General features: G+C 31.6%; 3 protein-coding genes across 3 annotated transcripts; 1 reads left to right on the top strand and 2 right to left on the bottom strand.

Moving 5' to 3' along the window:
- Positions 1-2,973: 2,973 nt before the first annotated feature.
- LOC132758057 (uncharacterized) lies at positions 2,974-8,512 on the top strand. Its single transcript, XM_060749573.1, has 6 exons — positions 2,974-3,128; positions 4,552-4,605; positions 4,969-5,040; positions 6,112-6,328; positions 7,334-7,434; positions 8,241-8,512. The coding sequence occupies exons 1-6, from the start codon at positions 3,095-3,097 to the stop codon at positions 8,429-8,431; spliced, it is 669 nt and encodes a 222-aa protein (XP_060605556.1). The 5' UTR covers positions 2,974-3,094; the 3' UTR covers positions 8,432-8,512.
- Positions 8,513-13,442: 4,930 nt separating this feature from the next.
- LOC132758059 (G-protein coupled receptor GRL101-like) lies at positions 13,443-26,025 on the bottom strand. The gene is made up of 8 exons (XM_060749575.1): positions 26,001-26,025; positions 25,270-25,386; positions 24,563-24,627; positions 21,853-23,362; positions 20,421-20,560; positions 19,558-19,609; positions 14,723-14,961; positions 13,443-13,618 (listed from the first exon to the last, which is right to left on the bottom strand). The coding sequence occupies exons 1-8, from the start codon at positions 26,023-26,025 to the stop codon at positions 13,457-13,459; spliced, it is 2,310 nt and encodes a 769-aa protein (XP_060605558.1). The 3' UTR covers positions 13,443-13,456.
- A 1,666-nt stretch (positions 26,026-27,691) lies between these two features.
- LOC132758058 (uncharacterized) lies at positions 27,692-31,682 on the bottom strand. The gene is made up of 6 exons (XM_060749574.1): positions 31,646-31,682; positions 30,907-30,970; positions 29,702-29,778; positions 28,935-29,073; positions 28,564-28,651; positions 27,692-27,817 (listed from the first exon to the last, which is right to left on the bottom strand). The coding sequence occupies exons 1-6, from the start codon at positions 31,680-31,682 to the stop codon at positions 27,692-27,694; spliced, it is 531 nt and encodes a 176-aa protein (XP_060605557.1).
- Positions 31,683-52,440: the final 20,758 nt, after the last annotated feature.

Genomic DNA, 52,440 nt, shown 5'->3' with positions numbered 1-52,440 from the left:
TGGTCCAAAGAAAAAACTTAAAAAGATTAATAATTTTAATATTATTTGTAATGGTCACATTATTGAATCTACTAAGACAGTCAAATATCTTGGTTTTTGAAAAATTGAAAATCTTCTGTCTGGAGAAGAAATTGTTAATGCAGGTCATATCTAAGTAAACACTAAACTTAAATTTTTGTACAGAAACAGTAAATGTCTATCATTTAACTGTAGAAAATTTGGCTTTGTTCTGCCTTAATCCAATGTCATTTTGACTATTCTTGCGGTTCGTCCTGGTACGAAAGTTTAAATAAAAAGTCTGAAAAAGAAAACTGCAAGTAGTCAAAAACAAAGTCATAAGGGTTTATAAAAGATTACATCCAAGAACTAGTTTAACTCCTTCTGATTTTAAAGATGTTAAATGTTAAATATTGAAAACAGAGTTAAACAACTGAGACTTAATCATATGCATAAGATTTTTTATAATACGTGTTCCAACTTATATGAAAACAAAAATTTTGTTCGGATGTCTGATATACACAAACTACAACCACTAGATCAAATAAGTTTAATTTTTCAATTCCTTTTGTAATAAGACATGTAATAGCACCTTTTTCTATAATGGTATTAAGATTGGAATTAGTTTGCCAGATGATGTAAAATGTATATCAAATCCAACTTTATATAAAAATTCTGTTTAAAAGCCATCTTGCTTCAATATGGGCTGCGCAACATCAAAGTGACTTTTTATATTACTAATTAAGTGGCGACATAGTTTTTTCGCCAAACTTTATTGTTTTTAGTTATCTTATTTTTTCCTGTGCTTTTCTTTATGTGATAATGCAAAACTACTGTGATTGAAATAATTGAAGATTATTCACTGTCTATTTTTATTTGAGGAATGAATGTCTCTCTGGTTTTTATCTTGTTTCCATCTATTTGGTTAACAGGACCCATTGGAAATAAGCACCCAGCTTAATGGGCTATCCTTGTAAAACATAGATCACTATTTAACAAAACCCATGTATTGAAATTTTATTGAAATTCTTTTACTTCTTTTATATCATGTTTATCTGTAACTTTAAGTTAACAATATTCTGTGATAATTATAATTCTGACTATTGTAGTCTTAACCTGAAATGTGATTTTATTAATTTATTCATTTGCTTCTTTTTTTAAATACATTTATCCTATGCCTCATCTGATCTCAGTCATTAACTAAATTTGTTTTATTTATTATTAATATGAAATGATATTTTAATTTGGATAAACTGTTATTTTATATATATATTTATTTATATATATATCTTATTATGTAACTGTGATCTATGTTGTTGCTAAAATAAAATAAATAAATAAATAAATGTACAATTATTTGCTGCATGATTTTCAATTCAACAGAAAACTCAATATCTTACCGATGTCAATCCGATATACAAAATAGTTGCATTGGTAGGTCATGTAGGCCCGACGCAGACCCGATATATCTTTTTGATGTAACACGAAATGTGGTTATTGTGGTACTAGTAATTGAAATCATATACAGGACAATTTATTCACATTATTAACTAAACAATGCCATTGCAATAAGAGTTTTTCAAAATATTCAATATGTCGGCCCTGTAGCGGCCCGACGTCGGCCAATAGTCGGCATATTTTGCCGGCATGCTGACATTAATCCTATATCAGCCCGATATGGTCATGCTGGCTTGGTACGTATAGACCTTTTTAAGATACGATTTTCCCTTAGTAACGAAAGTTGTATTTCGCGCATGCGCATTCTGGTATCATTAGACGACTTTATCATCAGTAACTTAAATTGAAACAGCAGGGTGCTAAGGATAAAATTTTATTCGGTTGCGAAGTATCTGTGTATTTTATGACTTTAAAAACGTCGCATGGTTTACAGCGGAATTACACGTATTAAAAATTATTGCAAGTAAATAAAATCATTAGCAATACCACTCAACCGCGACGTTTTAGTACCATGCCATAGTTAATCACCTAAAATTATGAAAATCGTAACTTAAGAAACTTCTAATTATAGAGCTACCAATACTCAAATCCCCTTTATATGGAGTTATATTCAGTAAGGTATCGGCGAACTAAAAGCTACATGCGGCGTAAAACATTACTTTTCATTGAAAAATAAATAAAAAAAAACAAAAACGATTGTAAGCGAAAAAAATGAAATTTGAATGGAAAAATACAAGATTATATTTTAAAGATATTGTGTTACTGCATTAATGTTATATTAAATATTTTATTCTTTTCATTATGCCCTAAAATGCTTCTACTTTTATTTCTCAGAAGCTTTTTACATGTGATGTCCTCTTGTAGTGTCCATACACCTCATTGTATCCAAATAACTGAACCATCTTTCACATATGTCCCTTATTGCAATTAGTACAGTTATAGTTATAATTATTTTGTATTTTGTGCACATTTTGCTTCACATTTAGCGGTACTTTCTCAAGGTAATGAGCAACTTGTAACACCGTCGTAGACCATAATCTATATCTCAAGATGGGAAAATGTATTTCTGTTATAGGCACAATGTGTTTTTAAGTTGAAAGAAGCATTAACTTGTAGAGAAGTCTTTTCATTCTAATTTAGTGATTTAATTTTAGCTACATATATAATTATATGAGCGGCAAAATTTTCCTTGATTTAAATCAAAACGTTCATTTAGATTTAAGTGATGAACTGACTTTATTACTGATAACGATTTACTGAAAATGCGAGCAATAATTGATGAAGGTTTTAACATTTAAACCGTTAAAATATCTCACTTTGATAAAACAGGTTTGAATATTCCGCCATTTTTAAAACCCGCCAAGGGCGATAACACTCTGAATGGGAACACACAAAGCGTACCGGAGAGTTAATATTGATCAGATCTATACAGGATTTTGCTGCATATTTCGTGTTGTTGTTGATGTTATTTTATTTCTCTTACTAGATTTAAGTTGAGACTGTGTTAACACGTGATTAGTACTTGGCAATATCTGTTTGAGCTAATTACGGACTTTATAAATTAGTGTTGTGAAATAACCAGTCACGAGGTCGACGGTTTTTAACAACACAGATAAACAGATAAATTGGCATACAGACGATGTTTACATTGTTGACTATCGGGTTTATTTTCGGTGAGTACATCATTGTCTTATTATAGTTTACATTGTGTTAATCTAGAAGTTCAAATCAATAATATATTAGTATTATTGTTATTAATTAACCTTTTGATTTCCGTGAGTCTTAACAATATATAACTTGGTGGGGTGTGTTAAGTTAGCGTTCATTGGTAAGCATTTACAAATTAAATTCGTGAAAATCATTAATGGATAATTATTGAACACCGAGTTGATTAATCAGAACAAGTACTGTGTACAATCTGAGCATGTATATATTATTAATATTACGCAAAGTTATATTTTTATTCTAAATGCGACAAATAAGGTCACAAGATCTAATAAAAAAAACACTTGGTATGTCGTTCTGTCATATCTATTATAATCTTTATCTCTCTGACACAATAATTTTTCTTCAAATAGTTGAAGATGATTAATAGTGTGTAACTATACTTTTATGTTGTTGACATACATTATTTTGTTGTCATTCACTCTCCGCTAGATCATGTAGATTGAATTATAGGGAAGGAGATACAGCGGACCTTTCAATATAGTGATTGTCGGACCGAGACGGTATTTGCGTGATTTTAAAACTAACAGAACTTCATAAAAATGAAAAGGGACAGGCATATATTTCTCAATGTTAAACTACCCTTAAATTCAAAAATAAATAAATAAATTAATGATTTAATTAATTAAGGCTACCATTACATAATACAGTATATGAAATACATTGTATGGCTGTGATAGATACATGTAACAGAGTCACGTGACAAATATTTTAAGTGACATTATACCCATCCATGAGTATTTAGTAAGTAAACAGGTAAATATCAAAATAAGTTTTAATTTTGCCAGAATTCCTTTTGATTTAATAATTTAATCCCCATAAACAATAAATGATGCACAGATCCAAATAAAATTTCTGTTAATATCTATAAGAATTTACCTATAACGTCACTTTATAAAAAAAGAGTAAGGCAGTCTTTTTATATTTTAGGCAGATTAATAATTTTATCCTGAACGTTTTCTAATATCAACTGTTGGTCAAACACCATTTTAACAGTCAATCTTTTGAAATATAAAGTCAATTCAACTCAACTTTACTATGAAGTATGAGCATAATGTCACTCTAAGTAACCTACGTAATCTATCGTAATTATGACATGCACTTTTATAGCTTGACTGTGCAAAACTTAAGCGATATACAAAATGTAAAGATTTTGCCAATATACTATTTTTTTAAGAATTATATCAAAACAGTGACAAAAATAACAAATTAAATATTAAAAACAACCCCCAGTCAGGATATGGGAATTGACTTTAAGCCAACTAGGTGACAAGTTTATATTATACTACTACGTAATAAAGTGCTGATCCGTTTGTTGTTCTGTCCTAGTAATTTTTTATTTTTCATATTTGCTGCTTGCATTTTCATTAGGTTTGGTGGGCAATGTTGTAAATGGAGACGTTTGCGGACTCAGAAATTGTAAAGGTGTGTATGCTGATGTTGAACAAAAAAAAAATGTTTTTGTTAATTACGTTTAATTAATTTACGTACATGAATGTCAGTGTCATCTTCATCGTTTGTATCTTCCTATTGTTTTTCCCCGGCTTTATTAAGCGAAACTATTTAAATTCGTCACACCTGAACACAACCTTTAAATTGACCATATCTGGATATCAGGTACTGCTATAATGTCTAAAAAGGATGCTTATTTAAAGATTGTGTGCATATCAGTTGAAAGATAATGTTAGAAAATAAGTTTGTTTAGAGATTTATAAATATGAATGGTTTTAGTTTATAGTGAACTTATGATGCTACATGGTTAAATATTATTGACTTTATATTTTACAGCCGGACAGGTGTGTGAGTCAGATGTAGACGGCGGAACGTGCTATAATAGAAGTGCGAGAGAGGATTGTAGCGGTAAGTTCCTCACTTACTTTGAAGTAATATACCCGTCACATGCTCGTACAGAATTCGGTAATATTCGTTACTTTCCGTGATTTCAAAAGATAGATTTGCCTGTCTTATGAAAATAAAATAGCGTCTCTGTGACAAAAAACATTTATCTAACACTCTTCGAATAAAATAATTTCTAAACTAGAGATATTGGTGGCGGTAATAGAAACATTATTCATCATATTCCTTATCCGATGATTGACGGAAAGTGCCGAAAATTGCGAGTCTTACAAAAAGTGATATAAAAAAGGGAATAATTTTGGATACATATACCTGATTTGTTCTCTTTTTCTTGCATAAACATAAAGTTTAAAATACATAATATTGTTGCCTTTTTAAGTTATTGTCATCCGTGTACTACTCGTAGGCACCGGGCATCTTTTAGTACACAAGACAGATCCCGCCCATGTAAAACCCGAAAAATACTAAACGGTTCTGAGGATTCAACGTGCCAAACATTAATGTAGTATATAAACAACGTGAAGCTTTATATACCTTCTAGTGGAATTAGCCGGTCCCTCAAAAAATGACCGACTTTCTTTCTTATCAGGACTGCATCCCTCCCTTTTCACCCACACTTCCTGCTTTACTATAGTTGCTTGGGCAACCCCAACTGCTTTACTTAGTGGTATTAATAAAGTAAAATGAATCATAGTTCTGATGTGGTAGATTACGAATTTCAAAGTTATGCATTCCCAATGTCCTTAACTTGTACAAAATGTAGTAATTGATACATTTTCAGACGTTTTCATGCGTATGATTGTTCCGCTGTGTTGCATTTTATTACTGGAGCTTGACATTCTATCAATAATTGAAAAATATAAACAAATAATTAAGAAATAACGGCAAATATACCCCTTTATACTATAAATAAACACTTTATTATTGAGCTGAGGGCGTTTCAATATCTTTCTTGTTTATTTTAATATTTTGAATTGTTTAATATAACTCGGACAGATATTTACGTTCTAAATTTTGTATCGATTGTCTCCCTTAGATGTGATACTGCATTTTCATTTTATAATTTTTTTTTAGATGGCATCTCTTACTGTTACAAACCACGACAATGTTGTGGGGTAAGCACGTGTTGTCCGGCGAATTCAGAATGCTGTGGGTTAAACACTTGTTGCCCGAAGAATTCCGTGTGCTGTAGTCCAAATTACTGCTGTGAACATGGCACCACGTGTTGTGGATTCGAAACGTGTTGCGCAAGCGGCTCAGTCTGCGAAGGCGGAGTGTGTAAATCCAAAAGGTAGTAAATGTTATTGTACATTCAAAACTTTATTTTAGCTCGGATTTTTCTAAAGAAAAAATCATGGTATTGCTACTGTCATGTCGACCGTTTCAATGTCAAATAAGAAATTTAAATTTTATCTCTTACAAAAAAAATGTTTTGTAGGGGTAATCTTTACTATAATATTCTTCCTCAGTTGGATTTGTTTCACTTTAGAAATAAGAAAAAGCCGAGCGTGGCTCCCGCTTGGCGGTTGATATGTTGTTATCTTTTATTTAATAATGTATTTATAATAATGGTAATAATTTATTTATATTCATGTCATGAAGGTTTTTCAGAAAATGTATAAAATTTCATATTTATAAAAGTAAGGCTCTGTATTCAAGTAATAGGTATTTTGCTGGTCTCTGTAACAAAACAAGCGTTCTACAACTTAAACAGAAGTGTGATTTGTAGTGTGTAATTGAAAGCAGATTGCCTTACATAGCGAATGTTGCTTGCGTGAATTATTGTTTAATGAAGAGATATTATGTAACTTTATCTTATATAGTTGTGTTTCATTAATCTCCTCATGCCTTGTATAATATTATTTATAAAGATTTTTGGCAGGTTATATGGCCCTATATAAACGGTTGATTAGAAATATAACCCGAACCACGAGGGTTATATTGCAAACAACCGTTTATATACGGCCATATAACCTAACAGAAATATTTTTGTTTGCTAATATTGAAGTTTATATAGTATTATATACACGGCTGCTGTATTTTTATGAAGATATGTTGCAAGAAACTGATTATATACGGCCATATAACCTTTCAGGAATTTATGATCCTGCAAACTTCCTTTTAAGAGCAACAGTAAGATTTTTTCATAAAATAACAACAATAAAAACTTCACTATCAGCCAATTAAAAGCGTCGTTACAAACGTGCAGTATCATTAGGTTTAATAAGCAATATTCTCGGTGCAATTACATTGAATAGAGTATGAATTATGTTTGTTTGATATTTATAAATTACAGTGGCCCGTTCAGATGGTGGTACATATTTTTCTTTCTGGCACCTACGTTTGCCATAATAGGGGTCATCATTAGAAGGAGACGTAGGGCTGCAATGCTTAGAGGTATGGCTCTGTTTGATTTCTTAGCAAACATTATCACAATTACCAACATTTTGTCTAGTTCAATTAATATTTTGTAAATAAAATTGATGAAATACTATTATGTTAAAACATACTTAATGACAATTTAGAAGTTATGGAAGATACCCTATTCATTTATTGTTTGAAGCTAATATAGAGAGCAAGTACCATTAATTAACTTTCCTTTATCGCATTAAACGCGACACATGTGTGTTAAAAGGCGTGTTATAAATAGAGGATATTCAAGTGTTTTTTTTTTTCAATAAATACAGAACTTATTTTCATAAAGTGGTATGGAACAGAATATTTCAGGAGTGGCGTAGCCTCAAGTGAAATATGATAATTTTCATATCACAAGATGAAATTAAATCCTGTGTTTACAGAAAAAACATGAATTGTCTGTTTATTATATACCTTTTCTCATTTTTGACCTTAAATTCTTTAGACCTCTACTTTAATTTAGTGTATTGACTGAACTAAGAAGAAAGTAATTCATCAAGACACCAGTGAAAATACGGAAAATATGTTTCACTGCAGTGAAAATTAAATTTGTACAGTGAAAATATGGAAAATGAAAATACGCATTTTTAATGAGAAGTTAATGAAAAAAATATTTTTTACCTACTAGCATTATACTATCACCAAAATATTACAACAATGATTGACTTTGTACATCTATTGATGTACGTAATATCTAAAATGCAGGAGATAGATTCGGAGAGTTATCAAGTTTGGTCTGTTGATATGTGTACTTCTTTAAGTAACACTCTAATTTTATGTTTTTGCAGCTGCAGGTGTTAATACTGGCGTTATTGTAACTGTGCCTGTACAAACCAGGGAACAGTACGGGTATGACCAGGGACCTATCAACTACAGCATGCAACCGGAAGTTGGTGTCCCACCTTATACACCCAAGTCAACAACCAGTCCAAGTTGTCCGCCACCACCGTACAGTGATGCTGCCCCTCAACATGCTTGAATACATAACTCGGAAACGAGCATTTCTTTCGCGTTCAATCCTTCTGAATCAGTCAAAAAATTACATAAAGGATTTTTACTTTAATAAAGAAGAAGACGACATAGAAAAGTCTTGACTACTTAAAGATTTGTCTTTATCTCTTCATGAGCGTGGTTACTGCGTTTTTTCGAATCCTAATTTGTGTGCAAGCATTTGGATAGTAGTACTTTGAAGGAAACTTTTAAAGGAATTGCAGCTACAAAGCTATATATATTAAATCCATTTATTTGATGTATAAATTGTGTGAAATTTTCATTTTTTATTAAAATACTGATCTGAAATATATGTCCCATAACGTATCCGGACTTTGTATCCGGTATCTGGGTTTTTTTTATATCTGGAATTTTTCTCTTGTGTGTTTCTTTTATAATTGTATCGGTAATGGAATAGACATTGATGTTATTCAATGTGCGGACCCTTTGTGCTGAACTACGGGTTATATTGTTTAATATTTGTTTGTAAATATTCATATTTTGAAGTTTTGCGGTTAGATACTATACCAGCTTATAGCTTACAGTATTATTGTAACTATGTAATTCAGCGGTGGTTGTACAAAATTATGGTTATTGTTACTTTAATTTTTATGGGTATTTTGCAATCAATTTGTAAACATATACTTTTACGACAGTATTGACTGTTTTACCTTTTTGTATTGTATATATTCATGTTGGTATTTTGTATGAGTAAGTTATATGTTTGTACTAAAGCCATTCAGACCAGAAATAATGTACAGTTTCACTCAACATATGAAAACATTTTATATACATTATAACTTTTGTGGCAGATATTTTATGGATGCATACATCGAGTTTATAATTTTGCTATGTTCAGATAATCACCAATATTCGCGGAGCTATGAAAGAAGTTATCCAAACTGAATTTTTTCTTATGAGAAAAAAGCGACCAGTGAAAATTTAACCAAAAGTCAAGTTCTTTGTTCGATTAACGCTAGAACTTGTACCAGTAGTGTCAGTATGGCAGGAATAGTTTGACTGAAACGACTGAAGGATAAACAGCTTTAGATTTATATAAATGATGTATATGTTATAAGTAGTATGAAATTGTGTACAAAAAATGCATTATATAAGATATAACACAGAATTTTAGTTTAACTACATAAATAAGATAAGTTTTGGTTGTTATAGACTAAACAATATTCACAGATCTCCCTCGCCTTTTTAAGGGTTCGTCCTGTGCTTGCTTTATTGATTTTTAACCCTTACGTATAACATATATACTTGTTTAAAGGACTTTTCCTGCTTTTAAACGGAACAGTCCATTCAAAGTTTAAGGGATTTTGGTACTAAAATACAAAATATTAGCTACAAATAATACAGAGCCTGGCCACACTACACGGACATAGAGGCTGACCTACCTCTAGGCTTATCACTTCCGGCTTTAGCTCGATAAGTGTTAAATCTCATGTGTGAATACAATTTTGCAGACTCCTTTATTATGCCGTTATGCCATTGGGGCCTCGACTAAGGTCACTATACTGAACTATTTTCATAGAAAAAAAAAGATACTTGTTTTTAAAATAATTCGTCAAAATACATTCCACTAAAACAATTTATCCTGTATGTTACCTGTTGTTTTAAGTTTAGGGAAAATGAAGTCCAGATAAATAACATGAATAGTTTTAGCGTAAATTGTAACTGTGCATTGGAAAAAATATGTACTAACATTAAAATATGACTATGTCATTTACTTTGACATTTCTTTTCCGACATTTCGTAATCCGACGGTATTGAAACAATTTTGTTTCCAAATAAAAGCCAGTTATCTCCCTTTCACTGCATAATGTGAAGAAAAATATCATTCCAAAGCAGCATATTAACTGTATTTCAACATTTTTAAAGAATTGAATCCAGTTAAAATTTGATTCTACTTATAGCAAAGAATATTTTGTTTGTCATAAATTCTCATTCTATGTTAATGTGGACATTCTAGAATAAAGTTTATCTAAACTGTATAAATGTTTTGTTTGGTATGTTGTACGGTGATATTTAAACATATTTATTTAAGCTCGATTGCGAAACAAGTTCTTGCAACTTATTTAAATGACTTTCGAGTCCGCTTCCTGGAACAAACCAATACTGGTGACATATAATGAAGCACGGTCGTAACCCGAGTAGGGCTCGAACCCATTATCTCTTGGCTGAAAGGCAGACACCTTAACTACTATGCCACCGCTCCCCTCATCGAATCGACAGCAGAGAATGCGCAGATAATAGTTTATTTTTAGCTCGGCTTGGTAGAGGAAATTAGTTTGCATTTCATTACATTTTTATTTCTTCTTTTGTCGGGGGTTTGGCAGTGTTAGTTTTTAAGATAGCTTTTACACTATTGACTTCAACCATGCCTCCATATATAATTATGTTCTCTGCAAAAAAGGCTAATGTAAACATCTGAAATTCATTTGACCATGAGAAAAATTTTCAGAAATTCGTTCAGCCTTGTTTTAAATACGTATATTTTATCATGATAAATGGTGTACATGTATTTGTTTATTTTCCTTGTTTGTTCTGTTTTAACATGTTTACATTCTTTTTACCATACTGCGTCAGTTAACTTTATAACAAAATGTTAAAAAAACGTAATAATTGTATGATCTGTTTGAAAGTTATATGAGCTGCGTCATGACAAGACCAACATAATGCGTTTGCGACCAGCATGGATCCAGACCAGCCTGCGCAGTCTGATCAGGGTCCATACTGTTCGCTATCGGTTTCTCTGCTTGCTATAGAGTTTGTAAGCGAACATCATGGATCTTGATCAGACTGCGCGGATGCGCAGGCTAGTCTTGATCCATGCTGGTAAGTAAATCAACAAAACCAATTGAATATACACGATACATTTAATAACCACAATATTTAATCAACATTAATTAAAAGCCGGACACGTGATACGTAAATGCTATAAATATAATTATGTCATAAAAATACAACAATGACATTATAAACAAATTTATCTCACAATTATCAACATGTAACACTAATTTTCTTAAATACATGTATTAAGTTTTAACTTGAATTCTTAAACAGCTTTTAAATGGCACTTAAATATGTTTAATGACAAACGTTAAATGGCAAAAAAAAAATATAGCCAAGCAATAGAAGACCTAAAAAAAGTCCAACAGGCTTTACCGCACTTTAAAAAAAAACAAAATAAAAAACCAAGCATGCTCTCAATTGTCCTATATCTATGTATAAAGTGTTGTAGAAATATACTGTTCTATCTGAAATATCTTGGCCGCCGGACGTTCTCCATGTAGTTATTAACAGCACAGGCAACCTTGTGCCCGGAAAGAAATATTTCACCCAAAACTAGTAAGTACTTTGATAAAAATATCACCCCTTAATGCTAACTGACGGGAGGGCGGATGGACGGGCGAGGCGACAATGGGCAATGACAGAGCCAATAGAGCACCTTGTATTTTTTCAATTAAAATTCAGACATTCACCTTTGATCTTTCAATTGCAATTACGATAAAAAATCTAGAAAAAAAGAAGAATCAAACAAAATCATTTGCATATTTTTTCTGCGAGTCTATAAAATGTATATACATGTATGTAAAATGTATGTAAAACCCTGTAACAATGAAATATTAAAAAGGTGTATTTCTTTCCTGTTAATTTAAGTGAAAACTTTAACTTGACGTGTGCTTTTTTCAGCAAATTATTATACTTGGTTACAGCTATTTTATTCTTTTTTTCCCTATTTGATACGCATCGAACAATTTTATTTGAAAATTTAAGCAATAAAATTTTGTTGTGATATTTCTGTCGTTAATAAAGGTGAACATTTTATCTCTTACTCAGTTATTCAGTGTTATTTAAAAAAAACAACAGGAAACAAACTTTCAGTTTTTTCTATGGATATCATATACATTGGTTAGCATAGCGCCAAGTATGCAAAGGTACACACTTTTAAGCTTCTCTTTTTATTTACGCCTTAACGGATACGTCGTTTGTAGCGATTTTGATCTAAATAAAAAAAGCCTATATTATTATGTAACAATGCTAGCTATTAACAATCATTTTAGTGACATCTTGTATGAATATTCATTGTTTCAAAATTGTTTTCCGTTATATGACGTCAAAAGATGTTACACAGTATAGAAGGATATATAGAGTTTATGGCATGCGCTTTTATGATACATTTTCACGCCACACCGTTCGTCAATTAGACAATTATTAAGTGTAATAAATAATAATATGTATACATCCATTTCAAAGCGCTCCGTGAATCGCTGCATAGATTGTCGTGGTAACCATTTTCTTTCTAAAATATGTACCTAAAGAAGTCCATTTTTGGATAAGCAAATTTACGTAAAGTTTCTCTTTACTGCTAAATTTATAGATATATTTTATAGTTTATAGATTGATTTTCATTTCTTTGAGAGATAAAGTCACATTGACAAGTCTTGTACAAGGTCATTAGACCTGAAAATTGGTATCTTTTTATTTGTAAAAAACTTTTATTTTGTCCTATACTTCAAAAGTAACACAATGGCCATATTTGGAGTCTTCAGTTTTTTTGCAATATTTACAGCTAAGGTGATTTAGTTTTCTTGTATGGAAGTCAAATGACTAATATGTTTACCTTTGCTATGTGTATCTTTAATAACTTCACACTCAACCTTTGTGTTTTAGATGATAAGTACCTCGCATGTTACAATTAAGAAAGTATAATTGTGCTCTCCACAGAAGGTAAAACGTTTTTGCAACAGTCAGAAGTATCAAAATGTATTTTAACTAGATAAAGACATTACCAAAGTAACAAAACAAAAGATGATAAAGTGTTGTGTTTTTCCATCCTACTCTATTTCAATAAAAGCTTTATAAAGACGATTAAAAGACAAAATTACGCATGAACAAAATCAATACAAGACTGTTGACACTTAACAATATTGAAATATACAAATAAGAAATCTAAATTAAGCAAGTAGCGTTTGTTGTTGTTGTTGTTGTTGTTGTCCTCATTTTATGCCTCCTGACCCGGATAATTGACCCTTCTTAGTTTCTGTACATTGTAACGTTTCAGCATCCAACCAATCACGGTACCGAAATCATACACGCTTGTACTCTTTTCGTTGTCGTCTTTAGCTTCACGTGGTAAACCTTTTATCACAAGTCGTCTCATCGCCTAAAAATAAATCAGATTAAACCAATGTGAATCATTTAAAATGATGTTTTGGAAAAGGATTATATTTGACAAAGGAAAACATGTTTAAGAATCAGATTTTATTTGTTTATAGAAGAGACTATAAGAAAAAATGAAACACATACGCAACCGCCTCGAGCCTTCTGCTAGAGGCTTAAACAGTTTTCAAATTGTCAATATTATATGGTTATTTGGACTGAATAATTGTAAACATTAATAAATTAACATTGACGGAGTATCCTAAAAGAATAAACCGAAAAATATTTAATCGAAGAGGTAAATGCTTATAATGACAAAAATAGGATTTACAATGTCAATAAAGTTTCTTTGTAAAACTTTGATATATAATGTCAATTTTATAAAATAAAACAAAAAATCATGATAACCTGTTACTGTACACCTAATAATAAAGGCTCTATCTGACAAGATACTTATAAAATTGTAGTTTACTATAAATGAAAAGCAATTATCAAGTTCAAGTATGAAACTGAAACCATAATGTTCATACTTGGAATTGAAATAGCGAAAGTGCGGGTAACTCTTTAAGAAATAATCAAATTTTACGATGTTATCGGGAGTAGATGGATACAATAAAAGTCAGTAATTGCTAAGGAAAGTCAATGGTTGCCATGAATGCCAATTGTTATTGGGATGGCTGCTATGGAAATGCAGTTGTGGCTATGATCATCAATGATTGTTAAGGAAACAATGTAAGTCAGTGTTTGCTATGGAACTCGCTAGTTGCTATCAAAAGTCTCTGATGCTTTTTAAAGAAATGATTCATATATCAAGGGCCACTTAGGGCTACTATTTTAACAAACTTGGTAGAGGTCTACTATAGACGATATGAATTCATGCATATGTTATTTCTGAAGTGAAGTCATTTGATTGACGACGGACCACTAACGAGCTGCCCCTGTGTGACAATAATATTTTAGTCTTCAAAAGAACACTTACGGACATCTCATTCTCAATAAGTTTAGTATAGAGATGATAATGGTTTGCTTAAAACCAGCGACAGACAGCCATGGATTATTCATAGCATATGTTAATCAAGTTCATGTGCTTAAATTATAAATGTTTTACCTTGTTTGTGTCTGGATTTATTAGAACATTGTCGTTTCCGAATCGCCCAATGGTCAAATCCATATTATGTATTTTGTCAAGGATAAACGCCATACGAGCCGTGACAATCACAAAGTCTGTTATCGGTACGTTCCTTACAGATGTTAAATATTCCTTTAAGGATTGGTGTGTTTTCTCTTTGTGAAGGACAAGACATCTCATTTTATAAATCTTGTGAACGTTCTGTAAGTATGCTGAAACTAAAGAAAAAGAAAAAAACAACACATATATCTATTACTGCGTAAGACAATTATTCTATTAATGGTTCTAATATACATTTGCATAATTTATGTTTATTTTGATGTGTTTTAAATAACCCCAAACACTGATTTGCACATAGCGACTTTCATGCTTTATTGGTGAAGAAAGAAGTCCGATGACCCTTCCCGCGTTTTTAAGGCACGGGTGAGCACCGGCATTTCGCAAGCTAGCCAGATAATCGCGTTCATGACAATATACAAAGACCCTTGCTCGTTTCAAGCCCACAGCGGCAAAGTGCAAGAGGTTTAAAGTCAAACGGCATAACCATTCCGCCAAGAAAGCCCCTTAATTACTGAATTTATTTTTGATAATGGACAAACTGCGGTAAATAACAATATAATTATGACACTGCTTGTCTTGTCTACCAGAAAAATGATACAATACAGAGTACCATCATTGCTTACGCCTAGATCTGATCACACGTCAAAGTTTATTGCAAAGCATTTCAGCGTTTCAGACGCTTTTGTTTTTAAAAACTCAATCTTATTTAATTTCCGTCAAAAAAGTCAACAAAAAACGGAAAGAGGCGTTTTGAAATTATACTTTCATTCGAAATGAGCTTAAAAGTGTAATAATAACTTTATTAATAATTATCAAAACATAGTCAGTGACTTAATTTATCGAATAAGAAACAATCTTATACATGTACTGCTTGCTCTATCAATTATTGTTATTTAAACAGGGGAAGAGGAGGGGTGGGGTTCAATAAGGACTTAAATCGTATAGATGGCAATACAGTCGTTGTTTTTACGAAAACTCCTATTTGTTTTGCAGTTGCCACTGTACAGTGCGCAGTAATATATGGAAATCATTGACTGTCTTGTGATTATAAACATGAACGTTGTCGTGTCACTCTTTCTTTATACAATGTGCACTAATGAATATATTATGTGGATGCATCCTTATATGAATTCAACTGAACAATATATGATGTCAATGTGTCTTTATATGTCAGATGTCGACCTATCATTAAACGATGTGCATTTATGAATATATTATGTGGTAGTATCATTATATAATGTCAACTTATCAATATATTATGTCAATCTTTTATTATGCAACGTGAATCTATTATTATACGATGTGCATTCATGAGTATAGTATGTGGAAGCATCTTGATATAATGTCAACTTATCAATATATTATGTCAATCTTTCATTATACAACGTGAATCTATTATTATACGATGTGCATTCATGAGTATATTGTGTGGTAGCATCTTGATATAATGTCAACTTATAAATATATTATGTCAATCTTCCAATTTACGGTGTGAATCTATTATAAGATGTGCATTTATGAGTATATTATTTGGTAGCATCATTATATACAGTCAACTTACAGTCAATATAGTTTGTCAATCTTTCATTACACGATGTGAATCTATTTTTAAACGACCACTGCTTTATATGAAGTGCAAACATCATTACATCGTTTGTTTTTGTCATTATGCTGATAGGGTTAAATTTACCAGGTAATATCCCACATTGCATCGTTCGTGGCGGGGACTGTCTATATCCCAACAGTTGAAGTACACGTGATAAAATCTCAAGACTTGAGGGAATCCAGGGCGGTTCTTTACTGCGGACAAATTGTTAAGTTTACTCTTTATAAAATCGATTCTACATAATATAGTGTTGATTTGACTCTACATAAAAAATGGCGCTACATAATATATTCATTTAAACACATTGTATAATGAAAGATCGACATCATATAAGGACACATTTACATTATATTGTTAAGCTAACTCTTTACAAGAAAAGCATTGATGCAAAGCATCAAAGGGCGTCCAAACAGCAGGTGCAGATGAACTAGTAGATATATGATGACAAGATATTCTTATAAACTTTTTAATGGTTCTTTGGGTTTTACCAGAATTGTATATCACTTTTGAATGAACGGACGAAAGACATTGTTCATTATTTATAACTTTGATCGGCATGCTAGACATTAGAATATTCCTTGTTATTTCTTTATGATCGTGGTTATTAATAGCAACGGATATACATGTATACAATCATTTATAATCCATATCTGTAACGCATGATCAACACCATACTTGTGTAATTGTCCCTTATAATGTTATCGCTATTAGCGAGGACCCCCTCTTAAGGTATCTGTTCACACTAAGTAACAATATGACACTTGTTATATTACCATGTTAATCATGTTGAGCATAATTGTTTATTATACAATAAATGTAATTTCTATTTTAATAAAAAAAATACAGATTTTATGAATATTGTTTTCTTTTCTTTTTTTGTGTGTGTTTTATGCGCTATTTTAATACTGAGTTTTTACGTTTACTACTATTTTAAGAATTCAATTGTCATAATGATCGACGATTATAGGTCAAAACTTAACTGGAAAAAGTCAGTAAATCATGGTTAATCTTTCAATATATAATATTGTTTATTCTTAAACCATATACATGTACATTTGTATTTTTCTTTATCATTTTTTAAATTATCAATCAATTGAATAATTCATAAAATCTGATTTGTAGCTTTCAATAATTCCTTGGAATCTTTACTAAACACGAATAACAAATTAAATAAAATGTTTTAAAGTTGATAGTGTCATATTAATGCCATAAAAATGTACATTTTGTCTGAATTACTGTACATATTTATTGTTTTTATCTCATATAGATAAAATATAACATGCGATTTGTGTTGTTGGGTTTTTTTTTCGAATTGTATGTTTATGTATAATAATAATCAATCAATTCGAGAGTTGATCTGTGTTTATTAATTATTGTAACCAAACTAAGTGACAAACATTCATTTTGAAACAAAGCTTATTTATCTGTAAAATATTTGTTCTGTTCTGTAACCATATCAAACATCTACTCCAAAACCGGGAGAGACCGGACAATAAACATGTGGTACTATTCGCGGGTCATTAGTAAATCCCGGGAGAGACCGGGAATTACCGATAGGAGTACATCCCTCTATAAATAGATTTTCGGAATATTTAGGTCATCAACTCATCATTCTATTAACAGCTTTCGGAATAACATACCATAATAACCCACTGTGTACTACAAAATGATAAGCAAAAATACCCCTAAGAGCGCGATTTATTGACGGAAAAGGTTATTTCATTTGAAAATGTTTGCATTGCGAAATTTTCCAGTTCGCCATTCATTGTACATATCGCGACTAATTAATAATCAAGCACCCTAATACCGATCGGAATGATCGGCTTTTATTATTGGCAACTATAAAAGGCTCGAGAAGTTGCTGTCGCCCTTTCACAAAATCTCATTTCATTCCAATAGGCGCCGCGCTTCGGCGCGGACGCCAATAAAGACGATTCTAAATAATATAGTGTTGATTTGACTCTATATAAGACCGGTTCCACATAATATACTGAAAAGACACATTGTATATTGATTGATTGACATAATAAAAGGAAACATTTTCATCATATGAGCCGTGTCATGACAAAACCAACATAATGGGTTTGCGACCAGCATGAATCCAAATCAGTCTGCACATCCGCGCAGTCTGATCAGGATCCATGCTTTTCGCTATCAGTTTCTTTACTTGTTATAAGGTCTGTAAGCGAACAGATGCGCAGGCTGGTCTTGATCCATGCTGGTCGCAAACCCATTATGTTGGTTTTGCCGTGACACGGCTCAAATATATATTGTTTACTCTATATAAAGATGGTTCCATACAATAATTATATTCATAACAGACTGACATCATATGAGGACAGAATAACATAATATATAGTTATTTTGACCTTGTTATTTTGACCTTATATAACTTAAAGGATGGTTCCACATAATTTATTAAAAAATGCACATCATATAACGATATATTGACATCATATAAAGACACATTGTACAAGGAAAGGTCACGGCATTCCATAGTAATACATGGATTATTCGTAGGTCAATAACACTTCATCAAAGCTTTGAGAAAACATAACCACAGAAACTACTAACTGCCACAGAAAAATAAAAAAGTAGTCCTGAAAATAATTATTATGAGTTTTGATTCCTTCCAATTTCATATCAATTTAAATTATTTCATATTTGCTTTTTAACAGTTATGAAACATATTTCACTGATATAGAACCATATTTTAACGGGTAAAAATAAATAAACGCACATCTCGGTATATAAGGAAATATTTCTAATGAAAAGTAGATAAGCCATCTCTTTTCAAATGAACATTTCAAAAGCTTTTAAAATCAGCGAATTTTAATGAAAAAGCCATTTTAATCATTGTATTCATAATGTACATTTATATTTTAAATGAAAGGCTTATACAATCAACGTATTCAAAAGGTATATGATATTAAATGAAAAAAAAACCTATAAAATCCTTATTACTACATTTTGAATGAATTTTATTTCATCATAAATTGATTTTCATTTATTTATTTTGGTGAAGGGAGGTCGCTTTATTGTTTAAATTTATTATAAGCATTACAATAAGGAAAAATTGCCAAAATTTACAAAGTACACCTGTTTTCAATATAATTGAAGACACATAGTACCAGGTAAAAATACAAACCTTGCCTCCCAGTTGAAAATCGAGTTGTCTGGAATCCAAAATAGTTTAAGATCTGAAGTAAAAATGACAGTTGATGAAAACCATACGTCAGTGAATAAAATAAAACACAGTGATATGCCGGATATCCATTGTAATTATCTTATAAATGTACCATTATTCTATAGCCATAAATAATATAATAAACAAAACGACCACATTAAAGACGATCCTTTATCTTTCAAGTAAGGAAGATGAAACGAAATTTATTTATATCATTTGGCATAAAAGTCGTAACCAAAGAATCCTTTAACATTTTAGAACTAAACAATCTAAAAAAAAACACTTCACGCTTACTCAATAAAGCTGAGGAATTTTCAAGCTGATATGTAAGAAACATAAAAGGGACTCCACGTGACTTGAAATTCTTTTCGACATTTATATATCGTCTGCTTTTGGTCTAGACATTGGACCCCAGTTGAGCTCCTTCATAGTACCGATGAGTTGCAACAATATACGATCATTATTGAGTTATTCCCATTTTTTCTAATCACGCGCTTTATTGTTAAACTAAGTGTTTTTCTAAATTGGCTACAATTAACGAATCGTGATTTAATACATAATATAACGATGACAATTCTTTATCTGTATAAAGATCAAATATCGCTTCCGACGGCGTTACGGCATGATGTTAATAGGCCACAATAATTAACTGTCAAGAAAGGTTTTGTCATGGCGCGGCTCAAATATGCTTATAAGGTAGGAAAACAGTCGGATTTACTTTATTTAACGAAATATTTGCTCAAACAGTAAATAGTTACATGGTTTTCATATTTGAAATATGCTTAAATTGAAATATTTGGTAATGATAACAAGTTTTTTCTTACCCTTCGACCCAGTTGTGAGTTACTAAAAGTAGAATAAGTGATCAGAATTGGATTCAACGCAGATTTCAGGGGCATAACGAACACTGCTATCCATGTATATACATCGCCACTCACAGTGCCACCGTACAATGCATTTGCCCCTGTAAAAGTTAGTATATGTGTTATGAAATACCTGATACAAGCATGCATATAATATATATTCTATCAATTAAAATATATCAAAAGCAGTCACACTTTCAATTGCATAGTTGACCTTTATTCGGTATACTTGAATCCAATTTTTGCTTACATAACATCCTAGGCGATGGATGTGCAATATACATTCAGAACATAAATGCCTCAACATGATTTTCATGACAAAACCATGCTTGTTGTTTGAGTGCACTTTATTCATTTATTAAGTCAATGGTTTACCTAAAACCCCAGTCACACTAGAGCTTACGATTACTTGCGACCACCGGCGACTTGTAAAACTGACGATCATCAGCGATTGTCTGCGACCAAAACCATTTTTTTCACAGATAAATTTACTTTTGCGACTATCGTAAGACCTTTCATCATTGCCAATCGCACGACAGGTCATAAGTAAACGTACGATGGTCTCATGATTGCCTGGGATTACTTACGACTACCCGTGACATAACATGCGATCACCTACAACTTGTCGTACGACCATCACACGATTACTAAAGACTACTTAAGATTATCAGTGACTAGTGGCAATTTGTAAATACTGTCGTAAGATTGTCGCACTTCCGAACGACCATCGTGCGACAGCCTTAAGACCTTGTAAGATCACTAGCGACCTGTTTGATCGCAAGGAGGGACCTAAATAAGATAACCTGCGACTGTCAAATATCACAGATGACCGTTGTAAAACGTTCTAAAGATTGTCCGCGACCAGAGGTCACTGGTGATCGTGAACTGGTCTTCTGTGGTCGTAAGCTCTAATGTGACTGGGGCTTAACATGCTTGTGTTTTGCTTTTTTTTTTGGGGGGGGGGGGTTACTAGCAGCGTTGTTTACGCACGTAATAGGATTCTTACTTTTGAGGTCATTCATTAAACCAGTTCAATGAATGGAATAAGACACGTTTCAAACTCGCTCCTGGAACACTTGACTATGACTCGTTTTCATAATGAGGAAAACAAAATGTTATTAAATATGAACGTTCATCAGATATATTAAATAAATAGAAAATAGTAGTATCAGTAAAATATGTGGTAATCTATTTACATACGCTTAAATATAATAAATAAACGACCAAAAGTTATAACAAACTGGGGATCCTGTTTCTTTTTTTTAATGTTTCAGACTTCTTATTTATGGTACATGTGATATGATATAACATGTCATTTTAACTACTACTTTTTTTCGTGTAAAATTTACACATTGTCCGCGGGAGGGAATCTAATCAAATACTTATAACTTACCAAAAGCGCAAACAGGAAACCATGCTAGAAAGTCAGCGATTACAATTGTTGATATTCTTTTGGCAGCTTGGAATTCGATGCGACGATCTGGGCTCTCAAGCATGATTTTTGTTCCACTAACGGTCAAGTAAATGATGCTCTGACCGATTGCAATGCAAACAAAGCATACGAAATTGAACACTATCAACACGCCTGCAGAGTAACTCCATCCAGACAAACGTTTTGTTGTCAAAGGTAATGTGAGGCAAACACCGGAAACGGAATAGAATGATTCCCCAAAATAATTCTGAAGTTCCCGCACAGGTAAGATTGGGATAACTGCAACAGTGATGGAACCAATCCAGACGGTAATGCAGGAATAAATAGCTTTCTTGGCATTGTAGCCTTTCATGAACTTAATTGATTTAAATCTGTCAAATGTTATCAAAGTAAGGATAAGAACAGATGATTCAATTGATAATATCGCAAGTCCGCCAGCAAAAGAACAATACGCACTATTCCGCCACGTGGTATCATTCCAAATATAGCTCCCTCTGTAGGTGACATCAGCGATTGATATAATCAGCAAATACACGCCCATGAGCATATCTGCTAGTGACAGATTAGTGACCAATATGCCATAACCACATTTAAATGCTTCACGTTCTGACAGAAAACGAAACAGTAATGATAAAATGTTCCCAAAAAAAGCAAATCCTCCAATGAACCAAATAAATACACGCAAAATTTGATTCCTCATAAGATCTGAACATGATGAAAACTCATCAGGTGGTGGAAGGCAATTGGATAATTCTAAACTACTTGGTTTAATGCAACAAAACATGAACGAGTCCGTGTATAGATATGACAGGCTATTAAGATCAGCAAACGAATCTTTACCGAACGAAGTTATCACGTTGTGTTGAATATCAAGTTTCTTCAAACTTTGTAAATGTTTAAAAGCATTGTCTTCAACAGTATCAATTTTGTTATAAGATATGTTCAGAACTTCGAGGCTATTCATTCCAACGAAAGTTTCTTCGGCTATTTGTTTCAGAAACAAACCGCTTAAATCAAGACTCGTCATTAGCCGGAAGGCTCTAAACGCACCTACTGCAACTTCGGACAACAAAACGTTCCCTTGAAGTTTGAGTTCCCTCAGGTTTTCAAGTCCAAACAGTGACCGTTTTGAAATTCTTACCAGTTTATTAAAACTTAGATCGAGCTTCTGCAAATTTTTCAAACTTAAAAAAATCAACCCCGGTAGATCAGAAATCTTGCAATGAGCTAACCCAAGTACGGCTAAATGATCAAATTCATCAAAGAAAGAAACGTCATCGTTAAAAACGACTTGGTTATGACTTAAATTGAGTTTTCTTGTGTCCTTTGAGATATGTCTTATGCTTTTAAACTTCATATCCTTTGAGCTGCAATCGGTGTGTCCCTTGACACACGTACATAAAGACGGACATGTAGAATTGCAGTGTGTCTCATCATCTCCCAACGAACAGTCGATCACATTATCACAAACCTAGAAATAAATTAATATTTAAAAAAATAGAAGAAAAATTGGATAAAAACAGAATAATCAACATGAAACATATGTAAGTCATTTTATTTTTATTTTTAGTTGAACATTATAAGAGAAATCCTGCTTATAAGGCAGATTCATTAGTTTTAAATAAAAAAAAAGTGTGTATGCCCCCCATTCTAAGGAACATTGAGATTTGCCCTTGTTCGTCCGTTTGTGCGTGTTTGTTCGTGTGTTTCCTATGTAGTGTCACATGTAGTCCTAAAAACCTTCACCTAGAGTTAACACAATTTACAGGACTGATGACTGTTGAAGCTGTGCAGCGCGCGTGTGGATTGACTCAGTTTATCGGAGTAATTGCCCTTGTTTTAGAAAAAATTTGAAATTTGTGTCACGCCTAGCTTAAATTATTTGACCTTGTGTCATGAAACTTCACAAAAATGTTGGTCAGTGTATGTAGTAGTTGTGCATCTTGGTTTTTGGTTGTTTTTATTTTCTTTTAAACATACTTTAGGTTATAAGATTGAGATATGATATTTTTAATATTTGGAAAAATCAAGATGTCAGCAATGGAAATATTGGATATTTATTGGACGTTTTTATGCCCCACTGCTTACAGGTGGGTGGGAGGGGAATACGTCGAATTGCCATTGTCTCTCCCTCTGCTATACTGTCCTGCTGTACGTCAGTAGACTGACAAAACAAACAGTTCAGTGTGGGGGTATCCGTTTCTTATGAACACATTTTTATTTCTTTTAACTTTAAATAAATAAATGAAAGAAATATACCGAAGACGGAATGCCTCTATACAGTATAGTTGAGCCATTGCAGCCGTATTTTGTTGATAATTTGTATTAAAATGACATTATGATCGTTTATTCATTGTCAAGATGTGCAGATTTGACTTTATATTTCAAAATATTGACAGTGATAACGTTGATTGACTAACGATCGATATTGGAAAATATTGACGTTAATATAAATCTGCCTAAAACATAAAAAGTCTGCCCCGTCATTTTATAGAGTACAGGTAAACTCCAATTGATAGTTACATATATTTCCTTGGACCACGTGAGTTGTTCAAATGGAAGAAATTATGGCAAAACGGAACTTATTTTGACATTCACCTTTTCATTTGCTATATACCCAACGATAAGCAGAGTGACACCTTAATAAAGACAAAATAGAAGTATGTATTACCTTAGCAAATGGTACACATCTTTTTGAATCTCTACATCGGTAATGTTTTGGACAAGTCCACGTATCTGTAAAAGAAATGAAGTACTAGATATATTTTATGCAGAAACTGTTTTTACCTTTTATCTGACTTATAGTAATATTCACGAAACACAATCTTTCTTGCCTCCAGCCTAAATTTGTCTATCAATAAAATTATTATAAAGATCTGTATCGAAATCTAGATGTAATTGAGACTATGTCAGAAATAGATCTGTCAAATGGTGAGAAAAATTTCAGCATGAAAGGGACTAGAACCCGTATCCCTCCAAATACAGTTCCATGGCTCACAGACTGAGCTTTCCGGCCACACACCTCCTCCCTTAAAAATTGAACAGTTTTAAATCGAGACAAAGCATAAATATTTGAAAATGATATTAGTATAGATGCATAGCAGCATGTATCAAGTTTTATATTTATCTCATTTGATGGTTGAAACGGTGGTGATATGATACACATGTTAATATAAATATATATTATTTATGACATTTTTATTATATATATAAATACATTGTATTTTCAACGTTATTCTATCCGTTATTAAACGAATTAAATGAAATCTGATATTGTCATCAAAAGGTTATAAAGATATTCTTTACCATCGATCTACTAGCTCCTCATAATGGTTATTATTTCCAATAATTTGATAATTTATATGCAAAATATCTTACAGCAGTTTATCTCGTCTTCTCCATGTTCGCAATCAATGCGGTCGTCACAAACAGAACTCAACGGTATACAAAAACTATTGGGGCATTTGACGAATCCGTATGGGCACGGAAATGTGTCTGTAATAATAATAATAATAATAATAATAATAATAATAATAATAATAACACCGACCAACCAACAAACAGAAACTTTTTTTAAAAAATGAAATAGCATTTACATTTTTACTGAGATGGTCAACGTTATGAATATGTATTACTCATAAAGCATTTTTTTCTATATTTTAGAGTCAGATGTGCAATTGACGTTACATTATGATTATTTTGAATAGGGAATTAGGTTTTATGTCAACAAACTCTGTAAAGATCATATAGCGACTTTTCAGCTGTATAAGTAGAGGAAAGCCACGAATGCCCTTCCTAGCATAATGAACGAACGGGCACTTGAGATAAACCACCGACGTTCCATAAGATACGTGGATAATTTCCTCACATGTTAGAATCAAAACTCCCTGGACGGATTTTAACCCACAGCGGCGAGAGTCAAGTAATTTGGTCGACGACCTTAACCACTCGAACCCCCCCCCCCCCCGAAAAAAATTTATGATTAAACATTTGTGATTATATAATTATATATAAATAATTTATCATTATCAAAAGAATACGTGTTTGAGATACGTATATTTTTTATCAAGAAATGACCACCTGAAAGTGTGAAATTAAAATCAATTTACAGAATGATGTAAAACTTTTCATCATTCTTTCATTTTTCTTAATGAACAAAAAATCATTATTTAACAAAAACTGTACCACAGTCCAAGAGATGCGTGTTATCACGACAACCAGTCACTGACCCGTAGCTGTCTATGTTATATAAACATCGAGCACCTGCTGATACCACTTTGCCATTGTTACATTTAATTCTAGAAGACGTCTTCAGCATGGCTATAATACAAACATTGATATCTTTTAAGTTATCATATTGTTGAATTTCTGATATGAACTTGATTGAAACTGTCCATTGTTAATTTAGGGATATTAAAAATAAAAAAAAATAAAGACAGTCAGCTTATAGAGTCTAGTCAAACTGCACGCATTGCCATAACCGGTGACAAAATCAAATCAATATAAATCCTTGCATACTAAGGGTTAAACTGTTCCACTGTTTCTCCTTGCCATGAAGCAATTTTCAAAGTAACATTGTATGATAAAGAGAGTTTAGTTTTACAGGATTTCATGATTCTATTGAAGTAGAAAAGATGAGTCCTACTTTTCTGTCCCTTAAAGAGACGGTTCTTTACAAGTAACATGAAACTTTCAAACTACATGTTTAAGATAATGTATTCTTTTACTTACTAGAGTTACAGACTAGGGGACCAATGGCAATGTTCAGTCGACCAATATACTTGGCACCCCGCATTCGCATTGTTCTTATTGGCATATAGTCCGGGTTGTCAATAAAAAATACGTCTTTGAACCATTGATTACGTGGCATAGTTAACCAATCAGCTTTGCTTAACAAACAATTGCAGCTGAAAGTATCAGTTTTAAAAACATATGTACATCAAAACGTTCTTGTAAAGCACAATTGCAATAATAATTATTTATAAAATATATGTCAATGCAATTGAAAGTGACATAAATAGAAACTATTTAAAACATCATTCATGTTAGTGTTGTTTGTTATTTGCACGACGTTTTGGTCATGTTCATCTAGTAAGAAAAACTTTTACATAAAACGAGAAAATAGTAATAAATATAAAGACTTTTTATATTATGCCAAATAACTTAAAAATTTTAATGACACCAAAATATTATTGAATCGTATGAACAATTATATACAATTAATTAAGCTATTTTTCATTGTCAATTATAAAAATGATGGTGTATGGATGCACTAATGTCAAACCTATCTTCGAAAAGGCGCTAACATAGCTAGCCAAGCCTTTTATAGGTTTTTTCAGCTAATTCTAATAGAATCAATATTGTAATAAACATTGTATTTTACACCACAATATTTGATTTTGTTACTTCTAGTACAATAATGAACTGATGTTGACTTCTTAAACAAGCGTCGTCGCATTGTGATGTGAGAAAGCTATCCAACTGGTTTATATCGGTGGTTCTTCTACCGTGTCCGTTTGTGCCTGAACTTATGAGAGGTACATGAGGTCTTCTTTTACCAGTAAAGCTAAGCTGGAAAGTCGCCAGATGACCTATACTGTGTCGGTGAGACATTAAACCCGATCAAAAGAATTCTTTAACTCTTAAAATGATAGAAAGGCTAAATTTAAATATTGTTGATAAGACTGTTTGATATGAAATTACATTTGATATGGAAATTAACAAACAAGATGGTAAATAATCACATATTAATTATTTAGATAAAAGTATAACAGAATATTCAGTATTATTAATGTTTGTCTTACCGGGTCACGTTACACATTGGGATTCCGTCTTTATTTAGACAATCTTGTCTATAGGGACGACATGATGTATGCGGAACCCCATCATACCCAATGATTCTAATGTCATCGTCTATGTCAGGTGCCTAAAGTTTTACATATAATTATAGAAATGATATTAAGCGGAAAATGCACTGAACGTGACAGAAATTGTTAAATGACAATTGATATTATTGCTTAAGTTGATGAATGCTTTTTATCCGAATATAGAAAGTATTCTCTCGAATATTATTTCCACTTCCATGGAGCCACTCTCTACCTCGGCGTATTTTACAACATCGGATATGATATTGTAACACAACAGTAAGCAGTTTAAAGAACTTGAATATTCTTATTCAAAGAGTTTTACGATGATAGTTATTTCATAAGAAATTCTTTCAATTTACAGATTTCAAATAATATTCTAAAGACTGTTTTCTTAATATTATGCTAAATTTTGATATTTGAAAATACTGATGAATGCTATTGTATCTAAGTGAAGGTGAGATTGCACTTAAAGAATTTATGGTATGATTTGATTTACACACACTTTATTTAAACACACAGTGAATACATATTGTCATTAAAAATGTCAGCTTTATATTCAATAGAAGTGGTTTACCTACAGATAAGCCTAGTATATAATAATAATAATAATAATAATAATAATAATATAAATAATAATAATAATAATAATATAAATAATAATAATAATAATAATAAAAATAATAAGAAAAATAATAATAATGATAAAAATTATAATAATTAAAATAATAATAATAATGATAATAATTATTATAATAATGATAATAATAATTATAATAGAAATAAAAAAATGAAACAAATATTTCACCTGAAAACACTCCACCTCAATCTTTTGTAAACACTTTGAACCAAAGCTTGCCATGATACCTACAAGGTTCTGGTTTGGATTCAGTGTACTGCAAGACGAAATCAACATTGTAAAAGATTTTCGACAGTGATGACATGAATTACGTTTAAACATTATTTCTATCTCAAAATAATATCAGATGTCCTATTTTGATTTAATTTAACTCTTATACTAAAAGACCTCTTGAATTGCATATTGCATCTTGCAGTAGTAAAATTATCATATTCAACTCGCGGCTACCGCCACTCATGAAATAATTATTTTCATACCACTCGATGAAATTAAATTCTTTTCTTTAGAGAAAAACTTCAATATCCTCTATATATTTTCACCTTTTTATTGCCGAATTATACTCCAGATGGTAGGTTTCCAATAATTCTTTCAGGCGGACAGAGGCTTCATTGGTATGATGGAGTACTGTTGAAATGATGCCTGAGGCCTCATCAAATTCACATTCCACTGTAAACGAGCCTACAATTTGATAAATAAACAAATTTAAGTATAAGTGCTAAACAATCATACATTGATAAAACTTGTGCTTTAGATTTCAAGAGATTGTTCTTTTCTTTTTGTTGTTGCAAGAAGATACGCTTTGAAGTCAAATGGAGCTTTTTTAAATATTAAAAACCCTATATGTAACTAAATAAATTTATTCGGCATTGGATATTAATATCTTTTACCGAATAGCTTCAGCGAAATTGTTAACAAATCTATACTTTAAAGTCAAACGGACCTTTTGTTTAAAAGTTGAGCAAACCTACAGTAAAAAAAAGTTAAATGAACCATTAGCTTAAATTACAATCACACTTGGCGTTAAATAAACCTACGTCATATCACTTATCTCGAACTGAATAAGTTTCAACCAAAGTGACCAGAAAGTAAAAGTTTAGTCTATGTGTATTTCTTAAATATGTTGATTTGCTGGAAGTTGAGAATTTATATTATTATAAATATATCAACAGAGATGACTAATAATGACATAACTCAAACAGCATTTGGTGTTAATTTTAATGTTTCAATAGTTTCATTTGAGGTACAGTTATAGAAGTAACGGTGTCAACAGGTGATTTCTATACAAATCAAACCCCTTTCATCTTACCGTCGTTGTCTCCATCGGCGAGTTTCTTTGCAAGGTCAATTATGTATGTGCCTGATTGACGAAAACCATCTGCATACCTATATCAAGACAGAATGTAATTATGTAAACTTTGAAAAACACACCATTTTCACGTTAATATTGTTACGTTTTTCCTAACGTCGGTGCAAAGGGTCCTTGTACTATAGTTTGGATTGCCAATAACCAAGCGGTATTTTCAAATTTACGACACCGGCTATAAAAAATGTTTATCATTTGTTTGTTTGTATAATATGTTTATAATTATAAATGCCGATGTATTAGAAGGAAAAAGTGACAAAACAGTTTCATTTGCATATAAGAAAGAAACATCTTGCTTGAAAAAAAACTGAAAAACTCTAAGTGATACAGTATAAACATTTATATGATAGCATGAACCCTAACATTTCCGAGCTTAGTAACATTTATGGATAAACTACGGTGAGATGGTATGCACGTGCATTCTTTTATCTACTATATTATATGATTATTATATAAACAAGTAAAACGCCTACAATTCTTTTCCTTCTTCTTGGTATGTATGCAAAAATGGCTGAAAGACATGTACAACAGACGTTACGTTGTAATTAACTTTTTCCTCCTCCAGATTTTGTGATAAATTGTCCCAAAATTATGGAATATATTTAAAAATACCTGCCTTTTCATGGGAAAGCACATTATATCCAAACTTTTGTTGTTTTATTGCAACAAGTTCTTTCTACCTTACAGGTGTAACATTTTGACTTAGAGAATCTTTGCAAAAAATGCAAGAACATAATTTGTAAGGAAAGAACACGTGAAGAAAAAATAAAATATAAAAAATAGGACGACAATCTTGAAATAACCATGGTGACATTTTCAAATATTTCCAGTTTCAAATTTTTATATACTAACATGTTTTTCTTTTCCTATGCTACATTTTTCTCATATTAGTGGTTTCATTTTAATTTAAAGATCCTAAATCTGAATATATTTGGTTCCCGCTTTAATACAGAAATTAGTCCACAAAAGACATACACTTTGTTTAACTTATACCCAAATACACAAAACCGCAGTATGTATATATATTTGGACTTGACATTATTTTTACAAAGTTATGGAATTATAATTTATGGTCCTCATGCCATGAAATAAGAAAATCAGGTCATAAGTCGTACAAATTTTAGTATATTTGTATATTCAGCACTCACCACTGTTCACAATTTTCTTTCACCATTACATGTTCGCAACCGCTCTCATCAGACTTTAATCGTCCTAAAATATTACAAGGCACTTGCAAAAATCAAGAAAGTACGAGCATTTTTAAGGAACTTAACTGAAATGTAAAGGCCTGAAAACATAAACTTTGTATTTCTTTCCTATTTGATTAACTGGGGTTTTTATCTAGCATTCATCTAGAAAAACAAACCTCTCCAAAAAAGTTCTGGTCCCGCTATGTCAAATAAACATTTGTGACGTTACTTTAAATAATGCTCTCATCATTGCAGTCAAAAAGATAACAGCACATTTATATCATTTTCACAAAAATCACAACAATAACAACAAACAAACAATGAATCTAGTACTATAGAAAACGAAGGATACGCTCATATTTTTAGCAATTGGTACAAGCAATTGTAATATAACATTCTGAAATGATGCCGGGCATTAAAGAGGTTTTGGATCACCATGTCAAATATCATATCAGTCATAAAGTTAATGTATGTTTTCTCTTTATTACAAATGAAAATCAATATCACCTATTGAAAATATGACAACACTGATTAAGGCAGCGTGACATTTGAATGCGTTAGCTGCTCCGACAAAATCCAGTCACATGACCATCGCATATGCAATAAGTAGGACTGTAAGTTATGAAACTAAGTATAAAAACTTGCTTTGTTTTACTACACAGTGATATAAAAAAATCTCTTTTTTTCAATGTCTTACCTGGGCAGTCTACAAATCCGTCGCATACTTTACTCATCGGGATGCACACACTTTCACCATCACAACTAAAGAAATTTCCTGATTCAGTACAGTCAACTGTTTAAGTGGATAAAAAGGTATACAAAATTATCATACATCGTATTATGTGATCAGTTAGGATAAAATATAATGTAAAAAGGCATCATTTTACAGTCAATTAAGAAAGCAAGGTCGGTGTTAACGCTGTTTAAAACATGTTCTGGATAACTTACACCTATTTACTGATACATTGTACCCCTGAAAGTTATTAACCGAATACTCTCCAATACGATTTCTGAATAAGCAGTTAGAGACAAATGACCGTGAGACTAAATTTTTTTGAACAACTGCCATAACCCCTGGATTTAACGTTCTATTGTTAATCAGGCAGACATGCAAGGGATTAAGATGTAACATCATATTTGATATCAGAATTTTTATTTTCATCTCATTTTTAACGAACAAAGAGTTTAACATCAAACATTATATAAGAATAATTATAAGAAAATATTGGCGGAAAAAAGAAAAACAAAGCCACTTCCCCCAAGAAGTCGAACCTCAATGCGTAAGAAATTAATATAAAAAAAGAAAAGAAAAAAAAACACAACTGAATTAACTGCATTGAGAATACAAATATAACACATCAGAGACGTAATATACTTTATTTACATGTAAATAATGTTAAAAGTAATCTAGTCAGGGTCTAAAGAAATATACCATCTTCACAATTTGTTTCGTCCGAACCATCAAAACAATCAACTTTAATGTCACACTTATCTCCCTTTGATATGCATTGTCCATTTGTACAGCGAAATTCACCAACCATGCAGTTTGGACGGACTGAAAGAGATAAGTACAACATCAATTTCTTAAGAATTATGACCTGCATTAATACATACTATATCAAAATAACTATGTTAAAAATTATTTATTCTATATTCACATTTTGTATGATCAACAATATTTACACAATACATTCATTTTTGATTGGGCAGGAAACTAAGAAATTGTGTCATATACGTACAGTAAAGGTTATACATGGGTAACTATTCTATTTTTATCGATGTCTTTAAGACATTTTTCAGGTTTGGAAAATCTATTAACCTACTCATTCTTTAAGGTTATTCCGCATTGTCAGCCATGTTAGATTTTAACTAAGTTTGTTAAAGATGAATTTTAAAATAAAACAATTTGCAATTACACTTTAAGGGCCGGTAAGCATAAAACTAAAAATTAAAACAATAAGAAATATATCTTGAATGTGCTATATTATTAAAGACCAAGGAAATTAAGGTCAAAGATTTGAATTTGTCTTTAGAAATTTTGCACATTCAAGGTAAATATTCTTATTGTTAAAATATGTAGTTTTATATGTTAGTCCAAAAAACATAGACTTGAAAGTGTTTCTGCAAATTGTTCATCATTTTATTTTATCATATCTCACTTTTTATTGTCCTGCATTCACTTTGAACCCACTAAATAGAGGATATTGAATGAGTGTAAGTTCAATACTGAATTTATTGCACGAGTTAAATAAATTTATTGCACAAGTTAAATAAATTTATATTATGCGAGCCTCTGGCTCTGGCCGTGCAATACCATATTTATGGAGTCGCAAAATCGGCACGGGGTGTGTGATAAATGTAAATCATACATTGCCGACTTTGCGGAATTATCTTAATTAACCAGCAGTTATCTGGTATACTTGTATTATAGTATTGAAATTTCGGAAACTAGTTGTACACGTTCACTACTATCTTTATATGACAAGAAACACCCTCAATGGTTGATGTGTAATAATATAAAAAAAATTCTTACTACAGGTCAATTCGTCCGATTTGTCGGCGCAATCGGTGATATAGTCACAATATCGGCTCATTGGGATACACTGTACATGTTCAGTATCTTCACACTGAAACTCATGTATTCCACATTCCGAATTTGTATACTCTAAGCAAAATAAAAATAATGATAAAAACAGTACATTAATAAGCACCTAAAATAAGTAAGTATTCGACTTGTTCACACATTAAATATAGTACAGTGTGTTATCAGGCAGCTTAATCTTGAACGCAAGTCGGTATATAGCTGAACATATTATATGGTAGTCGGTATAAAGCTGGACTTGGTACATGTATATAGCTTAAAATATGCTCAATAATCAATTATTTAATTTTTTAAAGTACTGATGGTTGTATTAGTGTATTTTAAATACAGATGGATACAATTCTGCCTGAAGTCATGCAAATATACTCTAAACTACATTTTGCCATATCACTCACAATGACTGTTTCACTTTTTTCTACTTTATTTACCAGTGCAATATCGGTAAGATAAAGGTTTCATGAGCGTTAGAAAAACAAATACTGAAGTGTTTCAGCATTTTTATGAAATGCCTAAAGCGCTGTTAACAGTATTTTAATAAATCGCCAAAAACGATGTTTGTTTTTATTTATTTTAAATAGTTTACTTTGTATGTAACTTAAATGGTACCGGACTGTATTTTCACGTGCAAAGATAATGATTTATGTATTAGGGCAAATAAAGGAGGCAATATATTCATCGATAAATTGCTTTTCAAAAACTGTTGATATCCTAGACTTGACATTACATGTATGTGATCATTTTTCAATTACATGTTCGGAAATGTTTCCACACAACGATATAATTAATAATATGTTTAAGGTACTCCATTGAGGGCCAAACACCTAAAGACGAAAAAATTGACATTCTTACATAGGTCTAGTGATACACCAAAAAGCATAAAATACAAGAAACACAACATGCACAATGAGAATTAGATCTAAAATCGATTTTTTTCTGCAAATCATAGCAAAAGTGGTCGTACAATTTTTATTGTTGTGTAATTGTCACAATACATTATTATTCTGGAAGAGCATGATCTGAAATTTCATCATCCATTTAAAGCGACCATCAATATTGTTCTATATATGTGCGTGACATATTTGTACCTATAAATATATGCGTGGAATACATACATTTGAACCTTTAAATGCGCTATATATTATTACCTATATACAAGGTATGATCAAAAGGTTCTTGGCCCGATATGCTTCAAGCCACTACACTGACATTTACACACAATACGTCGATACCAATATCTTATTGAAGATTACTGACCGAGTTACACGCGGTTTTACACACATTAAGTTACATTAAACACACTTTGATCAGTAGAGGGGTGTGTCATTTAGACCAAATGTACAGAGCCGTCGTGAAGACTTCATGGATACACTTGGGAAGGAGTCCCCTTCCTCTAGCACTGTGAAAAAATGGGCTGCTGAATTAAAGAATGAAACTGATTTTATCTACCGGATTGTAACTCAGGATTAAACATGGGTCCATCACTTCGATCCAGAATCCAAAAAAACAGAGCATGCGGTGGAAGCACCCTGGCTCACCCCCTCCGAATAAATTCAAGTGGGTGCCATCAGCAGGGAAGATGATGGCTTCAGTTTTTTGGGATAGTCAGGATAAACATGATTGACCATCTTGAGCTAGGTCGTACTATAAACAGTACGAATTGAGACGTCTGTCAAGGGATAGCGCGTAAAAGGAGGGACAAACTGTCAATGAGTTCTTTGAGGACCAAAATAGAGAGTTCTATTTTGAAGATTTAAATACGTTGGAGCACAGGTTGGCAAAGTGCATTGATATATAGGGCAATTATATTGAAAAGTAAGACCATTAGTAGGGTTCTTTAACTACCGGAAGTACATCGGGCCAAGAACTTTTTCATCAATCCTCGTTTGCGTGACATATTTGTACCAATACATGCAAAGGAAGATTGTACCCATATATGCGTATATGTACTTCTGTATGCGCTTCCCTTGGTACCTACATGAATTACCTTTTTACCAAAATCATGACATGTTTTTACCTTTTTTTTTGTTTTATATGCGTTACGCGTTTGTAAAGAAATATTCGCGACAAACATTATGCAAAATATGTGTGTTTTTTTTTCAATATATGTATAACACATTTGTATAAAAAAAGCGTGTCACAAATAAATATATAACCAGTATTCACCAAGTTCGGTTCATATCTTTTCAAATGTTCAATAATTTTACATTTACAATATCTTCAATTATAAACTCTATACAGAACAATATTTCTTCATGTAATATAATTATGACTTACTGCAGTTCAGTTCGTCAGAGTTATCTAAACAGTCTCTGTGCCTATCACATTTTGATATCATATCTATAAGACTTCCATCTGCACACATAAATGTCGCCTTCCCCACCGTCCTGTTAGTTTGGTCCAGTGCTTGACCCAAATATACTGGCTTTACTATGAAAGATTATATATTTTCATTACTATTATACATGTATAAATAATCTTTTATATACTTGTAAATGAAATATTGAGCAATATTGATGAAATAAAATGTGTATTTTTATTTTCCGTATTTTCAATGCAAACATTTATTTTCATTGCAGTTAAATATATTTTCCTTTTTTTTCACTGGTGTCTTGCCAGACTCGTTCTTAAATTCAGCCAATACACAAAATGTTTAGGTGTCCCTCAAGTTTTAAAAAAAAGAAATGTATATAATAAATAAAAACTTCAAGTTTTATTCTATAAATGCAGAATTTATCTTTCTCGTGTGGTATGAAAATGGTCATATTTAACTTGTGGCTATCGCCACTAATGAAATTATTTATTTTCATACCACTTGATGTTTTCATACCACTTGATGAAAATAAATCCTGTATTTATAAAAAGAACTTGAATATCCTCTATTTATGCACGACTGAATCATAAACAATAGGAACATTGAATATATTGAATGCAGTTCACTTAATGCAGTAGAATAAACAAAATATATAACCTATGTACACACAAATTGTAATAACAAGCTGCAAAGTTCATCCAGTATCGATCCTCATTACTTTGAAAAAAGTTAATACACTACAGCAACATTACTATAAATAATCTACAAAAATAAATAAATAAATAAATAAATAAAAACCCACAATATGCATCGTCTTGTACAATTCTTTTCTCACATATTGCATGCGAGTAATCGGTACGGCATCTTTTCACTACCCAATTCGAGCTGTTTTGAGGAGTCTCTATTCTTAAAACTACGCATGAATCTGTCATCAACAAGCCGGGATTAGTTTCATTAACATTTATCCAATCAACGTGCCTGAAAAAAGCAATAATTACACCAAAAATTACATTTTTTCTAATCTAGATTGAACTGGCATTTTTTAGAATTTGTTTTCTTTAAGTTTCTACTTACGTTATTTGACACATCTTTCATAAAATGGCATTTTATACTTAAAGGGAATAGACAATGTAGTGTTTGATAGGACTTATTTATTTTTGATGACCTTACTTATGATAAAGAAAACACTTTCGTTTTTTAAGTACATGTAAGTGTCTTTCAATATGTTTTCACATTTTCATATTATTAGATCATGTATAGTATTGTGTCCATAATTTTGAGATACCTTTCTTTAATACCCAGCCTGCAAAATCAAATGACATCCAAAGCAAAAGAGATAAATCTCTTGTTTTATATTACTCTAGTTGGACATTGTATAGTGATTTTTTTCAAACCGATTTCAAATCGAAATATCATATAATTTGAAGTTTCAGCTTTGTATATTATACCTTTTGTATCTACAAAATTATGTTGCGCTGTTGTAAATACTTTATTTCCCTATAAAACTTTTTTCATTGTTGTATATAAAGGTAATTTATGTTTTTGACAATTCTCCGTATTAAACAATGTATTCTGATTTTATATCAAGTAATTTAAATCAGATATGAACATCACAGGTTTACTTCATTATATGACTCTATTGGTCTTCCTCACGTAGGTTGTGTTGTTCTACACAAGCGCACTCGTGTCTGAAATGTTATACATATTGGCATTCGGGGTCTGCAATACTACCATGTGACCTAACTAGTATGGGCGTTGCTCAATACCCCAACAAAAATCTATTTACTCACCAGTTTTGAAAGATTGCTCTTGAGCCGTCAATCCACCTATAATCATTTTCTTCAGCAAACGCTCTCAGACCTTTTGCCAAGACAAAGAAGAACAACAACTAAGAAATGTATCAGTAACGAAAAACTCTATTTAATTTGTTAAGTGTTGAAATTGATTAAATAGTTAACATTGCCTGGAATTTATGTGTTTCGTTTCTAGTTTGATGTAACTATTGACGTATTATTATGATACGTATTAATATATTTTGAAATAAGCAGGGTTATACAAACAAAGTACACTTTATTCTAATGGCATGTGTAGTTTTATGATCGTAACCGTAACTTAAATAATATTATCACTTTTTGATAGTTTATCTCTTTTCAAAAATAAAAAAAAAACATAGCCAATGAGTACGATTTAATAATGGCTATACTATAATTATGCAGAGGGCCTGTGATATTTGAACAAAGGTCAACATTTACGAAAAAAACATAAATGAGCCGCGTCATGTTGCAGGCTGGTCTGGATCCATGCTGGTCGCAAACCCATTATGTTGGTTTTGTCGTAACGCGGCTCAAAAATAAAACATACCAAACACTATATTGTAACTGCTTGCGTTCTTATATCCCAATAGGTAGTAATTAATAGCGTTTGATTCATCGATACTGGTAATGATAGCCAGATCGCCGCCTAATTTTTCGCAAATTTTTCGGGACTCCAAAAACGTTCCTCTCTGAAAAGTGGCTAGAAAGTAGCAGCTTCCGTTATAATACACCCAGTCCTTCTCACATTCTGTAAGTATTTCAGGTACAAGCACATTATTATAATCATTAATAATAATAATTATATCTTATAAATAACAGTACATGCCTACTAATGCACTTATGAAACATTATGAATAACAAACAAACAAAACAACAAAACAAAAAACAAACAAACTCAATTTGCAATATAACAATACTTTGCTAAGATATACAAAATGTAATCTTAAAATACTGTATTTCAAAGACATATAAATGAAAACAATTATAAAACAACACGTTATTTCAAAAATTGTATCAATCACTCATGCTTTAAATTGGACGCTGATAATACAAAAGTTTAAAGTACCCCGTTTTTCCCCAAGACGGGGTTTGGTATACACAATTGATTGGTGCACCTTATGAGACTAGATACCGATTGCATATGAAAAAAAAAATGTAATGCTCTTATGATTTTTTTTAACAAGCATCAAATTTAGATAATACCTACAGGTGGGGAAACAATAGTTTCATGCAACTTGAACTACTCGCTTTTTTATAACAGATCTGGTAGAACGTAAATCTATAGCCAAATTTTCAACGCTGCAAGACATTTCGTGAATTAAACTAATGAACAAAAATATCACATATATTTTGAAATTCGCCGTGACATACGTACACTACTGCATTTGAAAGAGCCTCCAAATTCAGGCTAATTTTAAAAAATTTGAATTTAACTTTCTTTATATCTTAGTACACTTTTGACAAGTTTATTTTTTCTTGAAATATTTGAGTTCATACGAAGGCATGCAGCTTTAAAGACGATATTCTGTTTTCCCAAGAATGTTCCCCAACACTGAACATTGTTGATCTTTATCAGATGTTGGACACATTTACATACGCAATACTGATCTTACGTTGCAAATAGCATTACAAATAGTATGTAAACATAACGATACATTTACAGAAATACCTGATCTATTCGAAGCATACACATACTTTTGCCACTGGTGCATCCTTACAAAATTGTACCGCAATTGGTATCCTATCTTTTCTGCATCATTAACTTCATAACATGCTAATGTCACCGATGATCCTATCGAATAAAACACTGGATATGGAGCAATGTCACCCGAGATGACTGTCTTCTTTACAATACCTCTTGGGTGTAGATCTAAAATCTGTAAATAGTTGTAAAGATAATAATTGAAGTTGTTGTTATCACGCATTTTAGGAATATTAAACAGTTACAGTAAGAAACAGGCATTAAATAGTTTTTTCACCATTGATAAGCAAAATCAAATATAAGATTAAATTGTAGATATTTATTTATTTGAGTTACATCTTAGATGACTTATTAAAAAAAATACTACTAACACATTGAAATATCGCCCCTTAATACAAAAGACGTTTCACCTATCCGCTATTTTTAAAACACATGAGTATGGCATGCGTTGTAAACGCTCGTCTGTTAAGGTCAATTCATTTTGACATATATATGTAGTTAAAGAGGGACATAACTAAAACAATATAGCTTTCAGAATAAAGACACTTGTTTATCAACTTCACCGGAACACATCTAGTTAAGCGGACCCTGACAGATAGACAATATTAGCACACTTGTCTATTTGGGCTGCTGCCCCAACACACGCGCTTTATTATACGTTTTATTTTCAAAACTATAACAAAGTTCAGATTAATACTTAGAAACAGAATAAAATCATAATAAAAAAAACGCATGCACATATTTAGTTCTGGTGTTCGCTAAAACTCGATTCTATCCAACTGCATCTTGTCGTGATGAGCAAGTATTTCTAAGATTCATGTTCATAACTTTTAAAACGTATTTTTTTCTTCGACACAGACGAGCTCAAAAAATGTAAATCACTTATATGACAATGATGACTATGAAGATGATCAAGCTGATGTTAATGATTGCATAAAAGTCCCAGACAACAACAAACAAACGGACCAGTATAGCATTGGTGGCTACATCCGGAAGATCCATGTAAGTGATATGAATTCTGACGTAGTCGTAAATATCTGCTCTAATACGGAACCCTGTAGTAGGTCTATATTTGGAGACGCTCCAAAATATACCAGCAGGGAAGAAAGGTGAAAGGATGTAACCACATGTTGCTGGACAGTGGTCGCCAGGTACACACCCTAAACATTCTGAAAAGGACAAACTACAGAATTATGACAAAGAAAACACATATTACAACAGGAATTGATCCGTCATTCCAGACAATACAGTTTGTTGGTTTCTGTTGCTTTGGTATTAGTTTCATATCGGTTTTCCGGATGAGAGTAAGGGGTTGTAATTCGCCTCCGTCCTTTGATCTGTCCGTCCGTCTATCCGTCCGTAAAAACTGGACTCATATTAATGTCAATTAGAATTTTTAAGTTTCGATAGCAGTTGTCAATTTTGAATTTAATGTAAAACTGGCATCTGACTTATACTCTAATAGTTTCTAATAGTTTTCTCTAAAATCTTTTTCTGATTATACAAGACATGTGTTGGACTGCAATATTTGACAAATTAGATATAACAACGGAAACTGACTAAATTACAAGTATCATTCATTATATCTATATAACATGTAAAAGTATCAGTTATTAGGAAATATTATTTGTAGTAAATTTGTAACAAGGATATAAACCATACGCAATTAATTTTCAAGATTATACAGATAAACTTGTTATGATTTGTTTGCTATAAGAGAAATAAGAATATGATTAACAACAAGGCTATTAGCCACACTTGGTGACATTTTCCTTATGAAATGTTGTCAGATGTTACAGATGCATGCCTGATTTTGTGACTCTAATGTTGAAACCCCTGTAAGGCATTGATCGAGTTGTAGAACATGATCTCAGCTTGATTAACACCCGGTTTCCTCTTCTTACATAATACTGGCTTCCACGGCATGGAATTTGCTCTTCCTCTGATGATATTGCAACCACACTTTCATCCTTATCATCCTCATTTACAAACGATATCGTAAATACATTGTAGCATAGTTCTGGATCAGGTTTCAATCTCGTACCATTCTGTAATATGCATTTTTGTACAAATCGACAATCTTTATAACTTGTTATATATTTTAAAAACAACAACAAAACAAACAAGAAGTATCTTTAAAAAGATACTTGGCCGAAGTCAAAATTGTTAACTTGCGTAGGATAAGCTACTACTAACCATGCTAACCGCGAACAGAACATTTTATTCGTCCTCAATAGTTTATTTCAGTTCATTTTTACCTGCATTGTTTTCCCCATTAATTGTTACTCAGAAGATTTAAACAATATTACTTACATAATTTGATTTTAATCAAAATGGAATTTGATTTGAATAGGAATTAATAATATAACAAAGATTTAGTTGATACTGTACACTAATTCCACGGAGCATTTTGCAAATTTTAAATTAGTCGAAAGTTCATTCCAATCGTCTTATGCTCGGTTCGAGAAGAGAATATAATGATCAGAACAGCTTAGAAGAGAAACCCAATCAAACGAAAAAGTATCAAAAAGGCGATCTGACATATTTAATTTCATATATTTATTGAAGAGCAGCTGTTAGAAACATCTAGAAAATATCATTATTGTGTTTTTATATTTATTCTGACTTAATATTTTTTTCCAACACTTCTTGTCATCGCGCAATCGACCAGACCTCTACCTAAAACGGAAGCTCTTCTAAAGTATCAATCGAACAGGCTATTAGTGTTAAAATGACCGATGAAAATCCTCCCTATATTCATTTCTTTACGGTTAATTTTAGCGGAAGTCAAGTTGAAATCAGACGGCCTTCGGCCGAAAAAAAACAGGAAAGACATTGAAAATTTATGTATTACATAACTTTTAATATGTTCGCATTTCTTAAATCACACTCGAAAAACTGACAGATTGGCGCTTGTGACAACGTCATTTATCTCGAATCATTTGCCTCACGTAAGTTTACGGAAAGATAGGTATAAAACGAGGCTAGTTCTTTTAAATTGATAACTTACATCTTCTCCTGTTGGAGGAATATGTATGTCAATAATATCAACTTTTAAAGCCAAGGCGTCTGCAAAATGGACATCCCAAATATATTCAATATCATCTCCATAAAAATATGGGTAATTTGGTGAAGATATAAGAGCTTCTGTTGACACGTTATTGCGCAAGAATGTTTCCTCTGAAAATACAAATATTATTGTTGTATTAGACAGGTGTACTTAAAATATGCATATATTACAAACGTTACAATCCAGTTTAAATAAGCCCAGTATCGATTAAATAAGTCGTTTGATTTATAAGTTTTTAGAGTTGGTTCTGATTCAAAAAAGTTTGAAAAAAAAGAGAAATTGAATCATTTTTTTACATCCTATCTAAATGATGGGCCAAACTTCTACCATATCTCAAGATAGCAGTGAGATTTAAGTTTAAAACCAGTTCGATATTTGATTTCAACCCACGATGTGTAAATTTCCACGATCAGTAATATGTTCAAATACAAAAACAGAGACCGGAAAAACTATTTGGCTCGCCCAGCACTTAATTAAGATAATGATTGTTATCGATGTTGACCTCGTAACTATTTGTATTTTTCACAACTTTATAAACTAACCTGCTACACACAATCTGTAGGTATATGATGTTTCATTGTTGGGTTCCACTTCATAAGGTAAGAGCTGTGGTACATGCCGCATATTATAGAGACGACAAACATCTGTTTCATTATTTTGGTCAAAGGATTGGCACCATGGAGATCTTTTACAGAGTCCAAAACATGTTTCAAAAGGAACACTGTTATATCGTGAAGTAAACATGACCCCTGTCAGTTGCATGCCAGGCAAAGTCGCCCAATAAAACATGTTCCCACCAGCACAATTTTGAGTCACTGAAAATTTACTTATAACGTTACCAAACCTTCAAGAACCTTTCAAAGCCGTCAGTGCATTTAAATAACAATATTTTTTTCATAAATTGTTATTTAACTTTAAAGCGATAAAGTAAATGATAATCAACCTTTGTAAAAAAAACCTGTTTTACTGAATAAGAATCGTTACATGTTTATTTGTTAGCTTTTTATCTCTTATTTGGATGGTTTTCTCATTATGATAAGTAAATATCTAATGAACAAACAAGTGGAAGGTTTGATTTTTTTTCTGTATTCACCCGGTCTTTGGCATACTATCCATTCTATTTTTAGACACGAATTCTCCTCAGTCGGAATTTCTAAACCAACGGTGGCCGCCACAAAAGGTTTTGAAAACCAGAACTTTTGGGTAAAGTTATCATCCTTGTCTGCAGTAGTATAAAAGTCCTGAAAAAAGTAATAAGAATGTTTATAAGAATTGTAAGTAATAAGAATTGTACTATTAAAGGCGGCGTCCGTTTGTAATAACACAATGTTTAGTGACAGGTACATAAGATTTTTATCAAATATTGAAAAAATGTAATTAAAATGAGTTCCCCATTTGTGTACGTGTTATTACTAGCAAGCTTACAAATAAACAATATTTATTATTGCGCAACATCCTGTAATTTGATTGTAGAGGATATTGAATGAGTGTAGGTTCAGTTCTGAATTTTTTGAACGAGTTGATTAGAGTTATAATATTATGCAAGCCTCTGGCGAACAAAATACTATTAATTCAATAAACCTTCACGAATATATTTTTTTATTTATCACATACCAAAAATAAAGACTGATAAAATTGTATAATAATAACAATGCATGATAATGCCTTAATTGAACTGTGCTTATGTAAATTGTAATAACTGAGAGAGGACACTCATAAGTTTAATAGCTTTCTGCCCTATCCAAAATGTATTTTGTAAATACTGTTCACATGTTGAATATTATGTTGAATACATATGTTTAACATTGACGCGCCTATAGTTTAACGCTGACATTTAGCGTGTTTAACACTGTTTGTTTAACGAAAATGACGTCACTTCAAAATTTTAGCACGGCCGTGCAATAGCATTTTTACGGAGTCTTAAAATCGGCACGGGTATGCGGTTATATTATGTTAGCATTAGAACACATGATGTGATAAAGGCTGACAGTGAAATACCAATGAAACAGCATGAAATCATTTTATCAAGAAATAGCAATACGGCAAACAATTTTTGATCTACATCCAGTATAATCGTAGGATTTTTTAATTTTATAAAAGGTAAAAGTGTGTAGATTATTGTAAAGGAATAGATTGTTTTTGATTTTTTTAATTCTTCATATTTTCTCAACTTAAATGGTAATATTTTATGATTTTAGACACCAATAATGACGAATCCTACCTTAGCGCCATTGCTGTCCTTATAGTAATCCATTTTGTCATACTCGAATCCATGTAAAACTTTAAACATTTTTGGGAAATACAAAACATCATTTTCGCCAATCCATCCTTGCACAATCACACCCTCAACAATCATTGGTAACAAGAGATGAACCTATTTTAATGTGTAATGTGATATCAATAATTCAACTTCTAGCATAGGATATTTTATATGTATCTTTTCATTTTCACTTTATTTACTGTAGGGAATTGAAATTGTATTTATTGACTGGCCACAGCCGGGTGCTGTTTTAAAACCTTTAAAACCATAATTTGTTTAAAACAGAAAAAACGCGAATAAATTTAAATTTGGTGACAAATTATCATTCAATCATGAACAATCTTTGACACATGACGTCACAAAAGTCTAACTACCAATTAAACTAAACATACCTTGATAAACGGCATTCTGTCATAATCATCTGGACACCAACCTGCCCCTTCACCATTCAGTCTTGATTGGTTACCATGGAAACCTTCTTTTAAACTTGACGTTGTGATTTGAGACGCCAATACGGTTCCGGTCATGAGGCCGAGTAAACGTCCACATCTTGTTGCTTGTTATGCAACAATATTTATATTTAGTATTAAACGTTAAGTACTAAAATATGAAATAGATCATTGTTGCTTGCAATATTGATTTAGACATAAAATTTTTGTCTTAAAGATTTATTGTAAAGTGAATTGGTTTATAACTGAAATGAATTGTTATGTTTATAGTATTTTAGTATCATATATAACATCTTGCTTAAGTTTAGCCAATGCTCTCTCTTAAATTTTCAGTAAAATGCAGAATTTTTATCGATGGGACGATTTATCTTGCAAAGACCTTAACATATAATTATGACCTTTTATATACACTAGTGAAAGTTTTATACCTTGTCCAAACACTTTTATCTCATTAAGCTGTAGATTGTAGTATTCATCGAGTATGACGTCGGGGTCTGAATGAATATTTGTCTGCAGTATCACGTAACGGCCGGTAAGTGGAATGTTACATTTAAACAAATGGAAATTATTTTTGTGTGCGTTAGCCATTTCGCCGCACATATATGCTCCAAATGTTACAAAACTCCACTCATCTCGTCCTATCCAGAGAACCATTCTCTCCCAATAACTCTCCACATCTAAAATATGTTATCATGTACCTAAATTTACAATTTTATTGATTATCCTTATTTTAGCGTTCCAGTTTTCATTTACTAAATATATGTCAAAAAAAACATCTGATGATCTTGCTTTCTTTAATTGTATCGTAATTGTTTGAATTTACTTTGATGCTTAAAGTTGCTTATAACTAGCAGAAACAGTGCATCTCTAGCAATGCAACACCGTATAACAGCGCCGCTCGTAAATGTGTTCAATCGTGTTTATGCGGTAGTATTAAACGTATAAACATGAACCGTTTTGGTGACCAAAAGCGCAATTTTGTCGCATAAACAAAACAAAATAAAACCAACGCCATAGTAAATCTCAACTGTTTTAAGTTCACCAAAATCGGACCTAGATTTGTATCAACTTGACCAAGATGTAACTTAAATTTAAGAGATGTGAAGTCCAACAAGGATTTTATTAAGGCTAATATGATTGAAACCAATTGATCTCTCAGCAAAAACGTTTAAATGACCTTTGTCCCGACAATTTGTAGGCATATATGTTTCAAAAACGTCGGAGAAAATTTAGGTGGAAAGTCACTATTCTGCGCCTATATCTATTGTACCCTTTGCCGAGGTCAAAATCCTTTGCTATTTCAAAGTCATCTTCTCTGTTTTCCGAGAAACACCCCAACACCGTGTCTGAAGAAGGGGGTTGAAGGGTGAGGGCATTAGGTACAATTGACTTGATTGACTAACATGATTATCTCATGAATTTCACAATCTGAATTCCCACCTCACTTGATGTTATGTCTATCTTTCTCGTATTTTAATATATTATGCCCCAATCTTAAGCATCCCAACCACCATCATTATTATCAAAGTAATAATCATTGTTTTTTTCTTTAAACAAGAGATCTCTATATTTCATGTGTATATACATGGTTTATCCTCTTAATGCGGTCATAAGGAACAGTTGTGTGTCAGGTAAGCAAATACTTTGCCTTATACAGTGAGCACATAAACAAAATCGACAACGTTTATATGATGTAGCGTTGCTATGTGTCGTTGAATAACCGTTATACATGCAAGTAAGCGAGTATATGTGATCTTGTTCAAAGTTGAATATCTTTGGGACTTGAATTGAACTGTCTTTAAGACGATGACGGCAGAAACATGGAATTGAGGTTAAAGTGCTTCCTTGATACCCGCAAGTGATATTTAAAAACACCTTCTTACCTTTTTGCGTCATAGCTCGATGAACCAACACGGCGTATATGATATGACTATATCCAAGATCCACCTTGAAATACGGCTTTATGATCGGTACGCTGATTCTAAAATTAATCCTTTCCATAGCTGTAATATACAAAAGTCATAACAAATTTGTTCAAACTGTTTCCAAAGTTAGGAAATTTTTATAATCCTTGGTTTATGTTTGATATCCAGTATTAGTTAACTATGATAAATATTTTAATTTTTTAAAAAACATTGCATTGTATTACATTGTATTGAAATCTTTGTCCTACCTTTTCCGACCAATGAAAATAATTTCTGACATTCTATTCCGCAGAAACTGACCTCAATAGCGTTTATTTATAATAACTATTTCATTTGTTTACATGTACGATCAATCTATCTACAATAACACTCAGTTTTGATTAATTTGCAAAAACATGAGCAAATCAAATATGCAAACATATAATAGAAATAGGTCACTCTGATGCTAAGGTATTGACATAAACACAAAGCAATACTAATAATGATGATAAAAACATAGTGGAAACAATTTATATTTGTGTTTGGAAGCTGATCGTATAACTTATGTTTATATATGGTAAAGGAATCAGAATAGTTTAGAACCGTAAAATAAGGAGAGTTTGTTCTTTGTTATTATATTATACAAAAAACTGCCAAGTTTTGACACAACTACTGTTGGTATAGAACATTAAAGGTTGGGTCTGCACACAATACAAATGGAAATCTCTAAACTATATTGTTTACATTTTCAGCCGTTTTGTATGTGATAGGCAGATGAGTATGGAATTTACTCAAACAGGACATGCTTGTCAAGATCTTTGACTTGTCAATGTTATGATTAAGAAAAAACTCAGATGTATTTTAATTATAGTTTCTGTATGTGAATATTACGTGAATAGTGATAAAAAGATGTGAAAGTATGTTTATGTTTTAGTGTGAAAATGTATAGTATTTTAATGGTCTCTAGTAAATCAATTATTTGATTGGTTTCATAGATAGATAGATAGTTTATTCATATAAGACGTGTACAAAATGTACATGGTCACAAAATACATACATTCAAATATAATTAAACATCACGTAATCATCAAAGTTAACATTATTTAGTAGCAAAGTGACATACAATGATAAAACTACATCTTTGGACTGCATTAACAAAACATGGAGAATGAAAAGAAATAAGGTAATATTACTAACAAGATAACATTTTTATAATTATGTCTGAAGATTCGGTTGATTTAATTCCCTGCGTTTAAATGCTTGTGCTATAAAAATTTCCCGAATTTAACAAGACTTTTTTCTTTTTAAACAACTTAAATAAATCAATAAATTTTTTGTACAAATTGCTCGGATTAAATAATCACATAATATTTTTGGTATGAATTTTGTTTCTCCCAGGTCAGAATAATTTTTTGCAATGTGAATTATAAAATGAAATTTCCCTCTTCTATGTCATACCGGTAGCAGAAATAAACCCATAATTCCTTTACATTTCTTGGGTTTTTCGATGTACGCCCAAATGTCTAAGAGATTCTATTAAATAAATTATGCGAACGACACGCGCAAATCTAGTTTATGCCTATTACGGTATTTTTAAACGAATTTTAAATTTTAATCAAGTAATCTCCGATATAACAAAGCTCGGGTTTTTAAATGTAATGTACAAGGGATTTCAAAAGTATTTTCAATTTTTTCTAAAATATCTGTCAAATAGTTTCTGTAAGGTCACTAATTCCGTTACCTGTTTTTTTGAAAAATTTAAAAATAATTTAAAAATTTATGTTTTCATGATTTACAAAAAAAAAGAGCAAAAAAAACCAAATAAATCATAAAAGTTTTTTTTTCCCCCAGGGAAAAACCCCAATTCTTTCTCCCAATTATAATACTGCCCCAAAATTAAATGTGAAATAAAACTTTTTTTTAAATAGCATATTATCCGTTTTTGTTTTAAATCTTAAACCCAGTATTTAATAATATGTAAAAAACAAAATACATATAAAGGATACAAACCCAATTCTGCATATATAGCTCCCTTTTACTTTTTGTTTGGGTTTTTAACACCAAGGGGATTTTTTTTGGAAAACTGTAAAATTGAATACGCTCAAATTCAAAAAAACTTAGAAACCCCCCCAAATAGGAAAACCCATAATTTAATATCGACCCTACGAATGCATCAAAAATTTGCAATAAAAATATCCGGACGAATGTTATATTTTTTGATTTTAAATTTAACAATGTGTGCATCCCCCTAATTTGGTTTTGGGTTTTTTAGACATTTTATATTTAAAGCGAAAGTCCAGGGGTAATTAAACTTTAAATTCCCCAAATAATTGAAATCACCCAAATTTCAAACTTTTTAAATCTTTTAAAAAATTGAAGTGTTCTTTTTCTTTTAACTGGCGCCTCGTTTCCCTAAAAAAAACAAAATTTTGGGTTTTTTTGAAAGTGTTTACGTCAAACCCCCTTTTTTTACAAAAATTCGCGTAAAAAATTCAGTCTCAAATTGGGTAAATTTCTTCTACAGAATCCCCACAAAATTACCATATACCCGCAATAAAAAAAATTACAAGACTTTCATTAATGGTTGGGCCCAAATTTTGTATTATCTTGCTGAAAAACGTTTGTTGTCTTAAAAAATAAGGAAAAAAATGTCGGCAAAATTTGGGTCTCCCCCTGACGAAAAGCCCCCCGGATTTAAACAAAATCAAAAAAATTCATTTTTAAAATTTTATACTAGACTTTCAAAAACTGAACTTTTTCAAAACCATTTTTAAAAAAATTTTCCCCTTTAAATTTCCTTTTTTGTACATTTTAAAAACCCACAACGCGTCAGGGTTCATTTTGAATAAATGCTTTTTTCAGTTTAAAACAAAAAGCAAATACAGTTTTTTTTTTGTCGTTCAAGGCTTTGGGTCTATTAAATTTTTGCAGTACAAAGAAAGGGATCTACGGTAAAATGGGTTTTTTTTTAAAACCGAATTGCCTTTTTGTAAATTTTTTTTTTTACTTCACTGGGGGCCCCTTAACCCACTCGCCCCATTAAAATCCCCGTAAACCAAATTTCCCCAAAATTAATCAAAAAAGTTTTTTACCACGATAATTATTTTACGTTATTCCCATCACCCTTTTTTAGTGCGGTTTTAATGAAAAATTTGGCCCCTTTCTCAGGAAAAAAACCCGAAAACAAAAAAAATGTTAAATAAATCCCCTAAAAAGGCCCCTCTAAAAAGTCAGCTGGGATTTAAAAAAAATTCATTTTAGTAAATTTTCAGCTGGACATGAACTTTGTACGCTTTAAAAGCCTAAAAATTCCCTTTGCGTACTTCTTAATAGTATACGCTCATTTAATTGTTTTAAAATACATCAAACCCTTAAACTAATATTAATTTTTGTCGGTTGACAAAAAAATTTAAACTTCAAACGATAAAAAGTAAACCCGAAATCTTCAAACATTGGCGAAAAATTTCTGTTTGAAAACATCATTAGATAAATTTTAGTCTTGTTATTAAAACGTGTTTCTAATAATCGCCAGAAGTCACGGGGGTCGCGCATGCTTTAATTCTGTTAATTGTTTAGACATTTTTTTGATAATGTAAATTTTTTTCTTTTTCTTATTAATTGTTTATATGCATATTTTTGCATTATTCAGTTCAATGTGATTTTCTTGAGTTTTATTCCCATTAAACTTATTAAGTGCCACCTCGGTAAATAGATCTAAATGATCGACATTCATGGTCAAACCAAGTTTTTTGTTATTATCATCAAATAGTCGGTCTATTACATTTTTTTCGGGTTTTTCTTAAAAATAATGGGTCTGCTATCTCACGAATAATACCAGTAAAATTTATTGACTATATGGTCAACAGAAATCAAATCACGAATTGTCATGATATAATAATAACTCGTTAAAATCGGGCAACTTGGCAATTTAAACCGCGTCTAAAAATTTTTTTTCATGGGGCGGCATTCCATTTTGGGAAAAACGTGAGATCAAAATTTTTATAAAATTGACTTAAATTTACGTAAAAACGATCACAAACATATTAAAAAAACCAATGATTCATGATCCCCTTTAAAATAAAATGGGAAAATTTTCCCCCGGGAAAAATCCCTGGATTATGGAAAAAACTTTTTTTTGCCCCTAATAATAGTCAATTTGTACTCATGAATTTGGGTTTTTCAAAATAAAGTGAATTCCTGAGTTGAAATCCCTACCCAAGACGACCCTTTTCCCTTTTCCCCCAAATTTTTTAAAAGCCTTAAATAGATAAATAATTGAGTGCCGCGTTTAAATTTCATGTTTTGTCCTTTGAGGCCCCGGGTAATGATTCGGTCAGGACAAAAACTTTCCCGGGGCAAAAATCTGGGGACAAAAATAAACAATACAATATAGTCTGGGTTTTAAACCTACTTTAGATTATAATTTGCCAGTCAATGTACTTTTCCCAATGCTCGTTTCATTTTATATCATTTTTTATTAAAAAAAATAAATTAACAATTTTAAACTTTAAACTGCAGGACTATCATCAAACCATAGGTATAAACCACCCTTTTTAAAAAAATATCAGAAAGAAGATTGAAAAAAAAATTTTAAACTAAATTCAAAACCCTAAATAAAACTGTCAAAATGATTTTTCCCTATTTTTTTACCTGGAACAAAATTGATTTTTTTGTATATAAATTTCCACCAAATACATCTTTTAGCATTCTATGTCTAAAATTTCCCCGAAAAAAATTAAAAACCCTGATAATTTGGTAACTTTAAACTGGCTATTTTTTAAACCCCGGTTCCAAGATTCAATCCCTAAATATTATAATCAATTTGCAAAAAATTTGTTCAAAAATGAGTCATCGCACAACTTTTTTACTAGTCAAAACCCCTTTTTCAGTTTTCCCGACTAACACACTAAATTCCAAATTTTCCGACTTTCTCCCGTTATCCCCCACTGGCACTTCCCTCAAAAGTATAATGGGGTCGTATGTTTTCCGGCCTTCCTTTTTTTCTTTGTGGGGGTGCTTTCATTTTGGGTAAATTAAATTTTTTTTTTTTTTTCTCAATTAAATTTTTGGCGGAAAATTTCTCATTTTATAATAAATGGAGCCCTTTTAGAATTTTTTTTCTTTTTTTTTCTGAATTTAATTCACGATTTTTTAAATAAAGTAAATTTTTCCCTACAAATACTTCTGGTAACGGAATTTTCCCCGTTTTTGGTGGTCCCCTCTGTGGGCTCTATCGATGCCTATTGGGCTTTGATTTTTATCGAAACTAATTTTTTAGCCCCCTTATCAAAAAAATTAAAGGAGTTTGTCTCCGTTTTTTCCGGTCTCTCATTAGGAAAGGTTTTCCCTTTTTGGGTTTTTGAAAAATAAAGGGTTTTTC

The sequence above is a fragment of the Ruditapes philippinarum genome, unplaced genomic scaffold (assembly GCF_026571515.1).
Source record: "Ruditapes philippinarum isolate M1 unplaced genomic scaffold, ASM2657151v2 ctg6303_1_1_1_1, whole genome shotgun sequence".
NCBI classification, from domain to species: Eukaryota; Metazoa; Mollusca; class Bivalvia; order Venerida; family Veneridae; genus Ruditapes; species Ruditapes philippinarum.
The sequence above is the reverse complement of the archived record's forward strand: the minus strand, read 5'-3'. Positions and strand labels throughout refer to the sequence as shown.

What these genes read in the sequence shown, in the direction of transcription:
- LOC132758057 (XM_060749573.1), top strand. Translation starts at nt 3,095, where the DNA reads ATGTTTACATTGTTGACTATCGGGTTTATTTTCG. An exon ending in GACTATCGGGTTTATTTTCG is followed by an intron (nt 3,129 to 4,551) that starts GTGAGTACATCA and finishes CATTTTCATTAG; the next exon opens with GTTTGGTGGGCAATGTTGTA. An exon ending in TGCGAGAGAGGATTGTAGCG is followed by an intron (nt 5,041 to 6,111) that starts GTAAGTTCCTCA and finishes ATTTTTTTTTAG; the next exon opens with ATGGCATCTCTTACTGTTAC.
- LOC132758059 (XM_060749575.1), bottom strand. Translation starts at nt 26,025, where the DNA reads ATGATGAAAAGTTTTACATCATTCT. An exon ending in AGAAGACGAGATAAACTGCT is followed by an intron (nt 24,628 to 25,269) that starts GTAAGATATTTT and finishes TTTCTTTTACAG; the next exon opens with ATACGTGGACTTGTCCAAAA. An exon ending in GATGTGTACCATTTGCTAAG is followed by an intron (nt 23,363 to 24,562) that starts GTAATACATACT and finishes ATTTATTTCTAG; the next exon opens with GTTTGTGATAATGTGATCGA.
- LOC132758058 (XM_060749574.1), bottom strand. Translation starts at nt 31,682, where the DNA reads ATGAGTAAAGTATGCGACGGATTTGTAGACTGCCCAG. An exon ending in TATAATTCGGCAATAAAAAG is followed by an intron (nt 28,652 to 28,934) that starts GTGAAAATATAT and finishes TTCGTCTTGCAG; the next exon opens with TACACTGAATCCAAACCAGA. An exon ending in TTGAGGTGGAGTGTTTTCAG is followed by an intron (nt 27,818 to 28,563) that starts GTGAAATATTTG and finishes GTAAAACTTTAG; the next exon opens with GCACCTGACATAGACGATGA.